Source organism: Rhinoderma darwinii, chromosome 1, assembly GCF_050947455.1.
Source record: "Rhinoderma darwinii isolate aRhiDar2 chromosome 1, aRhiDar2.hap1, whole genome shotgun sequence".
NCBI lineage: Eukaryota > Metazoa > Chordata > Amphibia > Anura > Rhinodermatidae > Rhinoderma > Rhinoderma darwinii.
The window spans coordinates 658,812,416-658,884,504 of NC_134687.1; the positions used below are offsets into that span (position 1 = coordinate 658,812,416).

At 40.4% G+C, this 72,089-nt stretch overlaps 2 protein-coding genes across 2 annotated transcripts; one reads left to right on the forward strand and one right to left on the reverse strand.

Moving 5' to 3' along the window:
• Nucleotides 1-11,345: 11,345 nt before the first annotated feature.
• Nucleotides 11,346-44,592, reverse strand: LOC142707153 (oocyte zinc finger protein XlCOF8.4-like). The gene is made up of 9 exons (XM_075848314.1): nucleotides 44,241-44,592; nucleotides 28,071-28,322; nucleotides 27,111-27,391; nucleotides 26,791-26,964; nucleotides 26,583-26,706; nucleotides 24,556-24,653; nucleotides 24,275-24,389; nucleotides 21,482-21,948; nucleotides 11,346-11,408 (listed from the first exon to the last, which is right to left on the reverse strand). Exons 3-9 carry the CDS (start codon nucleotides 27,186-27,188, stop codon nucleotides 11,346-11,348), a joined length of 1,119 nt encoding a protein of 372 aa, XP_075704429.1. The 5' UTR covers nucleotides 27,189-27,391; nucleotides 28,071-28,322; nucleotides 44,241-44,592.
• A 7,300-nt stretch (nucleotides 44,593-51,892) lies between these two features.
• Nucleotides 51,893-70,513, forward strand: LOC142664026 (uncharacterized). Its single transcript, XM_075842913.1, has 5 exons — nucleotides 51,893-52,061; nucleotides 52,146-52,269; nucleotides 60,817-60,914; nucleotides 61,070-61,178; nucleotides 69,113-70,513. The coding sequence occupies exons 1-5, from the start codon at nucleotides 52,038-52,040 to the stop codon at nucleotides 70,258-70,260; spliced, it is 1,503 nt and encodes a 500-aa protein (XP_075699028.1). The 5' UTR covers nucleotides 51,893-52,037; the 3' UTR covers nucleotides 70,261-70,513.
• Nucleotides 70,514-72,089: the final 1,576 nt, after the last annotated feature.

Below are 72,089 nucleotides of genomic sequence, written 5' to 3' on the forward strand. Positions count from 1 at the left end.
CACACAATTTTTGCATTAACTCCCAGTAAGGGGAGCATTCTAGGGGCTGAATACTGATGTCCTTCTCCTTATATATCCTAAATTTGTTGGTATACTCTGATGCACTCTCGCACAGCTTATACATCTTCAGGCCATACCTTGCCCTCTTACTCGGCAGGTACTGGCGAAATTGAAGCCTCCCTTTAAAATGTACCAAGGACTCCTCAATAGAAATACACTTCTAGGGGGTGTATGCATGGGAAAACAGGGCACTGGAATGGTCTAATAGGGGTTTATACAAATGGTCAAAACTGGGGTCATGTCGGGGTGGGCACTGCTCATTATCAACCATACCAAAAAATAGAGCATGTAGCCAGAAATATATAAGAATATAACAATTTTATTACACAAATATGACAAACACTTTAAAAAACATAAAGACAAGACTCTAGTACAAACAATGTGGTATTATAGAGCAAGACATGGAAATTTGTGGATAAAATGTAGAAACAGAAAGGCTGTGCTGAATAAACGCAAAATCTATTGTAGACCCAAAATGGGTGCTACACTAATTACCTTTAGTGCCCTGTGTGGTGTTATAGGTAATATCATCAAAAGTAGGTTATTAGGAGGTCAGTTCATAACTCCTTCTGACACAGAAGATATAACTGATTTACATAAGAAATGCAGATCTTTGGCCATCAAAGGATGTCCACTGTCTGACAAATGTTTAATTGGCTCTTTCCTCACCAAGGTGCGAGATGTGCTGATTAAGAATTTGTCACCAGGGCTTGTATCTGGCCTTAGATAGGATTCTCACCCAGAGTTAGAAATGATTGCCCCAAACATCTAAAGCTATGCAAATGGGTGCCTGTGGTGTGTCTGCCTGTGGACCAGGAGAAACATGTGACAATGGCTTATGTTCAAAGACAGTATGATACATCAAGGCAAACCCCATCATAATTGATATTTGTAGTGACCCACATAGCTAGTTATGATCAGGGGAAATAGCCCTCACATATATGTCAAATTCAGATCCCTACACTCAGAGGAATTACCTGGGATTGGCTATTGGCTAAAAACATGGGCCCATTATAGTGGTGTTTGATATTTCCTGGTTGGTAAATGTCTGCACAGGTGAATGCAGGTAATATTATATTTCTAGGGGATTCCTGCAAGGACACATGACCACTTTTATGGTTCTCTATAGAAATACAACTGTGTAATGGGAGGAGTACGCTTCTTTATCATATGAACAACCTCCTCTCCGTGAAATCACCAACAAGTGAACTGGAGGGAAAAAACTGAGTTTAAAATGCCAGGAGAAGTCAGGGTCAGTGTTAGTCTTTGAGGATCCATATCTCGGTTGGAGTGACTGCCCATATTTTCAGCTGTCCCCACAGCCAGGATATCGCCGCTGTACATCAGTAAGGTTTTGTTCTGTTTCTTTTATCCCTTTTATTTTCATAAACTGTTTGATTGCATTGTAACTGTATGTATATTGTTTATCTTTTAATCTGACAACTATTTTATGTATTGCACTGCACTATTGTGTATTAAATTTGAAATCTTTATAAGTCTCTTCCTTGTAGTCTTACAGAACTTAATCTTCCGAAGGTGAGGAACGTTACCTGTATTTTGTGTTCCATTTAGATAATCTGTTAGTGTAACTGGTGTAAGGAACATAGAGACATAGGCCCCTATTGCCTAGATAAGTATAGGTGGTGGTAGCATACTGTGGTATAAATTATTGGAGTGTTGGAAACCTATGTGAGTAATTTAGCATAATCCTGTCATCTAGAGTAGGGTTGCATGGATTTATGGGGTAAATTAATAAGGTCAATAGTGTAATTCACCCCTGTGACGTGACCTGAGATCGGCGATCGTCACACCCTGTAAACATTATTGACTGTTAAAAGGGGAGATAGGCGAAAGTGTCAGTGCATACAGATATCAGTCAGAAAGCAGCCTTACCCATTACAGCAAAAAGTGTTTAGACCGGTGTTGGCTCTGCCACAAAGACCCCAACACGCGTTTCGCTGCGAGTGCTTCCTCAGGGGGTATGTGCTGTGTCCTGATAATATCCGACCCTTATATAGTGTGGAGATAAGTGTATCTTAGTATACACCATCGCCACAATGAGAATCGGCGCATGCTCACTGACGCGACCGGAGGCGAGACATGCCCCACTTCCGACTCCAAGCTCTGGATCGCACATCCGGATTCCCGTCACGTAACGGGAGTTCTGGACATGCGCATTGCACCAGAGGAGCTGAAGGGGGCATTGCATCGCCGCCAGCGACCATAGCGGGCATGCGCACATGATCGCTGGAGATGGATCTAGACGAATGTAAGCCCATAATGCTGAGAAGATGCCTATCCTACAAATCGACTCCCTAAACTAATATAGCGGACCCAAATAGAAAGTAAGTAAAGTAATATATCCCCCATGAATTATTGCTCTTCTTGGGGACCGGCAACCGGGATAGCAAACTTTGTGACTTGATTTTTGAGTTATTACATTTTATTTTGAGTCACAATTTCTTTGTATTTAAAGATTCTTTTTATTGCAGAAACGGGAGTACTGGCATGGGGGCGGTGTGCGCTCCGTCCTATGCAAACATGTTCCTCGGTTTTTGGAAGAGACAGGTTTTCCATGGGGACGGCGCCCGCACCGCTGACCATGTGGTTTCCTGGATACGTTTTATTGATGATATTTTCTTTATTTGGCAAAGATTGGCGTCTGGGATGATGAGTTTCATGCAGCAGTTGAAAAAAAGAAGAGGTCTTGTTGTGCCAAAACAGTGGAAACCGCACAAAAGTGACCCTATTTTGGAAACTAGACCCATTGAGGAATTGATTGTAGTTGTCATGGGGTGAATGCAAATTTTTGATCAGTTTTTATTCTATTTTTAACAGGAGTACTGACTAAAAAACAGCAATTCTACTTTTATTCTATATTTTTTTTTTACAGCATTCACCGTGCGCTATAAATGACATATTCACTTTATTCTGCGGGTCTATATGATTACGGCGATACCAGATATTTATAGTTTATTTTATGTCTTATGGCGTTTGCACGATAAAATACTTTTTGTAAAAAAATCATTTACTTTTTGTGTTACCATATTCTAAGAGCCATAACTTTTTTATTTTTCCATCAAGAAAGCCGTGTGAGGATTTGTTTTATGCAAAACTAACTGTAGTTTCGATCAGAACCATTTTTAGGTACATGCGACTTTTTGATCTCTTTTTATTCCATTTTTTGGAATGTGAAGTGACCAAACCATTGTGATTCTGGTATGGTTTATTGTTATTTTCTTTTAGGTCATTCACCTTGCGGGATAAATAACAAAATAATTTTGTAGTTCAGGCCGTTATGGATGCGGCGATACCAATTATGTATAGTTTATTTGTTCATTCATTTATTTTTATTAATAATAAAAGGACTGATAAGGGAAAAAGGGGGATTTTTTATTTTATTACTTTTAAAAATGTTATTTTCTTATTTTTACCCAACTTTTTTGTAACTTTATTACTGTGTCCTACTAGGGGACATGAAGGCAGGAGGCCCTGATCGCTATTCTAATACACTGCACTACATGCGTAGTGCAGTGTTTTAGAGCGGTCAGCTACTTGCTGACAGCAAGCATAGTGGGTCCTGACTTTGTCAGGACCCACTAGGCTTCCGTAGATGGTATAGCCGGATGCCATTGTTAGGCGTCTGGTTGCCATAGCAATCATCGCTGCCCATTATCATGTAGTGGGCCGACGATGATGGTTTAACCCCTAAGAAGCCGCGATTGCTATTGAACGCGACTTTTAAGCGGTTTATCAGCGGGGACACAGCGATCTGTCCCCGCTATAAGAGCTGCGGCAACTTCTGTACGAGACAGCAGCTGTCACAGCTCCTGTATGTGTCGGGAAGACGACCGAAATGGCCGTTCCTCCCGTGATGTACTATTCCGTCATGGCGCGTGAATGCTATTGTTACCATGACGAAATAGTACGTCACTGAGCGCGAAGGGGTTAAGGCTCCTGCTAAACTTGACGCCCAAAGTTCCCTCATTTGTAACCTGTAATCAGGTCCGCTCCCCTCCAGTGTCCTGGCATGAGTCTTCCTCTCATGAAGAATCTAATCTCCATTCCTAGATCTCTCCTGTTCTCTTGATCTCTTTGGCTTGGAGTAAGAGATCATGAATGTTGAGAATTTATTCATGGTTTCCTGAAATAAACAAAGGCTTAAAATCCACCAAGCCCACCCTGTGTAGATGAAGTGTAGAGGCCAATGGATTGACTTACATTGTTAGAACTCTGGTCCACCTCATGTTTCTAGAGCCCCCTCTACTAAAGCAGTGGCCACCTCTTGGGCTAAATAAAGTCTGATCCAGCTGGATAACATTTGCTGTGCGGATTGGAGCTCGCACTTAATATTAATCAACCTTTATAGGCGGAAGTTTTTGGTTCTCCTAGGAGAGGGCACTTAATTTTGACTTCCACCAGACAAGAGGGCCTCCCTATGGGGTTACTTCTTGCTAAATCCCCATTATTGTGCTGCTGGAAGGACGTTAATCTGTTTTCCCTCAGTCCCAACAGCAGCACAAGCTTCCTGCCCTGACTAATGCTACTGCTTTATAATAAACACAAGGTGGGAGAGGCTAGATGTCCTGTTATAGGGTCAGGGGGCTTAGTTAATTAGTGTTTCATTTGATTAAATTAAAAATTCCATCTGTCCTACACAGGGGCAGAAACACCCCATTATTGTGCTGCTGTTAGGACTAAGGGAAAACAGATTATGTTAGAAATCTACACTTATCACCACATAATGTCTGAATAATACTACCATACTGTTACTGAAAAATACCACCACACCATAACCACATATTACCACCACAAAGACCAAAATAACCAATAATAACACCATATGGTGACCATATAGTGGTAGGTACACATTTTACACAGGCGCTCTTCAGTGTATAATCATGCTATAGACCTTTATAAAAGTGATTACAGTACAGTTATATCTAGTCACTCACAGTTGACGTCTTTCCTGATTGGAGTCATTCAGCTTTATTTTTCTTCTCTATCCGGCCCAGACCACCATGACGACTTCACACGGCCACAACTCGCCTGTGCAATTTGCTACCCAGGCATCTTTGAAGGGGAACACTATGCAGGCCGGCACAATATGCCAAACTAATGAGAACGCAGGTGTGTACGCTGTCAATGGAACACATCGGCCTGCACAGGGGTCCTGTCGCAGGGTTTTATAGGTTGCAGGCCTAATGTGGCCTGTAGACCGGGAGAGTGAATGGCAGAGCAGGGAGCTAACAGCACCGTCCTTCTCCATAGTATTTAACTATATCTGAATCCTGAGGGATCCAGGGAATCGGGACAAATATCTGGGTCCTATGTTCTAGATGCCGGTGCTAGTGAAGTCTTTATTTTTAGGCTATGCTGGAAAATGTAGTGCTTTGATGTACCAATATGTATTTATTCTTTTCTAAACTATGCTGGGACTTATAGTACCTCAATGTTCCAGTTTCTATTTATTATTTTCTAGGTTATGCTGGGACTTGTAGTGCCTCAGTGTTTCAGTTGGTGTCTATCCTAATCTGGGCTATGTTGGTACTTGTAGTACCTCAGTGTTCCAGTATGTATTTTTTTTCTAGGTTTATTTTATAAAAATGTAATAAATACTCACCTGTCACTTCTTTTCCATTACCCTGTAGCTCCTCTTCCTGCTCCAGCCTTCAAATCACACTGTGTTAAGCCACGCCGTATAACCACAGCCCTTATTTACCCTGGTCATGTAAAGGTGGCAATCCTGGGCCAGATATTCCAAACTGCAGGACATGGTGGATGTTAGAGTGAGGACTGGCCAGGTTGTGCTCCAGATGTTCATGAAATGAGGATGTTTACCAATGATCCCAGGGGGGAATTCATCAATTCAGTTACGTCAGCTTTCTGGTGTAGAAATGGCGCAAGTGTTGGTACGCGCTATATTTGTGCTAAACTACTTTTGAAAATTAGATGGGAATAAGTGTAAAGGGCTGGGGTCACCATAGGTCTAACAGATTTACTAATTCTTATGCCAGAAAATGGTGCAAACTGTAGCACAAATCTATCCTTTGCTTTCCTGACACTAAGACAAAGCAAAATGCAGCAAATTTATAAAGTGACGTGCACTTTTTAAAAATGCTGCCACACTTTACTTTTCACGCGTGTCGTACGCACCTATATTACTCTATGGGGCAGTGCAGACCATACGTGAATTTTGCGCTGCGCGAGTGCGTTGCGTAAAACTCACGACATGTTCTAAAATCGTGCGTTTTTCGTGCATCACGCACCCATTGAAGTCAATGGGTGCGTGAAAACCACGCATGACACACGGACGCTCCTGCGTTGCATGCGCGAAAATCACGCATCACTTGTTCTGTCCATGAAAAAGAGTCTATAAAGCTGGACAAAGCAAACAAAAACCAGGAAGTGCTTGCGTTTTGACTGCGAGTGGGCAAGGCTATTGAGTTGAGACAGAACTTAGCTTCCACTGACATCTGCTGTCATGCCACGTGGGATGGACGTGGAGCGCCTCATCGCCCTGGTCCAGGGCCATCATGCAATTTGGGACACTCGCGCGGAGGTGTACCACGACCGCACGATCAAGGAGGACGCCTGGGAGGAGGTCGCGAGGGAGCTTTTTGGCCAGGAGTGGGAGAGTGGCCGAACCCGGGACCGCAGTCGGTTGGGTGAGTACCATGCTTTTTCTGTCAATGCAATGTCATCCCTATTGAAGAACTGGGGCCCTGTATGTGTCTTCCGCACATTTGCCCGATGACCTTTTCTGGAGCAGGCGCATCACCGCGTACCACGTAATTGGCAGTGCAGGGCCCCTCATTTTTTTAGTGAGAGGGCATAGTTCTTATGGCGTTATATTTGTTTTTACTCCAACAGTCCAAGACATCAAAACACAGTGGCGGAGCTGCCGTGACCAATTCCGCCGTGAAATGGGGGAAAAGGGACGCAGCGGAGATGGCGGATCGCGTAAGCGCCCTTATATGTACAACAAACAGCTGATGTTCCTGAAGGACATAATGGCAATGCGCACGTAAGAGATTCTGCTTTTGCATGTGTCTAATATGTGTTCGCCCATGTCCTGTTTGCCATCGTGTTGTTGTGGGCATTGTTCTATATTCTGTTCTAACGTAATTTTCCCATTATAGAACCACCGACAATTTGGAGTATACGACAGAGGAGACGGACGTTGGAGAGTCCCTGCCGGAACCTCCTGCTGCCCAGAAGCCGGGCACATACCATACAGCCCCCCAGATGCCACGTCCGCATCCCTATATGCGCCCTATGGCTCCCCACTTCCCTGCCCCAACATACCACGGGCAACATCAGCACCACTATGCTGGCGAGGAACAACCTCCACAGCTCCAGGTCCAGCATAGTGGTGCTGAAATGCCAGCGTATTCGTCCCCGGGCCACCAGTACCAACACCTTTGAGTGTGTTGGAGACGTGATATTTGGGCGGCATATATCATTTTGATGCAGGGATGGCAACTCGCCGTCTTATGTATTTTATGTATATTACACCATGTTGGTGTTTGTTTGTTTATACCATATGTTTGTGTGTTTTCCTGACCACACCATGTTTCCGTTGTGTGCATTCCAAACACATTAAAAACATGGATGTTGATTGTTTCTCTTGCGTGTTGTTTTTAATTGATACCCCTCAACACAATGTTTGACCCACATTTCCTTTGGCTATACCCTCTCACACTTCTGGCCTTTGGGCCCAATGCATACACACGTGATATGAGGTTTTAGTTAATCTCTCGGGGTTTGACATGGTTTGCAAGAGGTGCGAACGTTTAGGTGCTGTCATGGGCCCCGAAGCAAACTAAGTACACTTGCAATTAGACTTTCCTAACTTTAGGCCGCACATCATTCTATCTCCAGAAAGAAGGTTGCCAACTGTCAAAAGTCCTGCTCAAACCCCGACAGATGTAAGCTCGCAACCCGCGTCAAGGGTCCTCATGTTTTGCGAGTCCCTAACCCAACACGAACCCCAAAAACTTCAAAAAACCCTGGCCACATGTGACGTGTGTAGTGAAGCCGCCAAACAACAGACAACCCTTCAAAGGTCATCACGCCCCCACGGTGCGGCTCCTGATGGGCACTCAAAATATGCCGCCAAAGTATCCCGCACTTGAAGGCCGGAAGAGAGAGATCGGCCAAGAGGTATAACCGGGACAGTGTGGCTGGTGCCTGCATGTGTTAGGATATATTCTGAATCAAAGGTAGCATCATTAATGCGGCAGAAGTTATGCAGAACGACACACGCTTGTATAACACGTGTGACATTCTGCATGGACAATTGCATTGTCGTCAGAAAGACACGCCACCTGTTCGACATAATGCCAAAGGCACATTCCACACATCGACGAGCTCGGCCTAGGCGGAGATTGAACATGCGCCGACGGTCATCCAAGCCCCTTCTCGCAAAAGGACGCATGACTTGCCTTGTCAGTGCAAACCCCTCATCCGCCACGATGACATACGGGATTGGGGGTCCGCTGGAGCCCGGGAGGATGGAAGGTTCCGGCACCGCCAGTCGATTATTCACGAGTCGCTTGCCCATTCTTGATGAACGGAATATGCGGGCATCTGCCGAGCTTCCATACGAGCCGATGTCAACAATAGTGAAACAATAATTCGTGTCCGCCACGGCTAACAATACCATAGAAAAATACTGCTTGTAGTTATAGTATTGAGAGCCACTGCGTGTGGGCTTTCTCACACAAATGTGTTTGCCGTCTAGGGCACCAATGCAATTTGGAAATTCACTTGCTCGAAGAAATCCCTCTGAAATACTTAGCCACTGTTCTGTCGTGGGCTGAGGCATAACCGTGGTCTTTAACCTCTGCCACAACACGACACAGGTGGATGTGACAATGAACGAAATGGTGGTCACTCCCAAAAGAAATTCAAAATGTAACGAATGATAACTATTGCCTGTGGCCAGAAATCTAGAAAGCAAAGAGAAAGAAAAAGAAAGCCACAACACGTTAGGGGGGGGGGGGGCTGGTAAAGCAGACAGCGTCATTGACTAAGTAATAGCACCTGCACACATACCTCAAGGTCACAAGCAGACGTTCCTCGGGCGAAATGCAGCGTCTCATGTTGGTATTCTTGTAGGTGAGACCAGAGCGAATCTGCTCAAGCAGAAGGTCAAATGTGGCCACAGACATGCGGCAGAAGGCTCGAAATTTTTCAGGATGCCGTCGTAAGTCTTCATACAGGCTATGGAAATGGCCTGTCATCGTACGTTGGGCCACAAGTGGATGAACCCAAATGCGACATCTTACAGGCGTCTGGTGCTGCAGCATGGGTTGACGCTCCCCAAAACGACATGAGATCATCCAGGCAAGAAGCACACGTGCCAGCGACTGAGAAGGCATAATTGTGGCGTGCCAAGGCGATTCCAACCTCAATGGAGAAACACACACTGTGGTTTCTGCAGAGGCGGAAATAAGGTGCAAAACCGGCTTCTCCCAGCAAGCAGGGGTTGGGCCAGCTGGCCTATTTGTAGGCTGGCCTCGCATTAATCCCCTCGGCGTTTTTAACGCGCGATGCAAACGCTAGTCGTGCACGCGTTTTAAACGCAACAACGCTCCGTATACGCAGTGCAAACGCAATACCAACGCGCGCAATACGCTGCGTTTTTTCCGCGCGCAAAACGCACACGCTCGTGTAAATGAGGCCTTAGACTGTAATATGAAATGCTGGTCTACATAAATCTGCCCCTCTGTTCTCGCTTATATTATACACGTGTTATAGAAAAATTCCGGAGAATAATGAAACGAGAGACAGTGTTTTTTAGCAATAAGCAGAAGTGTCATAAAACTAATGACTTTTCCTATATTATTAAATTATGAAAGTTGTGGCTCTTAATTTAGGACCTGGGAGTGTAAACGCCTTGTGACAGTTAATCTGACCATCCAGCAATTGTCATAAAGGACAATTCTCATTCTAAGGTCCTGAGGTAAGAGCCACAACCCAATGATCCAGAGGAAGGCGAAGAAAACCCCCGGAGATCTGTCTCCAAGGGGGAAAAAGAATTCCTTCCTGACCCCATATGTGGCGATCGGATATCACCCTGGATCAGATCTATTGTCTGCCTACTGCATCTGGACATAAAGCAGAGTCTGGTTATAACATATAATACAATGTGACATGTCTACATTACAATGTAAAGAAAGGAATCCTCTCTGACAGTTCACAATCAATTATTACCAGGACGCCTAACGCTAAAGAGAGGATCCCGCCAATAAAGTCAATCTCCAGTTTTACATTGTAAACATATTAATTCTCTCTAGAACGTCATCAAATATTGTGTGAGGATTATCTGATGGTCGCTGCTGACTAATGTCCACAACTACCATTCAGAAAGATGGAGAAGATAAATTCATAGAGAAAGAGAAAAAAATATATTAATAGATAAATAGTGATAGAGAGTGAAAGATCTGGAGCGAAATCATGATATAGAGAGAGACGTAAATATAGATGGAATAGAGAGACCGAGAGCATGAGACAAGATAGATCACCCCCTATTGCTATGCACCTAGATAGATTAATGCATAAGGAAAGGGTAAGGAATAATTAAATATTATAGAGATGTAGTTTACATAGGAAACCTCCTTGGAGTGATGACAGGCACTTCTGATAAGAAGTTCTTGTTCCCAGCTCCTTAAAGGCGCTACAACCAGAGATTACAATTAATTATTGACTAAGGGTTCCTTCAAGTCTTAAGCCCTGCTCATAGGAGTTTACAATCCAAAAGAAGGAACACTAAATCTGAAAGGTGTTTTCCCAGAAACAAAAATGTTTAGGTTATGTCTGATCGCTGGAGGTCAGACCACTAGGACCTCAGTGTTTATGAGAACGGAGGTCCCCGCGTCACCTGTTTGAATGGAGCGATAGTTCAAAGGAGTGTCCACTGCTCCATTCACTGCCCAGATACCGTGAACGGAGAAACTCAAATAACTCCCAAAGTCCAGTCTGGATAGTCAATGGAGAGACATAACCCTACTCCTTGTCCTCTCGACTGCGAAGTAAGCCCCTCAGCTGTACCACAGTTCGGACGATTAAAGGGAGCAACTTAGAGATCTCTGTCATTCCCATAGACAGTGAGTGGAGCGGTGGTCACGCATGCGCACTGACACTCCAGTAGACCTACATTCTAGTGATCACTGGGGTCCCAGCGGTCGTACTTCAAGCGATCAGATATCTATCACCCGTCCTGTAGGATAAGTGAAGAATGTTGTTTATGGGAAAACACCTTTAGTCCAACCTAATCTCTATGTCATGACTGTGTCTTCATCTTGCGATGATGTCTTAATCTTCTGATGAGATTTTCTTCTCTAAAGGAAAAAAAATAACAATTCAATATTATGTTCACTCCAATCCCCCAGTATACATATTGTTCAGTATACATATCATCCATATGTATGTATATATATATATATATATATATATATATATACATACATACATATCATCCATATGTATGTATGTATATATATATATATATATATATATATATATATATAATCCAAAAAAATGAAGAGGCAGCACTCCAAGGAAATTGGTGAAACAATTTCCTTGAATCATTAACAAGGGTTCCTAGCCTCAACCTAGGAGGCCTGCACCCACTGCTGTTGCTGTGCTGCTTTACTCTTTTTCTCATTATATATATATATATATATATATATATATATATATATATATATATATATAATCATCCAGTATACATATCATCCAGTATTCATATCATTCAGTATAATAATCATTCAGTATAATAATCATCCAGTATACATATCGTTCAGTATACATATCACCCAGTATACATATCACCCAGTATACATATCACCCAGTATACATATCACCCAGTATACATATCACCCAGTATACATATTATTCATTTCATCCAATATACACACACACACACAGATATATCTATATCTATATCTATATCTATATATATATATATATATATATATATACACACATACACATACACACACACACACAAGACCGTTCTAAAGTTTGGGGTCACCCAGACAATTTTGTGTTTTCCATGAAAACTCACACTTATATTTATCAAATGAGTTGCAAAATGACTAGAAAATATAGTCAAGACATTGCCAAGGTTAGAAATAATGATTTTTATTTCAAATAATAATTTTCTTCTTCAAACTTTGCTTTCGTCAAAGAATGCTCCATTTGCAGCAATTCCAGCATTGCAGACCTTTGGCATTCTAGCTGTTAATTTGCTGAGGTAATCGCGAGAAATTTCACCCCATGCTTCCAGAAGCCCCTCCCACAAGTTGGATTGGCTTGATGGGCACTTCTTGCGTACCATACGGTCAAGCTGCTCCCACAACAGCTCTATGGGGTTGAGATCTGGTGACTGCGCTGGCCACTCCATTACAGATAGAATACCAGCTGCCTGCTTCTTCCCTAAATAGTTCTTGCATAATTTGGAGGTGTGCTCTGGGTCATTGTCCTGTTGTAGGATGAAATTGGCTCCAATCAAGCGCTGTCCACAGGGTATGGCATGGCGTTGCAAAATGGAGTGATAGCCTTCCTTATTCAAAATCCCTTTTACCTTGTACAAATCTCCCACTTTACCAGCACCAAAGCAACCCCAGACCATCACATTACCTCCACCATGCTTGACAGATGGCGTCAGGCACTCTTCCAGCATCTTTTCATTTGTTCTGCGTCTCAGAAATGTTCTTCTGTGTGATCCAAACACCTCAAACTTCGATTAGTCTGTCCAGAACACTTTTTTTCCAATCTTCCTGTCAAATGTCTGTGTGCTTTTACCCACATTAATCTTTTCCTTTTATTAGCCAGTCTCAGATATGGCTTTTTCTTTGCCACTGTGCCCTGAAGGCCAGCATCCCGGAGTCGCCTCTTCACTGTAGACGTTGACACTGGCGTTTTGCAGGTACTATTTAATGAAGCTGCCAGTTGAGGACCTGTGAGGCGTCTATTTCTCAAACTAGAGACTCTAATGTACTTGTCTTGTTGCTCAGTTGTGCAGCGGGGCCTTCCACTTCTCTTTCTACTCTGGTTAGAGCCTGTTTGTGCTGTCCTCTGAAGGGAGTAGTACACACCGTTGTAGGAAATCTTCAGTTTCTTGGCAATTTCTCGCATTGAATAGCCTTCATTTCTAAGAACAAGAATAGACTGTCGAGTTTCACATGAAAGCTCTCTTTTTCTAGCCATTTTGAGAGTTTAATCGAACCCACAAATGTAATGCTCCAGATTCTCAACTAGCTCAAAGGAAGGTCAGTTTTATTGCTCCTCTAAACAGCAAAACTGTTTACAGCGGTGCTAACATAATTGCACAAGGGTTTTCAAGTGTTTTCTAATCATCCATTAGCCTTCTCACACAGTTAGCAAACACAATGTACCATTAGAACACTGGAGTGATGGTTGATGGAAATGGGCCTCTATACACCTATGCAGATATAGCATTAAAAACCAGATGTTTGCAGCTAGAATAGTCATTTAGCACATTAACAATGTATAGAGTGTATTTCTGATTAATTTAATGTTATCTTCATTGAAAAAAAACGGTGCTTTTCTTGCAAAAATAAGGAAATTTCTAAGTGACCCCAAACTTTTGAACGGTAGTGTATAGTATATATATATATATATATATATATATATATATAAATCACCCAGTATACATATCATCCAGTATACTTATCATCCAGGCCGGCCTTAAATACGTGCGGTCACACAGGGCGCCATGCTGTAAGGGGGGGCGCCAGCGGGTGTATTTCTCCCGCTCTGCGGCTAATGCTCGGGGGGCGCCAGCGGGACAGATGCCACTCACTGACCTCACAACTGGCTTCCCCGCACCTCCTCCTTGTCTTACGTCCTGAGTGATGATCAGGCATGATGACATCACTCAGGACGCAAGACAGGGAGGAGACTATCTTACCATGCGGCTACACCACAGAAAAAAAGTGGTACATAGAATAAGATTAAAAACACAAAAAAAAGGCCACTCACAAATTGGGCAGGTATAATCCCAGCAGGACGCAGCCGGGTCAAAAATACTGCTAAAGGAAAGTGCTCACGTGTGTTAAATAATAATAGCCACTCCCACTAGCCTTGAGGGGAGTGGCATGGGGTGCATGGGATGTGTAGTAAAAATTTAATGAATTGTGTATAATGTGCAAGTAGTAATAATATGTATGAAATATGGGGGGGGGCAGTACTGCGTATAGTGCATAAATGAATTGTGAATAATATACAAGTGGTGAATAACATGTTTAAAATATGTAAAATATAGGGGACAGTACTGAGTATAGTGCATAAGGGTCAGGAACGTGAGTGATGCATGATGTGTGGGTGCAGTGTGTGAAACATGGGGGGGATAATGCATAAATCATGTGGCGTAGCGTATATAGCCAGGTAGCAGCCTATTTGTAACGCCATGTAATACATAGAGCGGGCTGCCCTGCTTGCTATGCCAAACAGCAACACACCATGCTCTCCCAGCATTGAAGACCTGGCTGAGTCCAAACAGTAGTAAATATAATTCAAGTAACCATGGAAAATACATGGGGTATTGGTAGTAATTTTGGACAAAAGAACGCAAGCTCACAATCCTCCTCACGGATCCCCACACTTGCGAGTCCCTAACTGGAACTTTTTGTTCCAAACTTGAAGCTACACCACAGAAAAAAGTGGGACATAGAATAAGATTAAAAACACAAAAAAAGGCCATACTCACAAATTGGGCAGGTATAATCCCAACAGGACGCAGCCAGGTCAAAAATGCTGCTGAAGGAAAGTGCTCAGGTGTGTTAACTAATAATAGCCACTCCCACTAGCCTTGAGGGGAGTGGCATGTGGTGCATGGGATGTGTAGTACAATGATGTTAGTAGATGAGAAGAATTTCTCCTTATGGTTTACTAAACTTTTCTTATTAAGAGTGATAGAATCATGAAAGGAGGGAAATGTAGGAGAACTTCACTATGGAATGGCCACTTGGTACATTTTGCTTGAATTTTGAATAATTAACAAAATTATTATTGGATTATTGTACTCGAATATTTTGCTTTCTGAACACATTTAATTATGAGCGGATATTTTGTTGGAAAAGGGGCCACAACTACTTGTTATCTTTAGTTTCAGACATTGAAAATAAAAAAGTAGTAATGTAGGATCATATGATTTACTGGCTTTTAATCATGAGCGGATGTCATTTAATGTTGTACTACTTACAGGCTATGTACACCTTTCAACCTAATTATTTTTATTGTTTATTTGGTTCCCAAATGTGAAATTAAGCAACTTTCTAAATCGTCTTCATTAAAAAGGTCCTACCACTTGGCTGTAGAGTCTGTGTAACTCCTGTGGACAGCTGGTCTCCTGCAAATTCTAACTCAAATCCGTCACTCCACTGCTGCTGGCGGCTGACTCAACCGCTCTCCCTCCTTTCTTTTTTTAGTGATAGAGATAGCCGCGTGGGGGGGTGGTACATAGCAGATCAGAGTATAGAGAAAGCACCTTGATAGCCTGTGAGCTCTCCTCCTTATCTTCACTAGGATACGAACAGCTTGTGTGACATTGTCTGTACAACCCTCCGCTGCCATCTCTAACACTGAGAGAAAGGAGGGGGAAGAGAAGTTGAGTCAGCCACCAGGAGCAGTGCACTGACGGATTTGAATTAGTTGGTCTCCTGCTAATTCTATCTATAGGAGTTCCACAAACGCTACAGCAGCCAAATGGCAGAAAATTTTAATGGAGACTATTTAGTAAGTTGCTTAATTTTACATTGAGAAAGAAAATGAACAATAAAAAAAAAATTCAGTTAAAAAAAAGTGTACATAGCCTTTAACCCTTTCAGGACCGAGCTCATTTTGGCCTTCAGGACCAGCCCCATTTTTTTCAAATCTGACGTGTCAATTTATGTGGTAATAACTCTGGAATGCTTTTGCCTATCTAAGCGATTCTGAGAATGTTTTCTCGTGACATATTGTACTTTATGTTTGTGGAAAAATTTGGTGAATAAATTCATTGCTTATTTGTGAAAAACACCAAAATTCTAAGAAAATTTGCAAAAATTATGATTTTTCTAATTTTAAATGTATCTGTTTGTAAAACAGATAGTAATACCACACAAAATAGTTACTATTTCACACATTCCATATGTCTACTTTATATTTGCATCGTTTTTTTGAACATTTTTCTAGGACGTTACAAGGCTTAGAACTTTAGCAGCAATTTCTCACATTTTCAAGAAAATTTCAAAAGGCTATTTTTTCAAGGACCAGTTCAGTTCTGAACTGGCTTTGAGGGCCTTATGTACTAGATAGACCCCATAAATCACCCCATATTAAAAACTGCACCCCTCAAAGTATTCAAAACAGCATTCAGAAAGTTTCTTAACCCTTTAGGCGTTTCACAGGTATTAAAGCAAAGTTTGTAATACATTTTTTTCTGTAACCCAGAAGGTTTTACCAGAGAAACGCAACTCAATATTTATTGCCCAGATTCTGCAGTTTTTAGAAATATCCCACATGTGGCCCTAGTGTGGTAATGGACTGAAACACCAGCATCAGAATCAAAGGAGCACCTAGAGGATTTTGGGCCTCCTTTTTATTAGAACATATTTTAGGCACCATGTCAGGTTTGAAGAGGTATTGTGGGGCCAAAGCAGTGGAAACCCCCCAAAAGTGACACAGTTTTGGAAACTACACACTTCAAGGAATTTATCTAGGGGTATAGTTAGCATCATGACCCCACAGGTCTTTTGCTATACTTATTGGAGTTTGTCTGTGAAAGCGAAAATCTACTTTTTTTCTGAACAAATATTAAAAAAATTAATATTTGCAAGGAATAAAAAATAAAAAGCTCCCCAAAACTTGAAAAGCTACTTCTCCCGATTACGGCAATACCCCATATGTGGTACTAAACTGCTGTTTGGACCCACAGCAGAGCTCAGAAGTGAAGGAGAGCCATTTGGCTTTTGGAGCGCAGATTTTGCTCGGTAATAGTTCTGTTTTGGGTTTTGCTGGTATTTCAGCTTATAATGTGGGCGCATATATAATCTGTGCGGAGTACATCAGGGTATATGTAATATGTGAGGAGTACATCAGGGTATATGTAAGCTGTGCGAAGTACATCAGGATATATGTAATATGTGAGGAGCACATCAGGGTATATGTAATCTGTGAGGAGTACATCAGGGTATATGTAATATGTGAGGAGTACATCAGGATATATGTAATATGTGAGGAGTACATCAGGATATATGTAATATGTGAGGAGTACATCAGGGCATAATAAGAGGGTATAATAATGGGGTAACTAATACAATTATCCATAGATGTGTGTGTATATGTAAGCTGTGCGGGGTACATCAGGGTAGATGTAATATGTGGAGTACATCAGGGTATATGTAATATGTGAGGAGTACATCAGGATATATGTAATATTTGAGGAGTACATCAGGGTATATGTAATATGTGAGGAGTACATCAGGGTATATGTAATATGTGAGGAGTACATCAGGGTATATGTAATCTGTGAGGAGTACATCAGGGTATATGTAATCTGTGAGGAGTACATCAGGGTATGTGTAATCTGTGAGGAGTACATCAGGGTATATGTAATGTGTGAGGAGTACATCAGGTTATATGTAATATGTGAGGAGTACATCAGGGTATATGTAATATGTGAGGAGTACATCAGGGTATATGTAACATGTGAGGAGAACATCAGGGTATATGTAACATGTGAGGAGTACATCAGGGTATATGTAATATGTGAGGAGTACATCAGGGTATATGTAATATGTGAGGAGTACATCAGGATATATGTAATCTGTGCGGAGTACATCAGGATATATGTAATATGTGAGGAGTACATCAGGATATATGTAATATGTGAGGAGTACATCAGGTTATATGTAATATGTGAGGAGTACATCAGGGTATATGTAATATGTGAGGAGTACATCAGGATATATGTAATATGTGAGGAGTACATCAGGATATATGTAATATGTGAGGAGTACATCAGGATATATGTAATATGTGAGGAGTACATCAGGATATATGTAATATGTGAGGAGTACATCAGGATATATGTAATATGTGAGGAGTACATCAGGGTATATGTAATATGTGAGGAGTACATCAGGGTATATGTAATATGTGAGGAGTACATCAGGATATATGTAATATGTGAGGTGTACATCAGGATATATGTAATATGTGAGGAGTACATCAGGATATATGTAATATGTGAGGAGTACATCAGGATATATGTAATAAGTGAGGAGTACATCAGGGTATATGTAATATGTGAGGAGTACATCAGGGTATATGTAACATGTGAGGAGTACATCAGGATATATGTAATATGTGAGGAGTACATCAGGATATATGTAATATGTGAGGAGTACATCAGGGTATATGTAATATGTGAGGAGTACATCAGGGTATATGTAATATGTGAGGAGTACATCAGGATATATGTAATATGTGAGGAGTACATCAGGGTATATGTAATATGTGAGGAGTACATCAGGATATATGTAATCTGTGCGGAGTACATCAGGGTATATGTAATATGTGAGGAGTACATCAGGGTATATGTAATATGTGCGGAGTACATCAGGGTATATGTAATATGTGAGGAGTACATCAGGGTATATGTAATATGTGAGGAGTACATCAGGGTATATGTAAGCTGTGCGGAGTACATCAGGATATATGTAATATGTGAGGAGTACATCAGGATATATGTAATATGTGAGGAGTACATCAGGGTATATGTAATATGTGAGGAGTACATCAGGGTATATGTAATATGTGAGGAGTACATCAGGATATATGTAATATGTGAGGAGTACATCAGGGTATATGTAATATGTGAGGAGTACATCAGGATATATGTAATCTGTGAGGAGTACATCAGGGTATATGTAATATGTGAGGAGTACATCAGGGTATATGTAATCTGTGAGGAGTACATCAGGGTATATGTAATATGTGAGGAGTACATCAGGATATATGTAATATGTGAGGAGTACATCAGGGTATATGTAATATGTGAGGAGTACATCAGGGTATATGTAATCTGTGAGGAGTACATCAGGGTATATGTAATATGTGAGGAGTACATCAGGGTATATGTAATATGTGCGGAGTACATCAGGATATATGTAATATGTGCGGAGTACATCAGGGCATAATAAGAGGGTATATTAATGGGGTAAATAAATAATTCATAGATATGTGGCCGGTGTCCCGCTGATAAATGGCGCCCGATCTTCTTTGCTTTTGGACACTGCACTATTTCTGTCGCTATATTCTGAGAGCCAGGACTTTTTTATTTTTTCTTCACCGCAGCTGTTTGAGGGCTTATGTGTTGCGGAACAATCTGTAGTTTTCATTGGTACCATTTTAGGGTACATGTGATTTTTTTTGGCAAGCAAATTGAGAAAAAAAACCCATAAATTCTGACAATGTTTTTTGTCTTTTTTTACTGTTCACCGTGTGGTATAAATTACATTTTACTTTATTCTGCAGGTCGGTACGATTACGGCGATACCATATGTATATAGTTTTTTTTATGTTTTGTGGCGTTTGTGCAATAAAATCACTTTTCGATAAAATTATTTATTTTTTGTGTCACCATATTCTGAGAGCCGTAACTTTTTCATTTTTTAGTCAAAAAAGCTGTGTAAGGGCTTGTTTTTTGCGGGACGGGTTGTAGTTTTTATTGTTACTATATTGGGGCACATGCGACTTTTTGATCACTTTTTATTCTATATTTTGGGAGGGGTGATGGCCAAAAAAATAGTGATTCTGACATTGTTTTTAAAGTATATTTTTTTGCAGTGTTCACCGTGCGGGAAAAATAATATTATAGTTGAGGTCGTTATGAATGCGGTGATACCAAATATGTGTATGTGTTGTTTTTTTTTTTACTTGAAGACCTGCAGCACTGATAGCTGCTATAATGCATTATACTACCTAGGTAGTGTAATGTATTATAAACGGTCAGCGTGACGCTGAGAGTCACACTGACAGGAAGCAAGGATAGATATTGGGATGCACTCCTCAATTAGTTGGTGCGGTGCTAGTAGGGTAGGGATGAGAATCCCACAATATTGAGAAATATATAACCCCAGCACACACAAAGGTACACAAGAGATCCAGATGCAAACTAAGTTTAAGTTTTATTGCAACAAGAATGATAGTCGCTTACTACTTCGACACGATCATTCTTGTTGCAATAAAACTTAAATTTAGTTTGCATCTGGATCTCTTGTGTATACTGACAGGAAGCTTCCGAGGACCGGCCTCCAGCTGGTTCTCATAGGCTGCCGTGCATGGAAGATCCGGGGACTGTTGTATGGCCTCCGGTTTTGCCTTATAACCGACTGCAGCACCCGCAATCGGTCCCCGGGAAAATTTGTTGTAGCAGCAAACTTCCCAGTATGTTATAGTAACAAACTTTCCAGTTGTTGCTACAACAAACTTTCCCTGAGATCACATGACCGGGACCTGAACCAATTAGGTCCCGATCATGTCTCCGGGACCAGAGGATGGGGATAACAGTGCGATCCAGGTGTCAGCGCTACTCTGATGAGACACCCGGATCGCGCTTTTAACATCCACCGTGAATTCACGTTGGTGCTGCACAGATCCCAGCAAGTGCCGACGTGAATTTACTGTGGGCGGTCGGGAAGCGGTTAAAGCAATGGGACAGTGTTCACAAGGAAATAATTGGCTGCGTCGCCAAGGGGTTATTGCCTGTGCATAACCTGATGAGTTAAAAATCTTTTTTTGCTCTTATAGCTTTTCCCACATTCCAAACAAGAATGCAGTTTTTTTAATGCAAATTTTTGGGTGAGTTTCAAAATTTTATTTCCACGTAAAGCATTTTCCATATATATATATAACATCAAAATGACTTCTCACCTCTGAGTTTTCTCATGTCTAACCAGAGTGGATTTTAGTGAAAAGAATTTCCCACATTCTGAACATGAAAATGGCTTCTCTCCTGTGTGAATTATCTCATGTGTAAGGGTGTGTTCACACGTGCACGTCCGTTACGGCCGAAATTACGGGGCTGCTTTCAGGAGAAAACAGCCCCGTCATTTCAGCCGTAACGGCAGGTGAAGGCGCTTGAACGCTGCGTCCATTACGGACGTAATTGGCGCTGCTTTTCATTGGAGTCAATGAATAACGGCTCCAATTACGTCCCAAGAAGTGACAGGACACTTCTTTGGCGCGGGCGTCTATTTATGCGCCGTCTTAACAGCGACGCATAAATATACGCCTAGTGTGAACAGAAACGTCAGCCCATTGCTTTCAACGGGCAGATGTTTGTCAACGCATTCAAGCCGTAATTTCGGACGTAATTCAAGGCGTAAAACACCCAAATTACGTCCGTAATTTGGCCGTGTGAACATACCCTAACAAGACCTGATTTAACTGTAAAACATTTCCCACATTCTGTACATGAATATGGCTTCTCTCCTGTGTGACCTCTCTCATGTATAACTAGATGTGATTTATCTGCGGAACATTTCCCACATTCTGAACATGAATACGGCTTATCGACTGTGAGAATTCTTCTGTGCTTAAAAAGACCTGAGATTTTTGTGACCCGTTTAACACAATGAAACCTTTTACCCCCTTTCTGAGCTGTTTTTGTGGCAACAATCTGTGATTGGTCAGGAGAAGGTTCCTCATGATTAGGGGAATTATACGATAGATCTTTACTGTGAAATCCTGGATGTACATTAATGGTAATCAGGTTTTTTCCTGAAGACTGCTGCATGATATCTTCATCTTCTACTTCATAATTTATCAAAAACCTCAAGTTTCCCTCAGAGTTCTTTCTGGCATCTTCTGTAAGGAATAAAAATGGATTTTGTGATTTTTATATTTTTCAAACCACAAAGTAGACAAATTTATGACATATTAGGCTGCTTGCAGTTTTTGGATCCAGCAGGAAGGAAAGGTTTGAGCCATTCCCTTTAAAACCACTACTGGCTTTGGCTCAAAAACTGCACCAAATACTGCCACAAAAACTGAATGTCTGATTCCAGCCTTATACATCTTTGAAAAACACTTTAAGTGGACAATAACTTTTCATTAAAAACTAGTGATAATCTAATAGTATACCGGATATCAAGCAATTTTGCTTTCTACAAAAAATAAATTGTTTTATCTTTGCAAAGTCTGTATGAAGCCACTGCCACTAGGTGACCCCTTTTCTATAATTTGTTGTCCACCCTCGGTTGTCCTGCAAATTCAGTCTCTTGTTACAGAGAAGAGTAGAGAGACTGCAGAAAATGGGGGTGACTCTCTCTGGTAAAGCTTCCTGTACTCATAGCCTGCCTGAACAGTCATGTAATCCTTGCAGTAGCTTCTTGCATCTTAGTCTGCTTTGTTAAAGACTTTTTGTTCCAAAGTCCCAGCATTTCTCTTTCTCCCATGTGCACTTCGCCCTAGATGTCTAATGTTTGCTGAAAGTCTCTCAATAATAACTAGAAAGCTGCATGCACAGGGTTCTCACGTCACGCTAAAAATTTGTCTTTTGCAGAGAATCGCAGGACATCATGCCATTGTGTCGGGACTTCACAAAAACCACTTCAAATTTGTACAGTTTTGCTTTTATTTGCAACAATCTTCAAAGATCTAAAATGTGGGTGGAAAGTCATAACATCGTTGGGGGACTCAGGTGAATGACCGTTTAGATAAAATCTTTCAATGATAAAGTCCGGGATTCTGGCCTACATCCAGTCACCACTTATATTACATAAACCTTAACTTGGAAAAAAATGTGAAAAAACCATTTAAAAAACCATAACCCTGTCTGACAATCCCACCTGTCCTCTGCCAACACATTTGACCCTTTAACATGAACTGGGAATCACTTTATTACAAGAACCTAATATGGTCATTGACAATCTAATCTTGGCCATAGATAATGCGTCATGACACAAAGCACACATCTCCGGCTGAAATCACGGACATGACAATGAGGTCTGTATATCCTAATGGCTGCACAGTCACGGGAACACAATTTTATAGAACATCTTTAGGATGTAGTGGCATATACAGAGTGAGGTTATCAATCAGAATTTGTAATAAAGGTTTCCAGTATATTGTTCTATCATTCCACTAAGAATTCAGGCTGCTCTAAGGGGAAAGAGGGTCCTATCAAGCACTAATAAGGTGGGCCTAGTGACGTGGCCTCTGAGTGCAGGTGATCATCACTAATACGTCTTTGTATGTACAATAATTACATGTGAAATACGAGCTTCCTAATAATCATGGGATTTGGAAGATTAGATTACCCCCAGATAGGAAAAAAACAAATCCCCTTATGACTTGTGTGCAGAGTGGTCATGGGGAACTTGTGTGTTTTCTAATAATTCCTCAATTCTTGTCCCAGCCTCATATTAAATATAAACCAAATAAATTTAAAAAAGTAACAACATGTATGTGTTTTTTTTGTTATTGACTATAACAAAATAATGTTTAACCCTTTCCCGTAAAATGTAAGTGATTGGCGGTATGTAGTTCCTCCACAATGTACTGACATTTATAGTAAATTCACACGCTGCAGATTTGTTACAGAAACTTCTGCAGATGAGACTCGTGTGAAATGAAAAGTTTCTGTGCATGAATTTCACGCGTATTTTACCAGCGTCTCATCTGGAGTTTTTTTTAATCATACACTTGTAACATATTTTTCAGGTTCTATAGAGAAGCGTGCTGCGTTTTGAAAAAAATGGCACAAAGGCAAAATGTGCACCAAAAGGGCAGAAGAAAAAAACAACAATTGTGTGCAATGCATTTTATATTTTACTATAAACTGTCATGTAACGTCTGCCACAAAAAAGGCAGGGATACGCCACAAAAAAACACTGAAATATCAACGAGAGCCGCCTATCAGCATTGATCTCGGTGATCAAGTGGTTAAACTGAGTTTTCTCAGATCCCGGCTGTTAATCGCAGCTGGTGCCCCCAAAAATCTGATGCTAAGCCTAGAGCATGACCGGATTCATAGAACACCCTGTAGAGAACTTCTATGTGCAGTCATAGCTCCCTTAGGCCCTGCGCTATGTATAACACATTGTCTGAAGTGTTACTGTAATGTAGAACTAAGGAGGAACCCCACCTTTTCAAACCTCCCAATTCACTTTCTAAATTCATTATTACTGACCTGTGGTAACACCTCCTGGAATTTCCTCCTCCACTTCACTCTTACACGGTTGATCGCTCCTCATCCGCTCTTCTTCTGCTTCATCCTCCGCTTTATTATTAGTCAGATCTTCCCCCTGATTTCACATATGTAACAATTCAGTTCAATACAGCAGAGAGTGCGAAGAATCTAACAGATCAACATAAGAAACCACCAAAATCTATGACCACATCTATGACCGCAGGACCATAAAGCTCCACACCCCCCTATATAGATCTGGTATAGGGCTCAGCTTCATCTACCTGATGATTCTCTGGGACATTGTGATTTTCCTCTGGACAGTCCTGGGAATACAGAGGACTGGGACATCTCTCTGGTGGATTTCTCCTACTGGATCCATCTGTAGGAAACACACAGTGACTGAATACATGACTACTGTATATCTGTCTATATATCAGACACTTCTCTCTACACTTCTAGGTTTACTCATCAGAGCCGAGATTACAATGTTGAGGTCCTCGCTACCTGTGTGAATGTTCCTTAACCTTGTACGCAACAGGCCTAAAGTAGACTGTAACATACCAGAGTGAATGGCGGGGCGCCAACGGCCCCCTGCTCCACCATAGTATTTTACTGTATCTGCGTTCTGTGCACATGGATATACATGGAAATGGGTGGGGGGGACGGGACGGGAAACCTCTACTTTGAGAGTTCCCTGCATAGTAAGTAAGCAGGTTTTACACTTCTGTAGCCAATATTTTGCTTTTATTTTTATTAATTAAAAACAATATATATATATATATATATATATATATATATATATATATATATATATATATATACATACATACTTGAAGTGTTTAAACACATTTTTGGGGGATTTACTTTGATTAAAAGCTTTTATTTTTATTTTCAAGATACAGTGGTTACGTCTCCACTATACACAGGAGATGGATCATTCGCTATCAGCCGAATCCGTAAGTTAAGTGAACTGACAACTCGGCTGAGAGCGGGTCCTGTGTCTCACACGCAGAATCACAATAACATCGATCACAATAACATCGATCACATCTAAGGTGAAGAACATGGATACACAGGAACCGCTCTCAGCCGAGTTGTCAGTTCACTTCACTTACGGATTCAGCTGATAGTGAATGATCCAGCTCCTGTGCATGGAGGAGACATAAACGCTGTATGAAAATAATTATTTTTTTAACTAAAGTCAAATGAAAAAAACAAAATCAAATATTCAATGAGATAAAAAAATAAATAATAATTACCTACAGAATGTAAATAGCACAAGTGGGAATAAGATTTTACTCATCCAAGTCATTGTGAGATTGTTTTTTCAGAACACTTTATACTAGTGGTAAATTTTGCTCCATACATTCTGTGTTACATAGATAATTAGGATGAAAAGAGACACAAAAGTAGAAAGTTACCACAGCACTGGACCACCAGAGCGGTGCACGCCTCCACAGAACCTGGTCCACGGTCCTCAATATCAGGCAAACAAAAATGGACAAGGAGGCAGCACTTCCAAAAGTGTAACAGCCTTTAATCACCCATGCAACGTTTCAGTCCACCAGGACCTTTCTCAAGCATGTTTCAGTCCTGGTGGACTGAAACGTTGCATGGGTGATTAAAGGCCGCTACATTTTTGGAAGTGCTGCCTCCTAGTCCATTTTTGTTTGCCTGAAAAAAGACACAAGTCCATCAAGTGCATCCTATAATCCCACCATGTTGATCCAGAGGAAGACAAACCCCCCATGAGGAGGATGACAATTGTCTCATTAGGGGAAAAACCTCCTCCCTGACTCCAAATCTGGAAATCACAATAAATCCCTGGATGATCGTCCCATCTCCAGAATCTAGTACCCATACCTTGTAATATTAAAGAGAACCTCCGATTATACGGACATTATATAGAAAACTATTATACTGCCGGAGTGTGCTGATAATACAAGTCATTTAGAAAGACGATTATCATGTTTACTTCTAACTACAGCACGGACTGCCCATAGTCCGCTCTGCCGGCTGCCCATAACTCTGCATTAGGAGACAGAGCGTCCTGCTCGTCTCCATGGCTCCCGTATCCAGAACGACTGCCAGCGCTGTACAACGTAATATCACTTCTAATGCAGAGCTATGAGCAGCCGGCAGCGCGAAATGTAGAGATCTAACGTGATGTAAAAGGAGCCAAAATCGTATACACGTCATTGTATACACGTGTATATGTACTGCACATGAGGGTATTAGGACTTCAACATGGCCACCAGTCCAGCCTGTGCCCACAGTAATGCCAATATATAAATCTGTCTCCTCTCACCTGGTGATGTGTGCGGTCGGTAGTCCTCCATCATGACCTCCTCGTACAGATCCTTGTGTCCTTCTAGATACTCCCACTCCTTCATGGAGAAATAGACAGTGACATCCTGACACCTTATAGGAACCTGACACACACAATGATACAGTCATCACCCAGACACCTCCAGTGCTGTTACTGTAGAATTTCCCAGCATTCCCAGCAGTGTCACCTCTCCAGTCAGCAGCTCAGTCATCTTGTAGATCAGTTCTAAGATCTTCTTCTCATGTATCCGGGAGTGAGGGGGAGGCTCTGTGATGGGGCTCTGACTACTGCTCCATCCTCCTGACTCATGGATGATGGGAGTCGTACAGTCACCCGATGTCTTCTTCACTATTGTGTACTCCTGTGTATGGAGAGAGACACTTAGAGAACTGAACACAGTATTCCCCCCTCAGTAGAGAGAGGGAGATTGTGACCCCGCTGTATAGAGCTCTAGTGACCCCACATCTGTAATACTGGAGACTTATTCTATAATGTAGAAAAGTTTACCTCTCCGCTCAACAGGTAGATGATCTCCAAGGTGAAGTCTAATATTCTTCTGCTCATCTCATTCCTGTCCTTGTCCATTCTTGGTGGGTCATTCAGGAGATGATTGTCTCTGATGAAGTCCCAGCTGGGATGAAACGCGTTAGACAGACTGTTGCACGGTGGTGAGAGACGTCATCACACCGTTTATCTCTGATGTGGCTGCTTGCAGTGCCATATCACAAACCATGCTGGTTTGTTAGAGTCAAGCTACCTCTGCATGCTGACTTTTTCTACCATTGAACCTGAGGAAAAAAGCCTTGATACTATATAAAACAAAGAAATGAGACATCATAACAAGAAGGGTATTAACTTGTGATCCCTATCTGAGAGAACGGCCTTGCCTGCATGTGGTAACTACAACCTTACCCAGCTGTCTCAAGAGCTCTGGAGCTGATCCACTTTGTTACAAAGTTGAAGTGAGGAGGGAGACTTACTCCCAAACAACTGGGAGCCCTGCTATGGGTCAGGAAACCCTATTGAAAATACTCGTCTCCACGTAGTCACAGCAAGTCTTTGTGAGTGATAAACAGATGAACTCTGGACTGACGATCTCGTAACCAGATGAGTATATTACACGCTTATCTTCAACTCCTGCTTGTTGGCTATAACCTGGCTCCTCTACTTCATTAACCCTCCATATGTCAGACAGGCTTAGTGTGCTTACGTCCTCCTTGTTCTAAAAGGGTGATATTTACTCTTCAATTGTGCACTGCATATATGTTGTCATTGGATATGTTTATATAAATTATGTGACCTTGTTTCCATGTATTTTTGGGTGATGACATTTACTGGTCACATTTGCATGAACTGTTATTTGTAATATCAATGTTATTTCCTCATGGGAATTGGTCTGTGATAAGACTTTTCTTTTCCCCTTTTTTAACTACTTAATTCATAAAATTATTTATTTTTACTACATACCCATGTGAGTGCTGATATATCCTAGAGGGTTTTTTTTGTTTTTACTTTCTTGCTTTAATTACTAGGATAGCATTTGGTCCACAAAATTTCTTGGGTTACTGGATATCAAATTTTTTCTTTTTTTCACTAATATTCTTCTGCTCATCTCATTCCTGTCCTTGTCCATCCTTGGTGGGTCACTCAGGAGAAGGAGCGTTGTGGAGGAGAAGATGAGAAAACTGGAGGAACTGGAGGATCTAGTACTGCAGACGTCTTTATGAAGAAAGGAGAAGATGGAGATCATACAGGGGACAACATCATGTGTGACATACAGAACCTCACTTATTCATCATTGAGAGAAACATCTTCTCAGAACCGTCACCAAATACGAAACTTTGCCAACAATCAGAAAAACTTTTTTTTTTTATTAACAAAAAATCATTTTCTGATGTGAGGCGCGAGGTGTGATGATGATGAATTTTGAACCTCCATGTGCCTCACATTAATAGTAATTAACCCCATCATGTTCCTCATAATGGCCAAAATGCATCATCATCGTCACACCTCGTGCCTCACATTAATAAGTGAAAGAAAGCAGTTTTCTATTTTATAACAGCCTAAACATCATGAATGACGCAATAAATGTCTTATTACAGTCGCGATGATACCGAATATGTGATAATTTTATGTATCGAGACTTATTTTAAAGTTTATAGTAAAAAATATGTTTTTCTTTATTTAACATTACTTTATTTGTTTTTTTATTTTTACACTTTAATGTACTGTATATATATCTATACACTGATAGTAATGTACTGTATATATCTATACACTGATAGTAATGTACTGTATATATCTATACACTGATAGTAATGTACTGTATATATCTATACACTGATAGTAATGTACCGGTATACATCTATACACTGATAGTAATGTACTGTATATATATCTATACACTGATAGTAATGTACTGTATATATCTATACACTGATAGTAATGTACTGTATATATCTATACACTGATAGTAATGTACCGTGTATATATCTATACACTGATAGTAATGTACTGTATATATATCTATACACTGACAGTAATGTACTGTATATATATCTATACACTGATAGTAATGTACTGTATATATCTATACACTGATAGTAATGTACTGTATATATCTATACACTGATAGTAATGTACTGTATATATATCTATACACTGATAGTAATGTACTGTATATATATCTATACACTGATAGTAATGTACTGTATATATATATCTATACACTGATAGTAATGTACTGTATATATATCTATACACTGATAGTAATGTACTGTATATATCTATACACTGATAGTAATGTACCGTATATATATCTATACACTGATAGTAATGTACTGTATATATCTATACACTGATAGTAATGTACTGTATATATATCTATACACTGATAGTAATGTACTGTATATATCTATACACTGATAGTAATGTACTGTATATATATCTATACACTGATAGTAATGTACTGTATATATATCTATACACTGATAGTAATGTACTGTATATATATCTATACACTGATAGTAATGTACTGTATATATCTATACACTGATAGTAATGTACTGTATATATCTATACACTGATAGTAATGTACTGTATATATCTATACACTGATAGTAATGTACTGTATATATATCTATACACTGATAGTAATGTACTGTATATATATCTATACACTGATAGTAATGTACTGTATATATCTATACACTGATAGTAATGTACTGTATATATCTATACACTGATAGTAATGTACTGTATATATCTATACACTGATAGTAATGTACTGTATATATATCTATACACTGATAGTAATGTACTGTATATATATCTATACACTGATAGTAATGTACTGTATATATCTATACACTGATAGTAATGTACTGTATATATCTATACACTGATAGTAATGTACTGTATATATATCTATACACTGATAGTAATGTACTGTATATATATCTATACACTGATAGTAATGTACTGTATATATATCTATACACTGATAGTAATGTACTGTATATATATCTATACACTGATAGTAATGTACTGTATATATATCTATACACTGATAGTAATGTACTGTATATATATCTATACACTGATAGTAATGTACTGTATATATCTATACAATGATAGTAATGTACTGTATATATATCTATACACTGATAGTAATGTACCGTATATATATATCTATACACTGATAGTAATGTACTGTATATATCTATACACTGATAGTAATGTACTGTATATATATCTATACACTGATAGTAATGTACTGTATATATATCTATACACTGATAGTAATGTACTGTATATATATCTATACACTGATAGTAATGTACTGTATATATATCTATACACTGATAGTAATGTACTGTATATATATCTATACACTGATAGTAATGTACTGTATATATATCTATACACTGATAGTAATGTACTGTATATATATCTATACACTGATAGTAATGTACTGTATATATCTATACACTGATAGTAATGTACTGTATATATATCTATACACTGATAGTAATGTACTGTATATATATCTATACACTGATAGTAATGTACTGTATATATCTATACACTGATAGTAATGTACTGTATATATATCTATACACTGATAGTAATGTACTGTATATATATCTATACACTGATAGTAATGTACTGTATATATATCTATACACTGATAGTAATGTACTGTATATATATCTATACACTGATAGTAATGTACTGTATATATATCTATACACTGATAGTAATGTACTGTATATATCTATACACGGATAGTAATGTACTGTATATATATCTATACACTGATAGTAATGTACTGTATATATATCTATACACTGATAGTAATGTACTGTATATATCTATACACTGATAGTAATGTACTGTATATATATCTATACACGGATAGTAATGTACTGTATATATATCTATACACTGATAGTAATGTACTGTATATATATCTATACACTGATAGTAATGTACTGTATATATATATCTATACACTGATAGTAATGTACTGTATATATATCTATACACTGATAGTAATGTACTGTATATATCTATACACTGATAGTAATGTACTGTATATATCTATACACTGATAGTAATGTACTGTATATATATCTATACACTGATAGTAATGTACTGTATATATATCTATACACTGATAGTAATGTACTGTATATATCTATACACTGATAGTAATGTACTGTATATATCTATACACTGATAGTAATGTACTGTATATATATCTATACACTGATAGTAATGTACTGTATATATATCTATACACTGATAGTAATGTACTGTATATATCTATACACTGATAGTAATGTACTGTATATATATCTATACACTGATAGTAATGTACTGTATATATATATCTATACACTGATAGTAATGTACTGTATATATATCTATACACTGATAGTAATGTACTGTATATATATCTATACACTGATAGTAATGTACTGTATATATATCTATACACTGATAGTAATGTACTGTATATATATCTATACACTGATAGTAATGTACTGTATATATCTATACACTGATAGTAATGTACTGTATATATATCTATACACTGATAGTAATGTACTGTATATATCTATACACTGATAGTAATGTACTGTATATATATCTATACACTGATAGTAATGTACTGTATATATATCTATACACTGATAGTAATGTACTGTATATATATATATCTATACACTGATAGTAATGTACTGTGTATATATATATCTATACACTGATAGTAATGTACTGTATATATCTATACACTGATAGTAATGTACTGTATATATCTATACACTGATAGTAATGTACTGTATATATATCTATACACTGATAGTAATGTACTGTATATATCTATACACTGATAGTAATGTACTGTATATATCTATACACTGATAGTAATGTACTGTATATATATCTATACACTGATAGTAATGTACTGTATATATATCTATACACTGATAGTAATGTACTGTATATATATCTATACACTGATAGTAATGTACCGTATATATATCTATACACTGATAGTAATGTACTGTATATATATATATACACTGATAGTAATGTACTGTATATATATCTATACACTGATAGTAATGTACTGTATATATATCTATACACTGATAGTAATGTACTGTATATATCTATACACTGATAGTAATGTACTGTATATATCTATACACTGATAGTAATGTACTGTATATATATCTATACACTGATAGTAATGTACTGTATATATCTATACACTGATAGTAATGTACTGTATATATATCTATACACTGATAGTAATGTACTGTATATATCTATACACTGATAGTAATGTACTGTATATATATCTATACACTGATAGTAATGTACTGTATATATCTATACACTGATAGTAATGTACTGTATATATATCCATACACTGATAGTAATGTACTGTATATATATCTATACACTGATAGTAATGTACTGTATATATATCTATACACTGATAGTAATGTACTGGTATATATCTATATACTGATAGTAATGTACTGTATATATATCTATACACTGATAGTAATGTACTGTATATATCTATATACTGATAGTAATGTACTGTATATATATCCATACACTGATAGTAATGTACTGTATATATCTATATACTGATAGTAATGTACTGTATATATCTATACACTGATAGTAATGTACTGTATATATCTATACACTGATAGTAATGTACTGTATATATCTATACACTGATAGTAATGTACTGTATATATATATCTATACACTGATAGTAATGTACTGTATATATATCTATACACTGATAGTAATGTACTGTATATATATCTATACACTGATAGTAATGTACTGTATATATCTATACACTGATAGTAATGTACTGTATATATCTATACACTGATAGTAATGTACTGTATATATCTATACACTGATAGTAATGTACTGTATATATATCTATACACTGATAGTAATGTACTGTATATATAGCTATACACTGATAGTAATGTACCGTATATATATCTATACACTGATAGTAATGTACCGTATATATATCTATACACTGATAGTAATGTACTGTATATATATCTATACACTGATAGTAATGTACTGTATATATATCTATACACTGATAGTAATGTACTGTATATATATCTATACACTGATAGTAATGTACTGTATATATATCTATATACTGATAGTAATGTACTGTATATATCTATACACTGATAGTAATGTACTGTATATATCTATACACTGATAGTAATGTACTGTATATATATCTATACACTGATAGTAATGTACTGTATATATATCTATACACTGATAGTAATGTACTGTATAGATATCTATACACTGATAGTAATGTACTGTATAGATATCTATACACTGATAGTAATGTACTGTATATATCTATACACTGATAGTAATGTACTGTATATATATCTATACACTGATAGTAATGTACTGTATATATATATATATCTATACACTGATAGTAATGTACTGGTAGAGATCTATATACTGATAGTAATGTACTGTATATATCTATACACTGATAGTAATGTACTGTATATATATCTATACACTGATAGTAATGTACTGTATATATATCTATACACTGATAGTAATGTACTGTATATATATCTATACACTGATAGTAATGTACTGTATATATCTATACACTGATAGTAATGTACTGTATATATATCTATACACTGATAGTAATGTACTGTATATATATCTATACACTGATAGTAATGTACTGCATATATCTATACACTGATAGTAATGTACTGTATATATATCTATACACTGATAGTAATGTACTGTATATATCTATATACTGATAGTAATGTACTGTATATATCTATACACTGATAGTAATGTACTGTATATATCTATACACTGATAGTAATGTACTGTATATATATCTATACACTGATAGTAATGTACTGTATATATATCTATATACTGATAGTAATGTACTGTATATATATCTATACACTGAAAGTAATGTACTGTATATATCTATACACTGATAGTAATGTACTGTATATATCTATACACTGATAGTAATGTACTGTATATATATCTATACACTGATAGTAATGTACTGTATATATATCTATACACTGATAGTAATGTACTGTATATATCTATACACTGATAGTAATGTACTGTATATATCTATACACTGATAGTAATGTACTGTATATATATCTATACACTGATAGTAATGTACTGTATATATATCTATACACTGATAGTAATGTACTGTATATATATCTATACACTGATAGTAATGTACTGTATATATATCTATACACTGATAGTAATGTACTGTATATATATCTATACACTGATAGTAATGTACTGTATGTATCTATACACTGATAGTAATGTACTGTATATATATCTATACACTGATAGTAATGTACTGTATATATATCTATACACTGATAGTAATGTACTGTATATATATCTATACACTGATAGTAATGTACTGTATATATCTATACACTGATAGTAATGTACTGTATATATCTATACACTGATAGTAATGTACTATATATATATCTATACACTGATAGTAATGTACCGTATATATATCTATACACTGATAGTAATGTACTGTATATATCTATACACTGATAGTAATGTACTGTATATATATCTATACACTGATAGTAATGTACTGTATATATATCTATACACTGATAGTAATGTACTGTATATATATCTATACACTGATAGTAATGTACTGTATATATCTATACACTGATAGTAATGTACTGTATATATCTATACACTGATAGTAATGTACTGTATATATATCTATACACTGATAGTAATGTACTGTATATATATCTATACACTGATAGTAATGTACTGTATATATCTATACACTGATAGTAATGTACTGTATATATCTATACACTGATAGTAATGTACTATATATATATCTATACACTGATAGTAATGTACCGTATATATATCTATACACTGATAGTAATGTACTGTATATATATCTATACACTGATAGTAATGTACTATATATATCTATACACTGATAGTAATGTACTGTATATATCTATACACTGATAGTAATGTACTATATATATATCTATACACTGATAGTAATGTACCGTATATATATCTATACACTGATAGTAATGTACTGTATATATATCTATACACTGATAGTAATGTACTGTATATATATCTATACACTGATAGTAATGTACTGTATATATATCTATACACTGATAGTAATGTACTGTATATATATCTATACACTGATAGTAATGTACCGTATATATATCTATACACTGATAGTAATGTACTGTATATATCTATACACTGATAGTAATGTACTGTATATATATCTATACAATGATAGTAATGTACTGTATATATATCTATACACTGATAGTAATGTACTGTATATATCTATACACTGATAGTAATGTACCGTATATATATCTATATACTGATAGTAATGTACCGTATATATATCTATACACTGATAGTAATGTACTGTATATATAGCTATACACTGATAGTAATGTACTGTATATATAGCTATACACTGATAGTAATGTACCGTATATATATCTATATACTGATAGTAATGTACCGTATATATATCTATACACTGATAGTAATGTACTGTATATATATCTATATACTGATAGTAATGTACTGTATATATATCTATACACTGATAGTAATGTACTGTATATATCTATACACTGATAGTAATGTACTGTATATATATCTATACACTGATAGTAATGTACTGTATATATATATCTATACACTGATAGTAATGTACTGTATATATCTATACACTGATAGTAATGTACTGTATATATCTATACACTGATAGTAATGTACTGTATATATCTATACACTGATAGTAATGTACTGTATATATATCTATACACTGATAGTAATGTACTGTATATATCTATACACTGATAGTAATGTACTGTATATATCTATACACTGATAGTAATGTACTGTATATATATCTATACACTGATAGTAATGTACTGTATATATATCTATACACTGATAGTAATGTACTGTATATATATCTATACACTGATAGTAATGTACTGTATATATCTATACACTGATAGTAATGTACTGTATATATCTATACACTGATAGTAATGTACTGTATATATATCTATACACTGATAGTAATGTACTGTATATATATCTATACACTGATAGTAATGTACTGTATATATCTATACACTGATAGTAATGTACTGTATATATCTATACACTGATAGTAATGTACTGTATATATCTATACACTGATAGTAATGTACTGTATATATATATCTATACACTGATAGTAATGTACTGTATATATATCTATACACTGATAGTAATGTACTGTATATATATCTATACACTGATAGTAATGTACTGTATATATCTATACACTGATAGTAATGTACTGTATATATATCTATACACTGATAGTAATGTACTGTATATATCTATACACTGATAGTAATGTACTGTATATATATCTATACACTGATAGTAATGTACTGTATATATAGCTATACACTGATAGTAATGTACTGTATATATCTATACACTGATAGTAATGTACTGTATATATATCTATACACTGATAGTAATGTACTGTATATATATCTATACACTGATAGTAATGTACTGTATATATATCTATACACTGATAGTAATGTACTGTATATATCTATACACTGATAGTAATGTACTGTATATATCTATACACTGATAGTAATGTACTGTATATATCTATACACTGATAGTAATGTACTGTATATATATCTATACACTGATAGTAATGTACTGTATATATATCTATACACTGATAGTAATGTACTGTATATATATCTATACACTGATAGTAATGTACTGTATATATCTATACACTGATAGTAATGTACTGTATATATATCTATACACTGATAGTAATGTACTGTATATATATCTATACACTGATAGTAATGTACTGTATATATATCTATACACTGATAGTAATGTACTGTATATATATCTATACACTGATAGTAATGTACTGTATATATCTATACACTGATAGTAATGTACCGTATATATATCTATACACTGATAGTAATGTACTGTATATATCTATACACTGATAGTAATGTACTATATATATATCTATACACAGATAGTAATGTACTGTATATATCTATACACTGATAGTAATGTACTGTATATATATCTATACACTGATAGTAATGTACTGTATATATATATCTATACACTGATAGTAATGTACTGTATATATCTATACACTGATAGTAATGTACTGTATATATATATCTATACACTGATAGTAATGTACTGTATATATATATCTATACACTGATAGTAATGTACTGTATATATCTATACACTGATAGTAATGTACTATATATATATCTATACACTGATAGTAATGTACCGTATATATATCTATACACTGATAGTAATGTACTGTATATATATCTATACACTGATAGTAATGTACTGTATATATATATATCTATACACTAATAGTAATGTACTGGTATATATCTATACACTGATAGTAATGTACTGTATATATATCTATACACTGATAGTAATGTACTGTATATATCTATACACTGATAGTAATGTACTGTATATATATCTATACACTGATAGTAATGTACTGTATATATATATCTATACAATGATAGTAATGTACTGTATATATATCTATACACTGATAGTAATGTACTGTATATATATCTATACACTGATAGTAATGTACTGTATATATCTATACACTGATAGTAATGTACTATATATATATCTATACACTGATAGTAATGTACCGTATATATATCTATACACTGATAGTAATGTACTGTATATATATATATCTATACACTGATAGTAATGTACTGTATATATCTATACACTGATAGTAATGTACTGTATATATCTATACACTGATAGTAATGTACTGTATATATATCTATACACTGATAGTAATGTACTGTATATATCTATACACTGATAGTAATGTACTGTATATATATATACACTAATAGTAATGTACTGTATATATCTATACACTGATAGTAATGTACTGTATATATATCTATACACTGATAGTAATGTACTGTATATATATCTATACACTGATAGTAATGTACTGTATATATATATATCTATACACTGATAGTAATGTACTGTATATATCTATACACTGATAGTAATGTACTGTATATATCTATACACTGATAGTAATGTACTGTATATATATCTATACACTGATAGTAATGTACTGTATATATCTATACACTGATAGTAATGTACTGTATATATCTATACACTAATAGTAATGTACTGTATATATCTATACACTGATAGTAATGTACTGTATATATATCTATACACTGATAGTAATGTACTGTATATATATCTATACACTGATAGTAATGTACTGTATATATATCTATACACTGATAGTAATGTACTGTATATATATCTATACACTGATAGTAATGTACTGTATATATATCTATACACTGATAGTAATGTACTGTATATATCTATACACTGATAGTAATGTACTGTATATATCTATACACTGATAGTAATGTACTGTATATATATCTATACACTGATAGTAATGTACTGTATATATATCTATACACTGATAGTAATGTACTGTATATATATCTATACACTGATAGTAATGTACTGTATATATATCTATACACTGATAGTAATGTACTGTATATATATCTATACACTGATAGTAATGTACTGTATATATATCTATACACTGATAGTAATGTACTGTATATATCTATACACTGATAGTAATGTACTATATATATATCTATACACTGATAGTAATGTACCGTATATATATCTATACACTGATAGTAATGTACTGTATATATCTATACACTGATAGTAATGTACTGTATATATATCTATACACTGATAGTAATGTACTGTATATATCTATACACTGATAGTAATGTACTGTATATATATATACACTAATAGTAATGTACTGTATATATCTATACACTGATAGTAATGTACTGTATATATATCTATACACTGATAGTAATGTACTGTATATATATCTATACACTGATAGTAATGTACTGTATATATATATATCTATACACTGATAGTAATGTACTGTATATATCTATACACTGATAGTAATGTACTGTATATATCTATACACTGATAGTAATGTACTGTATATATATCTATACACTGATAGTAATGTACTGTATATATCTATACACTGATAGTAATGTACTGTATATATCTATACACTAATAGTAATGTACTGTATATATCTATACACTGATAGTAATGTACTGTATATATATCTATACACTGATAGTAATGTACTGTATATATATCTATACACTGATAGTAATGTACTGTATATATATCTATACACTGATAGTAATGTACTGTATATATATCTATACACTGATAGTAATGTACTGTATATATATCTATACACTGATAGTAATGTACTGTATATATCTATACACTGATAGTAATGTACTGTATATATCTATACACTGATAGTAATGTACTGTATATATATCTATACACTGATAGTAATGTACTGTATATATATCTATACACTGATAGTAATGTACTGTATATATATCTATACACTGATAGTAATGTACTGTATATATATCTATACACTGATAGTAATGTACTGTATATATATCTATACACTGATAGTAATGTACTGTATATATATCTATACACTGATAGTAATGTACTGTATATATCTATATACTGATAGTACACAGGCAATTGTTAGGTCATACTGAGGTATGTCCTAACAGGAAATATGGGCTGACAGCCCTGGAGTCCTTCAATGGACCCTGGGCTGTCTGCCCATATATGGTGTGTCCCTCCATCAGGGATTCCCCCCTTCTCATTTTCCTCTTGAATGCTGTGGTCAGCTTTGATCGCAGCATTTAGGGGAATAGCGGTGGAGATAAGAGGTTTCTCTGATCTCTGCAGTTAGAGTGTGGCTGCGGTTGTGTAATACAGCCATTGCCCCGCTCCTGACAAGTGCGCGTGCGTGGTCAGAACGAGGTTATTCGGCCGGCGCTGCACTAATGAGCGGAGGCACTGAAGACAGAACATGTGAGTGTTTTGCAGTGCGCCCATGTTCTGACTTCAGTGCCGGCAATCATTAGTGCAGTGCTGGTCGCATCACCTCATGCTGACCGCGCGCGCACTTGTCAGGACTTACGAGCGGGGTGATGCACGTATCACACAGCCACAGCCCCGCTCTAACTACATTCATGTGTTACAATGCTGATCTGTGTGGCCGCGCAGCACAGCTTCGTATCGCAATGCCGTATTTTTCGGATTATAAGACGCACCGGACTATAAGAGGCACCCAGGTTTTAGACAACAAAAAATTGGAATTTTTTTTTATTTTTTTACTTCTACTACTTTTACAAAGCAAAAACTATTTGTTCACCACATTCTGAGAGGCATTTTTGGCACTTTTTATTTGATTCCTTTTTTTTATTTTTGGCATTGTGCTTGGGGAAGTGGGAAAAGGTTAATATTTATTTTTACACTCCTGAAAATGTATCACATTTTTTTTCTTTTTACAGATTTTATTAGTTCACCTCGGGGACTTGAACCAGCGATCATTAGATCGCCGGCACAATACACTGCAATACATGGACGAGTTACGGAATCAGCGTAAGGGTATGTTCACAGGCAGTGTTTTCAGATGTATTTTGGGGCGTTTACGCGTCGAAAAACGCCTGAAAAAACAGAAGCTGAACGCCTACAAACATTGAAATCAATGGGAAAAACAGCATTTAGTCCACAGGGAGCGTCTTTTTACGCCTCTGTTTTAAAAAAACGGAGCGTAAAAAGACGCTCCGTAAAAAGAAGAGGCATGTCACTTTTGAGGCGTTTTTTGTAGCCGATTTTCCATTGAACATTATGAAAAACGCCTCAAAAGAAGCTCCAAATTAAAAGAAGCTTCATTTTCAGCTTCAAAAAGGCCTGAAAATCAGAGGCTGTTTTCTCTGGAAGCAGCTCCGTGTTTTTTAGTAAGCGTGTGAACATACCCTAACTGGCTGATCTACGCGGTTCCCGTTACTCCCATAGAAGTGAATGGCAGTTACAGGCAAGCCAGGCAAACCCACTCCGGCATAATGCAAATTCCAGGAAAAGCGGCAGGACAACAGCACATGTCTCCAGATCTTCAAAGTGGTGACTCACTAGGGGTCGAAACGTTGCCGGTTTGTCGTGGATGTTTTGACAATAAAACCGCTTTGAAGATCTGGAGACGTGTGCTGGTGTCCTGCTACTTTTCTTGGAATCTCCAGTGGACATGTCATAAATGTCCTACATGGGAAAACCCTATAAATGCCGTGTTCGCTATTGACCGCGCCATCGCTATTCCTATCCGTTAGAGCAGCGTGTCAGCCCGCTCCACTCCAAACATCATCCCCTCCCCCCTCCATGATGAGTCGGCACATCACGGGTCGGGAAGGGGTTAAGTAAGAAGCAGAGCAGTCAGGGGGCCCGGTGCTGTCGGGTCCCTTTACTGCTGACTATAAGACGCAGGGACTTTTTAGCAAGATTTTTTCTTGCTAAAAACGGCGTCTTATAGTCCGAAAAATACGGTACAGAAATAACGGTATCGAACCGTTTCAGGGAGCACGGCATTGAAACAGTATCGAAAGTTCTCCACATAGGAGGGGGGACCCCCATATATCAGACATGTATGGCATATCTCTCAGGTGATCACGGGGGGGAAGATGGTTGTCATGGCAGCCTGGGGGGGGGGCATTTTTCTGCTGCTATTAAAGAGGCTCTGTCACCAGATTCTCAAACCCCTATCTCGTATTGCATGTGATCGGCGCTGCAATGTAGATAACAGTAAAGTTTTTTTTGTTTTTTTTAAAAAACTTTCATTTTTGGCCAAGTTATGAGCAATTTTATATTTATGCAAATGAGCTTTGAAATGGACAACTGGGCGTGTTTTTTTCGTTATGTCCAACTGGGCGTGTATTGTGTTTTTAACTGGGCGTGTTTATGTGTATGGCGCTGACCAATCAGTGACCAGTCAGCGTCATACACTCCTCAACATCTGCACGCTACTCTCCTGAAATATTCTGTGCTGCTGTGGACTCTGCTCTTACCATTACGTAGCTCTCAGTCTGTTACCTCTCCTCCACTCCTGTCCTCAATAACACCTTCACATGATTGTCAAGTCACCACCCCGCACAAGATCCGCACGCTCATCTCCTGAAATACTCTGTGCTGCCTTAAACTCTATGGATAGGTCAGGATCCTGTTTTTTTAAAATGCTGCTGGGGAACCCGCTCGATCCACTATATAAGGCTGCGCCTCCATCCTCTTCTGCCCCAGTCACTTATTCCCAAGCACTGTAAACTTTCAGATTGGTTGCGCTGTGAATATTCGGAGAACGTGATTGGTTTATGTGATTGGTTTTGATTGGTCACTGATTGGTCAGCGTCATACACGTAAACACGCCCAGTTAAAAACACAATACACGCCCAGTTGTCCATTTCAAAGCTCATTTGCATATATATAAAATTGCTCATAACTTGGCCAAAAATGAACGTTTTTAAAAAAATAAAAACGTTACTGTAATCTACATTGCAGCGCCGATCACATGCAATAGCAGATAGGGGTTTCAGAATCTGGTGACAGAGCCTCTTTAACCCATTCATGTTAATCACGATATACTGCGGTACATTAGTATAAGGGCCTGTCCACACACAAATTCTGCAGCAATTCGGTTGAAAGTAGCCGACATTCCGCTGCAGAAAAACGCACCATTTCCTGGGGTTTTTACTGTAGAAAATGGGGCGGATTTTGCTGCGTTCTTCACAATGTTGGGGGATGGTGACGTCGCCTCTAAAAACGCAGCAATTCAGTCACTTTCCGCAGCAGGAATGGACATGTACGAAGAATACGCAGCGCAGGTCAATCTCTGGTCGGAATTTTTACGCAGCGTCTGGATGAGATTTGTTACATCTCACCCACTTCACTGCTCCCGTATTCCGCTACATGTAGACGAGCCCTCACAGGGTATTGTACCAGCGATCTAATCATCACTACTCCACGGCCCCAGGGGAGGGATAACATCTTTTATAAATAAAGTTTATAGTTATATACAAAAAAGTAAAAAAATTAAAAAAATAAATAAATTTTTGTCTAAATTAATGTAAAAAAAACAATATAATAAACGGAATCACCACATCCGTAACACTCAGAATATAATGTTATTTACCCGCACGGAGAACAATGTAAAAAAACTTATTAAAACGTGATGAACAAATACAACTCGTCCCCGAAAACACAACAATCCCTCGCACCGCGCCGTCCACCGAGAAAAAAAACAGTTACAGATCTGAGAATACGGGGAGGGGGGGAGGGGGGAAACAGAACCTGTCCTGGCGGTGAAGGGGTTAACCTGCGGTGCGGATTATAAACACGCAGGATATCGGATTTATACCGCGGATTCGCGGCGCATTTGTTGCAGAATTTCCCCATTAAGTTCAATGGGAAAGTCAAGTTCCGCAACAAACGCCATTGTTCCCAGAATCCTCTGCGGCTCCACCGCGTGTTCACAGCAACGCTGCAGGTTACACATATATAAAAAAGAAAGAGTCATGTGACCCCTGCAGCCAATCACAGGCCGGAGAGGTCACATGTCATTATAGGGGTCACCTGGACACAGCCGGAAGAGCAGGGACGTGTTGCTATGGTAACGCTGGGAGAGGTGGGGATCGGCCTTGTTGTATTTCTGTAGTAGATATTCGGGAGGATTATACGTCCACCATTTGGGGTGAATATTCGGGGTGATTTCCTTGCGTGTTGTGGGTCGTATTCGCTACGTGTGAACATTCCCTTAAACCGCACGGTGAACGACATTAACAAGAAATGTATAAAAGTCAGTGAATAAGTTGTATGTCCCGAATATTATGTCATTACAAAATACGACTCGTCCCACAAAACATCCGACCACTACAAAGACCAGAAATAACCACTTACCCCAAAGAGGCCGGCACTGGAGGGGTTACATCCAGGCTAGGAGTCCAGTGGGCGGGGTCACTCAATGATTGACAGCTCTCTGTATACAGGGGTGACTGATAACAGAGAGAACACCCGACCAGCGCTGCTCTCTACCTCATACACGGCAATAGCTGAAGGACCTGTGATGACGTCACCACCACGTGACAGTTGCGGGAGGGGCGGAGCTTATTAGAGGAGAGACGCGGTGAATGAATGGCTGTGTTGACGTCGCAACCACGTGACCGTGGCAGGAGGGACGGGACTTATCAATGGAGAGTCGCGGTGGATGAAGGACCTGTGATGATGATCACGTGACATGAGGGGTCATAAGGAACATGTGACTGGCGCAGGAGTGATCGGAGTTAATTAATGCAAACTATAATAGTTTGCGGCTAAACGACCTGTGAAGACCTCACCACCATGTGACCGAAGCAAGAGGGCGGAGCTTATCCGCGGAGAGAGGCGGTGGATGAAGAACATGTGATAATATCAAGATCACGTGACCGATGCATTACCTATGATGATGATGATCACGTGACATTGGGGGCGGGGCTCCTCTGTTGTGTGCAGCACTGATAATGATCACTTGACATGAGGGATGGGGCTCATGTGCTGCATAAGGAAGAAGCGAAAGTTAATCACGTGACAGGGGCGGGGCTCCTGCAATGTGTAAATCGATGATGATCACGTGACATGAGTGGTCTTTCTGTGAGGGGGCGGGACTATGCTGCCTTTCCACTTTTAAGCCCCGCCCATCCTGACCCGGTCACGTGGTGGTGACGTCATCACAGGTCCTTGCGGTTTATGAGGTGGAGCAGCGCTGGTCGGGTGTACATGACTTCCGGTCACCGCTGTTGTTTCGTGTTTCCTCTATTATCAGTCATGAGATTTCCCATGATGCAGTAGTAAGGTAAGGTTACATGCGGTCATTTCTGTGCGGTTTTGGTGCGTTTTTTTTGGCACAGTGTTGTACATAATTTAGTAGGTAATGGGTGACCAGTGACTGCAGAGGTGGAATGAGGGGAGAGGTAGATTTACCCCCTGCAGCAGAGGTGAGAATGGGTAGGAGGGTGTAATAGTGATAGATGGAAAGCCACAGAGGAGGATGGGGGAGTAGTCTAGACGGTGGATGATGAGGGCATATGTACTGGCATTTATGTCTGCTCGAGGGTGAGGAAAGACGGACTTCTAGAGGGGGAGGAAAGACGGACTTGTAGAGGGGGAGGAGAGACGGACTTGTAGAGGGGGAGGAGAGACGGACTTGTAGAGGGGGAGGAGAGGCCGACTTGTAGAGGGCGAGGAAAGACGGACTTGTAGAGGGGGAGGAGAGACGGACTTGTAGAGGGGGAGGAAAGACGGACTTGTAGAGGGGGAGGAGAGGCCGACTTGTAGAGGGGGAGGAAAGACGGACTTGTAGAGGGGGAGGAGAGGCCGACTTGTAGAGGGGGAGGAAAGACGGACTTGTAGAGGGGGAGGAGAGACGGACTTCTAGAGGGGGAGGAAAGACGGACTTGTAGAGGGGGAGGAGAGACGGACTTGTAGAGGGGGAGGAAAGACGGACTTGTAGAGGGCGAGGAAAGACGGACTTGTAGAGGGCGAGGAGAGTCCGACTTGTAGAGGGCGAGGAGAGTCCGACTTGTAGAGGGGGAGGAAAGACGGACTTGTAGAGGGCGAGGAGAGTCCGACTTGTAGAGGGCGAGGAGAGTCCGACTTGTAGAGGGCGAGGAGAGTCCGACTTGTAGAGGGCTTTTGAGGTGGAGGCAGCAAGAAGTGGGAAGCGCTTGGCTGTGCTGTCTGACATTAAGTGTTATCCCAATACAGCTACCTGTGAGACGGGGAAAAGTGTGAAGCCATTAACTGTGATTGATCGTTCTGGTAAGGGGGGGGGGGTGAATTGGGGTAAAGATGATTCAGTTTGCTCCATGTTGATCTTTAAGAAGCGGGAGGTGAAGGAGGAGATAACTGTTATACACTGTAGATAGCAGGGAGGGAACATCAAGACCAGAGAGGTAAATATCACCAAAGGTTTTAAAGTAGAAAAGTAAGGGTCCCAGGACACTGACCCTAGAGGGACACTAACAGACAGAGGGTGGGACGAGTAGGACAGGTCTAGAAGGAGGAGCACAGAGTAATGTAGAAGCAGAGGACAGGTCTAGAAGGAGGAGCACAGAGTAATGTAGAAGCAGAGGACGGGTCTAGAAGGAGGAGCACAGAGTAATGTAGAATCAGAGGACAGGTCTAGAAGGAGGAGCACAGAGTAATGTAGAAGCAGAGGACAGGTCTAGATGAGAACAGAGTAATGTAGAAGCAGAGGACAGGTCTAGAAGGAGGAGCACAGAGTAATGTAGAAGCAGAGAACAGGTCTAGAAGGAGGAGCACAGAGTAATGTAGAAGCAGAGAACAGGTCTAGAAGGAGGAGCAGAGAGTAATGTAGAAGCAGAGGACAGGTCTAGAAGGAGGAGCACAGAGTAATGTAGAAGCAGAGAACAGGTCTAGAAGGAGGAGCACAGAGTAATGTAGAAGCAGAGGACCGGTCTAGAAGGAGGAGCACAGAGTAATGTAGAAGCAGAGGACAGGTCTAGAAGGAGGAGCACAGAGTAATGTAGAAGCAGAGGACAGGTCTAGAAGGAGGAGCACAGAGCAATGTAGAAGGAGAAGGACCGGTCTAGAAGGAGGAGTACAGAGTAATGTAGAAGCAGAGAACAGGTCTAGAAGGAGGAGCACAGAGTAATGTAGAAGCAGAGAACAGGTCTAGAAGGAGGAGCAGAGAGTAATGTAGAAGCAGAGGACAGGTCTAGATGAGAACAGAGTAATGTAGAAGCAGAGGACAGGTCTAGAAGGAGGAGCACAAAGTAATGTAGAAGCAGAGGACAGGTCTAGAAGGAGGAGCACAGAGTAATGTAGAAGCAGAGAACAGGTCTAGAAGGAGGAGCACAGAGTAATGTAGAAGCAGAGAACAGGTCTAGAAGGAGGAGCAGAGAGTAATGTAGAAGCAGAGGACAGGTCTAGAAGGAGGAGCACAGAGTAATGTAGAAGCAGAGAACAGGTCTAGAAGGAGGAGCACAGAGTAATGTAGAAGCAGAGGACCGGTCTAGAAGGAGGAGCACAGAGTAATGTAGAAGCAGAGGACAGGTCTAGAAGGAGGAGCACAGAGTAATGTAGAAGCAGAGGACAGATCTAGAAGGAGGAGCACAGAGTAATGTAGAAGCAGAGGACGGGTCTAGAAGGAGGAGCAGAGAGTAATGTAGAAGCAGAGGACGGGTCTAGAAGGAGGAGCACAGAGTAATGCAGAAGCAGAGGACGGGTCTAGAAGGAGGAGCACAGAGTAATGCAGAAGCAGAGGACGGGTCTAGAAGGAGGAGCACAGAGTAATGTAGAAGCAGAGGACGGGTCTAGAAGGGGGAGCACAGAGTAATGTAGAAGCAGAGGACGGGTCTAGAAGGAGGAGCACAGAGCAATGTAGAAGCAGAGGACGGGTCTAGAAGGAGGAGCACAGAGCAATGTAGAAGCAGAGGACGGGTCTAGAAGGAGGAGCACAGAGCAATGTAGAAGCAGAGGACGGGTCTAGAAGGAGGAGCACAGAGCAATGTAGAAGCAGAGGACGGGTCTAGAAGGAGGAGCACAGAGCAATGTAGAAGCAGAGGACGGGTCTAGAAGGAGGAGCACAGAGCAATGTAGAAGCAGAGGACGGGTCTAGAAGGGGGAGCACAGAGTAATGTAGAAGCGGAGGACCGGTCTAGAAGGAGGAGCACAGAGAAGTGTAGAAGCGGAGGACAGGACTAGAAGCAGAGGACAGAGTAATGTAGAAGCAGAGGACAGGTCTAGAAGGAGGAGCACATGCTGCTTCCTCACACTTCACTGCCAGGACCTTCCGTACACACACACACTGGACTGCCAGGATCTTCCGTGCACGCCCACTGGAGCGCCGGGGGCCTCGCGCGCACGCCCACTGGAGCGCCGGGGGGCCTCGCGCGCACGCCCACGGGAGCGCCGGGGGGCCTCGCGCGCACGCCCACGGGAGCGCCGGGGGGCCTCGCGCGCACGCCCACGGGAGCGCCGGGGGGCCTCGCGCGCACGCCCACGGGAGCGCCGGGGGGCCTCGCGCGCACGCCCACGGGAGCGCCGGGGGGCCTCGCGCGCACGCCCACGGGAGCGCCGGGGGGCCTCGCGCGCACGCACACTGGACTCGAGGGACCTTCCGTACATACTCACCGTACAGCCGGTTGGTGACTGTCATTCAGATGTAGATAACAATGAGAGGCTGCGCTCTTGGGTGGGATATTGAGGTGCTGTGAGGGTTCGGGTTGGATATCCCACAAATTGTATAGAAAAACAACCCAAGCACTCAGTCGTAAAGATGAACGTAGAGATAAAAGCATTTAGAAAACTCCATGTTTATTTCTAGAGTATAAATGGTTTATTGTGAAACGGGCGATTTCTTTTAGGAGGTTTCGGCCTATCCCAGGCCTCTGTCACAATGGCTTTAGAGATATAAAGAAAAGATATATATCAGTATTACATACATATAATGGATAGTGGCTTATGTTGGCATAGGTATGATACAGCGGTATTACACAGAGACTGACGGCAATGTAACAGAGTAAGACGCGTAACAAGAAAGCATCGATGACCATTAAATGACACATGGAAAGCGGGGATCTATCTGCTCTCAGTATTAGGGAGCATGTTCAATATTAAAGAGGCTGTCACCACATTATAAGTGGCCTATCTTGTACATGATGTGATCGGCGCTGTAATGTAGATAACAGTGGTCCTAGTAATAAAGAGGCTGTCACCACATTATAAGTGGCCTATCTTGTACATGATGTGATCGGCGCTGTAATGTAGATAACAGCAGTGTTTTTTTTATTTAGAAAAACAATCATTTTTGACGGAATTATGACCTATTTTAGCTTTATGCTTATGACTTTCTTAGTGCCCAACTGTTTTACTTTTTGACCAAGTGGGCGTTGTGGAGAGAAGTGTATGACGCTGACCAATCAGTGACCAATCCGTGTCATACACTTCTCTCCATTCATTTACTCTCCACATAGAGATCTTACCAGATCACTATGTGCAGTCACATACACACACATTAACGTTACTGAAGTGTCCTGACAGTGAATAGACATCGCTGCCAGCCAGGACTAGGGATGCACGATGCATCGAAATTTCGATACTGTGCATCCCCAAACGGTTCGATACCGTTATTTTATAAGTATATTAACACATGAATGTATGAGAGCGGGGCTACGGCTGTGTAATACAGCCTTTGCCCTGCTCCTGAGTCCTGACATGTGCGCGCCGTGCACATGTTGTCAGGTGCGGGGCAATGGCTGTATTACACAGCTGCAGCCCCGCTCTATAACGCCGGAGATCAGAGAAACCTCTCATCTGATTGGTCAGCGTCATACACTTCTCTGTACAACGCCCACTTGGTCAAAAAGTAAAACACGCCCAGTTTGTCATTAAGAAACTCATTAGCATAAAGCTAAAATAGGTCATAACTCCGTCAAAAATTATCGTTTTTCTAAATAAAAAACACTGCTGTAATCTACATTACACCACCGATCACATCATGTACAGGATAGGCCACTTACAATGTGGTGACAGAGCATCTTTATTACTAGGACCACTGTTACCTACATTACAGCGCCAATCACATCATGTACCATATAGGGCACTTATAATGTGGTGACAGAGCCTCTTTAATATTGAACATGCTCCCTAATTCTGAGAGCAGATAGATCCCCGCTTTCCATGTGTCATTTAATGGTCATCGATGCTTTCTTGTTACGCGTCTTACTCTATGTTACATTGACGTCAGTTTCTGTGTCAGGGTATGTTCACACGTAGTCAACAAAAACGTCTGAAAATCCAGAGCTGTTTTCAAGGGAAAACAGACCCTGCTTTTCAGACGTTTTTTTACCAACTCGCAATTTTCGCGCCGTTTTTTACGTCCGTTTTTGGAGCTGTTTTCATTGGAGTCTATGAGAAAACTGCTCCAAAAACGTCCAAAGAAGTGTCCTGCACTTCTTTTGACGAGGCTGTATTTTTACGCGTCGTCGTTTGACAGCTGTCAAACGACGATGCGTAAATAACAGGTCGTCTGCACAGTACGTCGGCAAACCCATTCAAATGAATGGGCAGATGTTTGCCGACGTATTGGAGCCGTATTTTCAGACGTAAAACGAGGCATAATATGCCTCGTATACGTCTGAAATTTGGCCGTGTGAACATACCCTAATACCGCTGTATCATACCTATGCCAACATGAGCCACTATCCATTATATGTATGTAATACTGATATATATCTTTTCTTTATATCACTAAAGCCATTGTGACAGAGGCCTGGGATAGGCCGAAACCTCCTAAAATAATCGCCTGTTTCACAATAAACCATTTATACTCTAGAAATAAAAGCATTTAGAAAACTCCATGTTTATCTCTACGTTCATCTTTACCACCCAGTGCTGGGGATGTTTTTCTATGTCATTCAGATGTGACCAAAGTTACTATCGGGTAAAACAATCTACAAGGAATTGGGGAATACTGTAATAAATAAGAATTTTAGATGTCTCTGAAGATCCAGGATCTCTGAGGTAACTTCTAATATCTGTAAAAACTTATATTAGTGGTGTATTAATGCATAAAGGGCGTCTGTCACATTGACCACCAGTCTGATCTGTTGGCAGCATATTATATAGCAGGAGGACCTGAGCAGATTGTGTCTCTCCATTCACTTCTATAGGAGTTACAGGAACCACCTAACAAGGCCACCCAGAGGTGGAGCCGCATCTCTGAGACATTTCTGCCATATCCTGGGGAGAAATGTCCGTGTTGGGAATACCCCTTTATTCCATGTGGTGACGGCTCTGAGAAGATGTTTCTCTCAATGATGAATAAGTGAGGTTCTGTATGTCACACATGATGTTGTCCCCTGTATGATTTCCATCTTCTCCTTTCTTCATAAAGACGTCTGCAGTACTAGATCCTCCAGTTCCTCCAGTTTTCTCATCTTCTCCTCCACAACGTTCCTTCTCCTGAATGACCCACCAAGGATGGACAAGGACAGGAATGAGATGAGCAGAAGAATATTAGACTTCACCTTGGAGATCCTCTACTTGTTGAGCGGAGAGGTAAACTTTTCTACATTATAGAACAAGTCACACATAGGGAAGTGACAATACATAATAGGAAGTAATAGGAAGAATCCAGTGTCCTGTATAACAGCGTCCAGACCTTCCAAGTGACGTCAAGAAGCCACCAGCAGAAAAGCTGAAGATCAGCCACCAATATGGTCAGTTATGTGTCATGTCACCAATGCAGCAATAGTAATGTTGTAGAGCAATGAGAATGACCAGGAACCAGGAGGATCAGGATGACATCTATATAGAAACACAGAAGATGACGGCAGGAGGAGAGCACATGGTCCATCTGGTCCCCCCAATATTATTTCCTTTTTAGTTTTGGCCTCGTTCTATTTTCTCAGTCTTTTTGTAGGTGAGGTCTCCAGTATTACAGATGTGGGGTCACTAGAGCTCTATACAGCGGGATCACAATCTCCCTCTCTCTACTGAGGGGGGAATACTGTGTACAGTTCTCTAAGTGTCTCTCTCCATACACAGGAGTACACAATAGTGAAGAAGACATCGGGTGACTGTACGACTCCCATCATCCATGAGTCAGGAGGATGGAGCAGTAGTCAGAGCCCCATCACAGAGCCTCCCCCTCACTCCCGGATACATAAGAAGATCTTAGAACTGATCTACAAGATGACTGAGCTGCTGACTGGAGAGGTGACACTGCTGGGAATGCTGGGAAATTCTACAGTAACAGCACTGGAGGAGTCTGGGTGATGACTGTATCATTGTGTGTGTCAGGTTCCTATAAGGTGTCAGGATGTCACTGTCTATTTTTCCATGGAGGAGTGGGAGTATCTAGACGGACACAAGGATCTGTACGAGGAGGTCATGATGGAGGACTACCGGCCGCGCACATCACAGGGTGAGATATAGATATACAATTTATATATTATTATTTTTGTTGTTGCAGTGTTAATTTCGTCATGTGCAGTATATACAGACATGTGATTCCTGATCTCCGATCACACCTTCCTCGCTTTGCTGCAGTGCTGCACTAGGGGATAGTCATAGATTTGTTGTAGAAGTTTCTATATATCTGAATGTTGTTGTTTGTGCAGCAGGTGTATGACTTTTTATTAACCACAATCAGATGAGTGGGACAGTGACTTGTCTGTGTGAACATAGTCTTATATAACCAGTGGCTGCTCCTATAATCTCTCCAGCTGAGTGTAAAGCTCTACCATGTGGAACAGCGGACATGACAATCGTGTGGAAAGATGTTCTGCAGGTTCAGTGTGAGATCTACTAATACTGGAGTCTTCTCTTTTGCTCATAGATGAGACGTTCTCCTGGTAGACCCTTTAACCCATTAGTGACCGCCCCATAGTGTTTTTACGGCGGCCACTAACAGGCTTTATTCCCATGCAATAGCCTTTTTACGGGGCTGCATCGGAATATATAAACAGAGCAGGGAGTCATTAAACATTCCTGCCCTCAGCTACCAGCTCTAACGGGTGAGATCAATATCAGTCGATCTCACCCGTTTAACCCCTCAGATGCGGCGCTCAATAGCGAGAGCGCCGCATCTGAGTGGATTTAGGGAAAGGGAGGGAGCACCCTCTCTTGCCCCACCGGCACCCTGCGTGTGATCGCACAGTGCCGGTGTTTTCTATGGCAGCCGAGGGGCCTAATAAAGGCCCTCAGGTCTGCCTGTAGTGTATACCTGCTAGGCCATGCCAGAGGCATGGCCTAGCAGATGCCTGTCCGTTTTACACGGACAGACCCTAATACATTTCAATACAGAAGTATTGCAGTGTATTATAAATGCGATCGGACGATCGCATAGTAAAGTTCCCTAGTGGAACTAATAAAAAAAAAAACGCCGCGTCAGTTACGACCACAACTGTAAAGTTATTACATCATTTAACCCGCACGGTGAACGTCGTAAAAAATAAAATAAAAAATCTTGCAAAAATTGCTGTTTTCTGCCTTAAAAAAAATTTGATAAAAAGTGATCAAAAAGTCGCGTTTACTCCAAAATGGTACCAATAAAAACTACAGGTTGTTCCGAAAAAAAAAAAAAAAAGCCCTCCATACAACTGCATCGGCGAAAAAATAAAAAAGTTATGGCTCTTCAAATATGGAGACACAAAAACAAATAATTTTGAAAAAAAAGTGTTTTTACTGTGTAAAAGTAGTAACACATACAAAAACTATACAAATTTGGTATCGTTGCAATCATAACAACCCGCTGAATAAAGTTATTGTTCTTTATACCACACCGTAAACGTTAATTTAGGACGCAAAAAAGTGTGGCGAAATTGCTGTTATTTTCTATCCCCCCCCCCCCCCAAAGTTACTAAAATGTAATCAATAAATTCTATGTACCCCAAAATGTTGCTATTAAAAAATACAACTTGTCCTGCTAAAAACAAGATACGGCTATGTCGACGCAAAAATAATAAAGTTATAGCTCTTGGAATGTGACGATGGAAAATTGTAAAAAGTAGCTTGGTCATTGAGGCCTTAAATAGGCTGGTTATTAAGGGGTTAATAGTTCTGCACTTACAAGAATAATAATAATCACGGTCCATATGTCCTATAAGTATATATTAATGACAAACGCGGTCCCCGGCTCGCTACTCCACTCTTAGGGCTTATTCATACGAACATAAAATACAGCCGTGCAACGGGCGTGATTTTCACGCGCATCGCACAGACCTATGTTAGTCTATGGGGCCGTGCAGACAGTCAGTGATTGTTGCGCAGCGCGAGTCCGCTGCGTAAAACTCACGACATGTCCGTTCTTTGTGCGGTTTTTGCGCATCACTGACGCATTGAAGTCAATGGGTGCGTGAAAATCACGCGCACCGCACGGAAGCACTTCCGAGGGACGCGCGTGACTCGCGCAACAGCAGTAAAAAGTATGAATGAAAATAGAAAAGCACCACGTGCTTTTCTATTTACAAACATACAAACAGAGTGTCCTAATGATGGCGGCTGCGCGAAACTCACGCAGCCGTGCATCATACGCTGATGACACACGGAGCTGTTAAGTGCCTTTTGCGCGCGCAAAACGCACACGCTTGTGTGAATCTGGCCTTCGTCAGAGCAGAGAGCTGCTTTAGCCCCTAACAATGACATTAACCCCTTAAGGGCGCAGCCTAGTTTTGGCCTTAAAGAGGCTCTGTCACCAGATTTTGCAACCCCTATCTGCTATTGCAGGTGATCGGCGCTGCAATGTAGATTACAGTAACGTTTTTATTCTTAAAAAACGAGCATTTTTGGTCAAGTTATGACCATTTTTGTAGTTATGCAAATGAGGCTTGCAAAAGTCCAAGTGGGCGTGTTTAAAAGTAAAAGTCCAACTGGGCGTGTATTATGTGTGTACATCGGGGCGTGTTTACTACTTTTACTAGCTGGGCGTTGTGTATAGAAGTATCATCCACTTCTCTTCAGAACGCCCAGCTTCTGGCAGATCACGCTGTGACGTCACTCACAGGTCCTGCATCGTGTCAGACGAGCGAGGACATCGGCACCAGAGGCTACAGTTGATTCTGCAGCAGCATCGGCGTTTGCAGGTAAGTCGATGTAGCTACTTACCTGCAAACGCTGATGCTGCTGCAGAATCAACTGTAGCCTCTGGTGCCGATGTCCTCGCTCGTCTGACACGATGCAGGACCTGTGAGTGACGACACAGCGTGATCTCTCGAGAACACGGCTGTGTCTGCACTGCCAGAAGCTGGGCGTTCTGAAGAGAAGTGGATGATACTTCTCTTCAGAGCGCCCAGCTAGTAAAAGTATTAAAAACGCCCCGATGTACGCACATAATACACGCCCAGTTGGACTTTTGCAAGCCTCATTTGCATAACTACAAAAATGGTCATAACTTGGCCAAAAATGCTCGTTTTTAAAAAATAAAAATGTTACTGTAATCTACATTGCAGCGCCGATCACAGGCAATAGCAGATAGGGCTTGCAAAATCTGGTGACAGAGCCTCTTTAAGGCTCAGAGCCCATTTTTCAAATCTGACATATTTCACTTTATGTGGTAATAACGTCGGAATGCTTAAACCTATCCAAGCGATTCTGAAATTGTTTTCTCGTGACACATTGGGCTTCATGTTCCTGGTAAAATTTGGTCGATATATTCAGTGTTTATTGGTGAAAAATTTAAAAATGTAGAGAAAATTTTGAAAAAATAGCATTTTTCAGAATTTAAATGCATCTGCTTGTAAAACAGACGGTTATACCACCCAAAATAGTTACTAGTTCACATTTCCCATATGTCTACTTTAGATTGGCATCGTTTTTTGAACATTATTTTATTTTTCTTGTACGTTACAAGACTTAGAACATAAACAGCAATTTCTCATATTTTTAAGAAAATTTCAAAAGCCTATTTTTTAAGGTACCTCTTGAGTTCTGAAGTGGCTTTGAGGGGCCTATGTATTAGAAACCCTGATAAAACTCCCCATTTTAAAAACTAGACCCCTCAAAGTATTCAAAACAGCATTTAGAAAGTTTTTTAACTCTTCAGGCATTTCACAGGAATTAAAGCGGAGGTGAAATTTGCAAATTTCATTTTTCTTGCTGAATTTAAATTTTATTAAATTTTTTTTCTGTAACACAGAAGGTTGTACCAGAGAAACACTACTAAATATGTATTGTCCAGATTCTGCAGTTTTTAGAAATGTCCCACATGTGGCCCTACTGCGCTCGTGGACTAAAACACAAGCCCTAGAAGCAAAGAAGCACCTAGTGTATTTTGAGGCCTCTTTTTTTATTAGAATATATTTTAGGCAGCATGCCAGGTTTGAAGAGGTGTTGAGGTGTCAAAACAGTAGGAATCCCCCCAAAGTGACCCCATTTTGGAAACTACACCCCTCAAGGAATTCATTTATGGTTGTTGTTACCATTCTGACCGCACAGTTTTTTCACAGCACGTATTTGAATTGGGCTGTGAAATGAAACAAATTTTATTTTTTCCAATAAAATGTCATTTGTGATAAAAATTTCTTATTTTCACAGCGAACAAAATACCCCATTTTGTTGCCCAATTTGTCCTTAGTGCGGCAATACCCCATTTGTGGTGATAAACTGCCGTTTGGGCCCATGGGAGGCCTCAGAAGGGAAGGAGCGCTATGTGTTTGTTGGAGTCCAGATTTTGCTGGCTTGGTTTTCGGGTGCCATGTCACAGAGCCCCAGAGGTATCAAAGCAATGGAAACCCACCAGAAGTGACCCCATTTTGGAAACTACATCCCTCAAGGAATTCATTTATGGGTAATGTGACCATTTAGACCCCATAGTTTCTTCACAGAACTTATTTGAATTGGGCTGGGAATTAAAAAAAATTATAATTTTTTTCCAATAATATGTCATTTTAGCTCAAAAATTGTTGCATTTTGTTGCCCAATTTGTCCTGAGTGCGGCAATACCCCATTTGTGGTGATAAACTGCCGTTTGGGCCCATGGGAGGGCTCAGAAGGAAAGGAGCGCTATTTCTTCTTTGGAGTCCAGATTTTGCTGGATTGGTTTTCGGGTGCCATGTCGCATTTGCAGAGCCTCAGAGGTATCAAAGCAATAGAAACCAACCACAAATGACCCCATTTTGGAAACTACACCCCTCAAGGAATTCATTTATGGGTGTTGTGACCATTTTGACCCCATAGTTTTTTCACAGAACTTATTTGAATTGGGCTGGGAATTAAAACAAAATTATTTTTTTCAAATAATATGTAGTTTTGGCTGAAAATTTCTTATTTTCACAAGAAACAAAATACCCCATTCTGTTGCGCAATTTGTTCTGAGTGCGGCAATACCCCATTTGTGGTGATAAACTGCCGTTTGGGCCCATGGGAGGACTCAGAAGGAAAGGACCACCATTTGGCCTACTGGGGATTTTCTGGTGCAAAGTCATGTATGCAGAAGCCCCTGAGGTACCAGTACAGTTGAAACCCGCAAGAAGTGACCCCGTTTTAAAAACTACACCCTTAAGGCATTCATCTAGAGGTGTAGTGAGCATTTTGACCGGAGACCTACACCCCATAAACTGTAATGTGGGTTCTCCCGGGTATGGCAATACCCTACATGTGGCTGTTATCAGCTGCCTGGGCACACAGCAGGGCCCAGAGGGGAAAGATGAGGGGGTATAAGCTGTGCGGTGTGCATCAGGATAAGTAAAATTGGGGTAAATTATAAACCAAGGGATGTATGATAAATTTTAAAACACTCTTTCATACAGAGCTCTGGTTATTCGGGACACGTGTCACATTGATATATTGTGTCATCCCTTATCGACCTCTTATAGCAGACTTTGCACCTCTTTTGACTTTTTCCCTTCTTGCCAGTTTCGGGAACTTCTCCTGGAAAGTGTTGCCGCCCTGGTATGATGCGTGTGGCCCCGCTTCCAGAAGTACTGGGTGCCCCCCCTTCTTGGTCCCTAAAGATTAGGTTCTTGATAATCACCTCTTGAAATTCCAGGAAAGTTCCCCTCTGGCCTGCACATCGATGTAGCACGTACGCATTGTACAATGCCATCTGTATGAAGTGCACGGCCAGCTTCTTATACCACACCGCATGGCACTGTAGGGTTTCAGGACTTGATCTGACAAGTCCATCCCTCCCATGTACCTATTGTAGTCCAGGATGCAGTCTGGTTTGGGGGTGGCCTTTCCTTCATATATCCTAAATCTCTAGGTATACCCTGATGCACTTTCGCACAGCTTATACATCTTCACGCCATACCTTGCCCTCTTACCTGGCAGGTACTCGCGGAATTGAACCCTCCCTTTAAAATGTACCAGGGACTCATCAATAGAAATACACTTCTCGGGGGTGTATGCTTGGGAAAACTGGGCACTGAAACGGTCTAATAGGGGTCTCCGTTTATACAAACGGTCAAAACTGGGGTCATCTCGGGGTGGGCACTGCTCATTATCAGTATAATGTAAGAAGCGAAGTATTGCCTAATTTATTTATTTGCTTTGAGGGGCCCATATATTAGAAACCCCTATCAAACACCCCATTTTAGAAACTAGACCCCTCAAAGTATTCACAACAGCATTTAGAAAGTTTATGAACCCTTTAGGTGTTTCACAGAAATTTAGAGCAAAGTAGAGGTGAAATTTACATATTTTTTTTTTTTGTCCGAAAATCCTCTTTATACCATTTTTTTTTATAACACAAAAGGATTTATCAGAAAAATGCAACTTAATACGTATTGCCCAGATTCTGCAGTTTTGAGAAATATCCCACATGTGGCCCTAGTGCGGTAATGGACTGAAGCACCGGCCTCCGAAGCAAAGGAGCACCTAGTGGATTTTGAGCCCTCTTTTTTATTAGGCACCATGTCCGGTTTGAAGAGGTCTTGTGGTGCCAAAACATTGGAAACCCCCCAAAAGTGACCCCAATTTGGAAACTAGACCCCTTGAGGAATCCATTGTAGTTTTCTTGGGGTGCATGCGGCTTCTTGATCAGTTTTTATTCTATTTTTAGATGGCGTGGTGACTAAAAAACAGCAATTCTACTATTGTTTTTTTTATTCTATTTTTTTTACAGCGTTCACCGTGCGCTATAAATGACATATTCACTTTATTCTGCGGGGCGATACGATTACAGCGATACCAGATGTTTATAGGTTTTTTTTATGTTTATAGTTTTGTAAAAAATCATTCACTTTTTGTGTTCCTTATTCTAAGCGCCAGAATTTTTTTATTTTTCAATCAATAAAGCCGTGGGGGGACTTATTTTTTGCGTAACGAACTGTAGTTTTGATCAGTACAATTTTTAGGTACATGCGACTTTTTGATCTCTTTTTATTCCATTTTTTGGGAGGTGAAGTGACCAAACAATTGTGATTGTGGTACGGTTTATTATTATTTTCTTTTACGGCGTTCACCGTGCGGGATAAATAATGAAATAATTTTGTAGTTCAGGCCGTAACGGACACGGCGATACCAATTATGTATAGTTTGTTTGTTTATATATTTATATTAATAATAAATGACTGATAAGGTAAAAAGGGGGATTTTTACTTTTAATACTTTTAAAACTTTTATTTTCTTATTTTTACACATCTTATTTTATTTTTTTTTACTTTATTACTTTGTCCCATTAGGGGACTTGAGGGCAGGAGGCCCTGATCGCTATTCTAATACACTGCACTACATGGCATAGCCGGATGCCATTGTTTGGTGTCCGGTTGCCATAGTCACCATCGCCGGCCGCTATCGTGTAGCAGGCCGGCGATGGCAGCTTAACCCCTAAAAAGCCGCGATCTCTAGGGGTTAATCAGCGGGGACACAGCGATCGGTCCCCGCTGTAGGAGCTGTGACAGCTGCTGTACGAGACAGCAGCTGTCACAGCTCCTGTATGTGTCGGGAGGACGGCCGAAACGGCCGTTACTCTCGAGACGTACTATTAGGTCATGGAGCGCGAACGATGCAGCTGCCATGACCTAATAGTACGTCCAGGAGCGGGAAGGGGTTAAAGGGAACCTGTCACCAGCATTTCACCTGTTGAACTTTACATATCCGTCACTGGCTGCTGCTATCAAAAGATCATTGCCGTTATCCCCTCTCCTAAACTCCTCCTCCGACTGTAAATAACGGTCTGCAAACATTTTGCGCCTTTTATCGTAATAATCTGGTGTCCCTTTGTGCACACACCAGAGGAGGACATCAATGCACAAGCGCGGGATTTTGTGTGCTGGGGGAGGCGAGGAGCTGTCAATCAAAAGTAAGGAGGCGGGGTAAACTCTGAAAGACTTGAGGAATGAAGATTTGACTCTTTTTTGGTCATTAGCATACGGTGCGGGAACACTAAATAACGGAATACTAAAGCTACAGAGCCGACTAAGAAGACAATTATAGGTTATATAGAAAAAAAAATTCACCCACTACCAGCAGGTATTGCTGGTATAATAGGTGAAATGCTGGTGACAGGTTCCCTTTAAACTTTAAAATAAATAATTAATTAAATGTCCTAAATTCTCTCTATATTTGAGACTTTAATTAAATATCCAAAATAAAAATATAGTTAGTGCATGATTCGAGTCCCTTAATGCTTCTTAAACTGGTATTCCCAGAATCGAGAATTATCACCTATTCATAAAATAGGTAATAATTGTCTGAGCGCTGGGACCCCACGTTCGTGAGTACGAGGGTCTTGAGCCCCTCGTCACTGCTCAACCGCAGTGTGGAGAACTGAAGGAGCGGTGGTCTAGCATGCAACAATTGAATACTATGGCAGAGCAGAAAACCACCAGCTCCCCACCATTCACTCACGTAGGCCACAATAGGCCTGCAGCTTACAAAGCACTGGGACCGTGACGCAGGTGGTGAGAAGCACAACGTTGTAGATTCTGCTCTGATCAATAAACCTAGAATGTAAGGTGTAGAGAGAAGTGTGTGATATATAGACAGATATACAGTAGTCATGTATTCAGTCCCTGTGTGTTTCCTACAGATGGATCCCGTAGGAGAAATCCACCAGAGAGATGTCCCAGTCCTCTTTATTCCCAGGACTGTCCAGAGGAAAATCACAATGTCCCAGAGAATCATCAGGTAGATGAAGCTGAGCTCTATACCAGATCTATATGGGGGGTGTGTGGAGCTTTTTGGTTCTGCGGTCATAGATTTTGGGGGTTTCTTATGTTGATCTGTTAGATTCTTCACACCCTCTGCTGTATTGTACTGAATTGTTACATATGTGAAATCAGGGGGAAGATCTGACTAATATTAAAGCGGAGGATGAAGAAGAGCAGGTGAGGGGCGATCAACCGTGTAACAGTGAAGTGGAGGATGAAATTCCAGGAGGTGTTACCACAGGTCAGTAATAATGAATTTAGCAAGTGAATTGGGAGGTTTGTTAAGGTGAGGTTCCTCCTCAGGCCTTATTCACACGGACGTGTCCGTTTTGCGCGTGCAAAAGGTCTTTGTGTCATCAGAATATGGTGCGTGGCTGCGTGATTTTCGCGCAGCCGCCATCATTATGACAAACTTTTTATGTTTACAAACAGTTTTCATTCATTCATTTATTTTACTACTGTTGCGCGAATCATGCACGGCACTCGGAAGTGCTTCCGTGTGCCGAGCGCGATTTGCACGCACCCATTGACTTCAATGGGTGCGTGCTGCGCGAAGCTCGTCCAAATATAAGACATGTCGCGAGTTTCACGCAGCACACGTACGCTGCGTGAAATTCACTGACAGTCTGAACGGCCCCATTCACTAACATAGGTACATGCGACGCGCGTGATTTCCACGCACGTAACATGGACGTATTATACGTTCGTGTGAATAAGGCCTCAGTTCTACATTACAGTAACACGTCAGACAATGTGTTATACATAGTGCAGGACCTGAGGGAGCTGTGACTGCTGTGAGACAGTGATAGGTAAAGTGATTGAGGGAAGGTACATTTCCCCTAGAATCCTGTCATATGTATCCTAGGCTCCAGGGAATGAGTAGTTCTTGCAATAGAAAGCTCTAGCTTTCCAATCTCGGCTTAAGGAAAAGCCGGAAAAAGGGCCTGGAGTTGGATTGGAGAAGAGCAGGGCGGGTTCCCCAATCCCTAGTCCATCTCTGTTTGTAGGACAAGGCTGCTGCTCAATTAGCTGCACCTGTAGCCTGTGTATAAAAAGGTGCAGACACCGTGTGTCTGAGTCTCACCCCTGACTCAGACTGGAGACTACTAAGGCTGGAGTAGCCTGTATTCTATGTGAGTAAAGACCTGTGTTACTTTGTGTCCAGTGCCTGGTAGGAAGGCACTTGGTATAGTTAGATAATATCTTGTTTAGTTAGTGCTCAGACGAGCAGGATTTATTTTGTATTTTGCCTTGTTGTACAAGAGGCTGTTTCTTTGACGAGAATAAAAACACAGGCAAAGCCCTGTTATGACTTTTAATGCACGGTGTCCCTGTCTCTGGCTACAAAGAAACCGCTGTACCAACCTCTCCTGATGCTAAACCCTCACATATGGTGGCCGATGCGGGCGCGGTTTTAAAGAGACATACACCTATTTAAAAGGACTTTTGCTGCTCCAAGTGGAAAATCGTTGCTAGGGGCAACAACACAATTTTTTCTCCCTGAGAGTGCTTGGAAGTGTATGTCTTGGGTGAAGGCGGCAACAGGGCTAAAAGAGACCGTTAAAATGGATGAAATACTTAAACGGCTGATTCAGGCTAATATCAACCAGGGGAAGATAAGCACAGCTCTGCAAGAAGCCAGCGCGACTCAGCGAATGGTGCATGAGGAAGCCATACGTGCACAGGCTGAAACCAATATTCTGCTGGGTGAAGCCCACAGACTGGCCTTAAAAGAACAGCAGCAAATTAATCGCTATTTGCAAGACCAAATTCAGGCCTCAGTAAAGAGGTCAGCGGGGCCTCATGGTTTGCGCCAAACCACTCGTGCAGCGGTACAGACATCTCTGCAGAAGATGACATCCACCGACGACGTTGAGGCCTATCTCATGGTGTTTGAGCGAGTGGCAGAACGAGAGAAGTTACCTTCAGATCAGTGGGCAGCAGTGGTGGCACCTTTCCTAACCGGAGAGCCGCAAAAGGCGTACTTTGATCTCAATGAGCAGGATGCCAAGGATTACTCCAAGCTGAAGGGTGAGATTCTTGCCCGTCTGGGTGTTAATATGAATGTGCGTGCTCGACGGGTGCACAACTGGACTTTCGTGGCACACCTACCTGCGCGATCACAAATGTATGATCTTGTCCATCTTGCAAGGAAATGGCTACAGCCAGAGGAATCAACCCCTGCGCAGATTGTGGAGAGAGTGGTGCTTGACAAATACATCCGCTCCTTACCACCGAAGGTTCAGCGTTGGGTCGGTCAAGGAGATCCTACAGATGCGGAACAGCTGGTGAACCTGATTGAAAGGTACAGAGCTACTCAGGATATACTCCAAGAAGTACCGCCTGGATGTTCTAACCCCAGGAACAGCAAATCGTGCGGAGCACCCGGTAAGACTGTTCCATTTACTAGAGGGGTGAGAAATGTCTTTAAGGGAGGTGGCTCAGAAGGGGAGCAGACGGAGGGAAGAAATCCCAGAGAGACACTGAAGGCCAGACCAGGGTCTCAAGTTGGGGACCTGGGCCGCATACAGTGCTGGCGGTGTTATGGACCTGGGCATATTGCTGCCAATTGTCCCCTGACTACGGAGCCAATGGAGTGTGATGCAGCAAGGCGAATATCCTTGTTTGCACGTCCTGTTTGTTTTGCTGAGACTGTTTACGAGACTGAGCAACAAATGTGTGTCGTAAAAGTGGAAGGGTGTACTGTGAGTGCCTTGCTGGATTCTGGGAGTCTGGTTACCCTGGTGCATGCCAGCCTGATAGACCCTGGAACATTCAGCGGACATAGTATAGGGGTCCTGTGCATACATGGGGACACTAAAGAATACCCCACCGCTTTGGTCACTCTAGAGACTTCCTGTGGAACCGCTTGCCATGAAGTGGGTGTGGTCAAGTCCCTGATGCACAGTGTGATCCTGGGGAGAGACTTCCTAGTGTTCTGGGACTTGTGGAGGAAGAAAGATGTAACCTCCACTGTAAATGTTAATGATGGTATTAATGTGTGCGCTGTGATTTAGCCCAGAACCCTTTAACGAAGATGCTGAGGTGCCAGCAGTAGGGGTGACCACTGAGCCTGATAAATTTCCTCTGGCTGTTTTTGCTGGTGAAACAGATGAGCAGGAGGACATTTCTGAGATGCCAGAGTTAAATGTATCACGTAACAATTTTGGGACCGCTCAACTTAGCGATCCCACATTGGTAAAAGCCAGGGAAAATACTAAGGTATTAAATGGAGTGCCTCAACATCCAGGGGCTGATAAGGTGTTTCCACACATGGCGGTTAACCAGGATTTGCTGTATCGGATAGATAACGTACGTGGGGAGGTTGTTGAACAGCTGGTGATACCCCAACCGTATCGTAGAACGGTGTTGGACCTGGCTCATAAACACGTGCTGGGTGGACATCTAGGTTGCGAAAAGACCAGAGAGCGTAACTTACAACGATTCTTCTGGCCGGGGGTATATACGGAAGTTCAGAGGTATTGCGAGTCCTGCCCGGAGTGTCAGATAACGGCTCCTATGCCACATTTTAGGAGTCCGCTGGTGCCTTTGCCTATCATTGGGATCCCTTTTGAAAGAATTGCCATGGATCTGGTCGGCCCTTTACTCAAATCCTCTAGAGGACATCAATATATCCTAGTGGTGTTGGACTATGCCACACGCTACCCTGAGGCAGTCCCTTTGCGAAATTCCTCTTCAAAAGCCATTGCAAGAGAGTTGTTTTACATGTTTTCCCGTACTGGTTTACCTAAGGAAATCCTTACCGATCAGGGAACTCCCTTTATGTCCAAAATCACCAAGGAATTATGTCAACTGCTGAAAATTAAACACCTGCGTACCTCTATATATCACCCTCAAACTGATGGTCTTGTCGAAAGATTCAATAAGACATTAAAAGGCATGTTGAGGAGGGTGGTTAGTAAGGATGGGAAGGATTGGGACTGTCTTCTGCCCTATTTGATGTTCGCTGTACTTGAAGTTCCTCAATCATCCACAGGGTTTTCTCCGTTCGAACTTGTATACGGCAGACAACCCCGTGGTCTCCTGGACATAGCCAAGGAAACCTGGGAGCAAGAGTCCACACCTTATAGGAGTGTAATTGAGCATGTCATGTTGATGCAAGACCGAATCGCTGCGGTCATGCCGATAGTTAAGGAACACTTGGAGCAAGCTCAGGATGCTCAGAGCAGGGTGTATAACCGAACTGCTAAAGTTAGAAATTTTAACTCTGGTGATCGAGTGTTGGTCTTAGTGCCAACCGTAGAAAGCAAATTTCTTGCTAGATGGCAAGGGCCGTATGAGATAATTGAAAAGGTGGGGGATGTAAATTATAAAGTTTACCAACCAGGTAAAAGGAAGACAGTGCAGTTATACCATGTAAACTTAATTAAGCCATGGAAAGAAAGAGAGACCCTCGTGGCAGTAAGGACCCCCTATAGTCCTAACCCAGATGTGTATGTGTTAGAATCCCTCGCAAAGCCACAGAAACAGGAGACAAAAGAGTTTGTGCAGAGAAACACAGACGTGTTTTCAGAACTGCCAGGACAGACCAGTATAATAAAACATGACATTGTGACCGATCCTCAGGTTCGGGTCCACTTGAAACCCTACAGAGTCCCTGAAGCTCGTAGACAAGCCATATCTGAGGAGGTCAAGAAAATGCTAGACCTTGGGATTATTGAAGAGTCAAAAAGTGAATGGTCAAGTCCCATTGTATTGATTCCGAAACCAGATGGGTCATTGCGTTTCTGTAACGACTTCCGCAAGTTAAATGAGATGTCAAAGTTTGACGCATACCCAATGCCAAGAGTTGACGAGTTAATAGAGAGACTGGGCCATTCAAGGTATTTTTCAACACTTGATTTAACCAAAGGCTATTGGCAAGTACCCCTCACGGAGGGCGGCAAAGAGAAATCTGCGTTCATCACCCGGGATGGTCTGTTTCAATATATTTGTTTACCATTTGGGCTACATTGGGCTACAGCGACCTTTCAAAGGTTAATGGACATAGTCCTCAAACCCCATCGTCGGTATGCTTCGGCATATCTGGACGACATTATAATCTTTAGTGATGACTGGGAAAGCCACTTACCAAAAGTACAAGCAGTACTAAACTCCCTCAGAGCCGCGGGGTTAACAGCAAACCCAAAGAAATGTTCCTTAGGCTTGGAGGAAGCACGGAATCTGGGTATAATTGGGAGAGGGGTGATAAAGCCGCAGGTCAACAAAGTTGAGGCTATCCAAAACTGGCCCCAGCCCTCAACCAAAAAGCAGGTCAGAGCTTTTCTAGGAATTGTAGGTTATTACCGCAGGTTCATTCCAAACTTTGCCAGCACACAGCGCCCCTGACAGATATTACCAAGGGAAGTAAGTCTGTCATGGTCAAGTGGGACACGAAGGCTGAATGCGCCTTTTCAAGAGTTGAAACTGGCCCTGTGTAACCAACCAGTCTTAGTCACTCCTGACTTCAAAAAGGAGTTTATTGTCCAAACTGATGCTTCTAATGTGGGTCTCGGAGCAGTTCTGTCACAAGAGGTGTGTGGTGAGGAACATCCTGTGACCTATTTGAGCAGAAAACTTACCCCGGCTGAGAAAAACTATAGCATAGTTGAACGGGAGTGCTTGGCAATTAAGTGGGCACTTGAGTCCCTGAGATATTATTTATTGGGTCATCGGTTTAGGTTGGTTACAGACCACTCTCCTCTTACGTGGATGTGTCAAGCTAAAGAGAGAAATGCAAGAGTTACACGGTGGTTTCTTACTTTGCAGAACTTCAAATATACTGTGGAACACAGAGCAGGAAAACTGCAGGGCAATGCTGACGCTTTGTCTAGGACACACTGCCTTGTAGCTAAATGTGTCCGATCCCACGGGCTCGAACAGAGGAAGAGGGTACGTGAGACAGTGACAGGTAAAGTCATTGAGGGAAGGTACATTTCCCCTAGAATCCTGTCATATGTATCCTAGGCTCCAGGGAATGAGTAGTTCTTGCAATAGAAAGCTCTAGCTTTCCAATCTCGGCTTAAGGAAAAGCCGGAAAAGGGCCTGGAGTTGGATTGGAGAAGAGCAGGGCGGGTTCCCCAATCCCTAGTCCATCTCTGTTTGTAGGACAAGGCTGCTGCTCAATTAGCTGCACCTGTAGCCTGTGTATAAAAAGGTGCAGACACAGTGTGTGTGAGTCTCACCCCTGACTCAGACTGGAGACTACTAAGGCTGGAGTAGCCTGTATTCTATGTGAGTAAAGACCTGTGTTACTTTGTGTCCAGTGCCTGGTAGGAAGGCACTTGGTATAGTTAGATAATATCTTGTTTAGTTAGTGCTCAGACGAGCAGGATTTATTTTGTATTTTGCCTTGTTGTACAAGAGGCTGTTTCTTTGACAAGAATAAAAACACAGGCAAAAGCCCTGTTATGACTTTTAATGCACGGTGTCCCTGTCTCTGGCTACAAAGAAACCGCTGTACCAACCTCTCCTGATGCTAAACCCTCACACTGCATATAGAATTTCTCTACAAGCTGAGATTAACATCTGCACGAAGCTGCGATTAACATCTGCACGAACAGCCGGGATCTGAGAACTCAGTTTAACCACTTAAACACCGCAATCAATACTGATAGGGGCTCGCTGTGACACCTACAGCCTTGACGCTGTGGGGGTGGTTTCACACTCAGAACGTTTATTCGTAGAATTTTTCCTGCCTTTTGTTTTTTTTTGCCCAAAACTGCTACAGCCATATGTTACCTTAGGGTATGTTCACACGCTGAGCCAAAAACGTCTGAAAATACGGAGCTCTTTTTAAGGGTATGTGCACACACACTAATTACGTCCGTAATTGACGGACGTATTTTGGCCGCAAGTAGTGGACCGAACTCAGTGCAGGGAGCCGGGCTCCCAGCATCATAGTTCTGTACGACACTAGGAGTCCCTGCCTCTCCGTGGAACTATTGTCCCGTACTGAAAACATGATTACTGTACGGGACAGTTGTCCTGCAGAGAGGCAGGGACTCCTAGCATCGTATATAACTATGATGCTAGGAGCCCGGCTCCCTGCACTGTGTTCGGTCCGGTACTTGCGGCCGAAATACGTCCGTAAATTACGGACGTAATTAGTGTGTGTGCACATACCCTAAGGGAAAATAGCACCTGATTTTCAGATGTTTTTTGGGCAACTCACATTTTTCGCGTCGTTTTTCGGCCGTTTTTGGAGCCGTTTTCAATAGTCTATGAGAAAATGGCTCCAAAAACGTCCCAAGAAGTGTCCTGCACTACTTTTGACGAGGCTGTAATTTTATGCGTCGTCTTTTGACCGCGACGCGTAAAATGACAGGTCGGCACAGTACATCTGCAAACCCATTGCAAGCAATGGGCAGATGTTTGCCGACGTATTGGAGCCATCTTTTCTGGCGTAATTCGAGGCAAAAAACGCCTCCATTACACCTGATAATAGGTCGTGTGAACCCAGCCTAACAGTCTATATTGAAATATAAAATAGACAATGCATTTTTGTTGCTGGCTTTTTGGTGCAGTTTTTTTGGCGTTCGTGGCATTTACAAAAAAATGCAGCATGCTCTGGGTTATTTATTTATTTTTTTCTGGTGTTTTCTCATAGGCTTCTCTTTAGGACATAAATAATGGCAGAACAAAAGGTGCATTTTTCTAATGTATGAATTACAAACGCTTGTAAAAAACGCGTGATGTTCAAGACCAAAAATGCGGAAAATAAAATTGTATAAAGGAGGACTAAGAGTGAATTCACACGACAGCAGATTTGTTGCAGAACTGTGTTGGCAGAGGACAGGCGGTATTGTCAGACAAGGTTATGATTTTCAAATGTTTATGTAATAAAAGTGGGGACTGGGCGCAAACCAGAATCCTGGACTTTGTAATTTATGTATTTTAAAGTGTTATAAGGCTGGAATCACACATGTGTTTTTGTGGCAGTTCTTGGAGCAGTTTGTTTTATCCAATGCCAGGCAGGGATTTAAAAGGAATGGCTTATATTTTTTCTTCCTGCTGGATCCTTTTTTTTCTTTGGCTAAGGAAACTACAGCTCAAACTTCATCAAAAACCCCATCAAAACGTGTGTGTGTTTTCAGCCGAATATGAATGTTATAAATTTGTCTACATTGTTGTTTGAAAAAAAAATAATTACAAAACTGTTTTTAATCCTAACAGAAAATCCCAATAAGAACTCTGAGGGAAAATTCATGTTACCACTAAATTATAAAGTAGAAGTTAAAGATATTGTGCAGCAGTCTTCAGAAGAAATCCCCATTAACCTCAATGTACATCCAGCACTTCACAGTACAGAACTATCATATAATTCCTCTATTCACGAGGAACCTTCTCCTGACCAATCCCAGATTGCTACCACAAGTACAGCTCAGAAAGAGGGTAAAAGGTTTCAATGTGGTAAACAGTTCACAAAAAGCTCAGGCCTTTTTACCATCCGAAGAATTCACACAGAGGAGAAGCCATACTCCTGTACCGAATGTGGAAAGTGCTTTACAGAAAAAACTAATTTTGTTATACATCAGAGAAGTCACACGGAAGAGAAGCCATATTCATGTTCAGAATGTGGGAAATGTTTTACATATAAATCACGTCTTATTAAGCATCATAGAACTCACACAGGGGAGAAGCCATATTCCTGTTCAGAATGTGGGAAATGTTTTGCAGAAAAATCAAATCTTGTTACACATGAGAGAAGTCACACAGTAGTGAAACAATATTCATGTTCAGTATGTGGGAAATGGTTTACAGAAAAATCAACTCTTGTTGAACATGAGACAATTCACACAGGAGAGAAGCCATATTCATGTTCAGAATGTGGGAAATGTTTTGCACATAAATCATATCTTGTTACACATGAGAGAAATCACACACGGGAGAAGCCATATTCATGTGCAGAATGTGGGAAATGTTTTGCACATAAATCATATCTTGTTACACATGAGAGAATTCACACAGGAGAGAAGCCGTATTCATGTCCAGAATGTGGGAAATGTTTTACACAAAAATCAAGTCTTGTTGCACATGAGAGAATTCACACAGGAGAGAAGCCGTATTCATGTTCAGAATGTGGGAGATGTTTTACAGATAAATCAAGTCTTGTTAAACATAAGAGAACTCACACAGGAGAGAAGCCGTATTCATGTTCAGAATGTGGGAAATGTTTTACATATAAATCCCATCTTGTTACACATGTGAGAAGTCACACAGGAGAGAAATCGTATTCATGTTCAGAATGTGGGAAACGGTTTACACAAAAATCACATCTTGTTACACATGAGAGAAGTCACACAGGAGAGAAGCCAGATTAATTTTCAGAATGTGGGAAATGCTTTTTATGAAAATCAAGTCTTGCTAAACATGAGAACTCACAGAGGTGAGAAGTAATTTTGTTCTATGTATGGAAAAAGTTTTACATGGAAATAAAAATTTTAAATTCAGCAGAAAATTAGCATAAACAAAACCTGTATTCTTGTTTGGAATGTGGGAAAAGCTGTAGGAGCAAACAAAGATTTCTTTTTTTTTTTTTAACTCCCCAGGTTATTCATAGACAATAACTACTTGGCTATGCAGCCAATTATGGCCTTGTGAACACAGCCCCATTTTTTTATGTTTTTTTTTAATCCAATGTGTCACTTTGGTAGATTCATTTAAACGTCCTTTAACTGTTGCCGATATCTGCCGCATAGATACAGCAATGTTGGAAAAGCATTTCCACAAACCGCTGTACATGTATGACGGCGAGTCTGCACCATCACCAGTGGGTGTCAGCTGTACAGTCCTGGTCAAAAGTTTTGAGATTTATACAAATTGTGGTTTTCATAAGTATGCTGCTTCAGTTTTTATAGCAGCAATTGTTATGAAGAGTGATCAGATGAATTGTAATTAATTGCAAAATCATTCCTTGCCATGAAAATTAAAAAGTAGAAGAGCAGACTGGTTGCTTTAAAAGGGGGCTGTTTTTACATGTCCCTTCTGCCCATTAAGGGCTTTGGCATGATGATGTAGGAACGTCTGCACGCACGCGTGGCTTTGCTCTCCCTGCGATACTCTCTCTTCCATGCTGAACACCGCCGATGCCGTTCACTGATATCCTCCAGAGGCCACTGCTGAAGAGCTTGGGGTGAGCCCTGGAGTGTGTGGTAAACTTGAGCAAGATTCACCGCCCTGACCCTGAATTTGTCTTATTCCTTCTTTAAATGTATGAGGTGCTGGTCTGCTGTGGCATTGCAGATGTCTTGGCTGGCCTGCTGTGATACTGCCGCTACTGTGCTATTGTCTCTATGCTGCTTCACCTGCACTGCACTTTACTGCTCCATCTGTGTTGCACCACCTATGATATTACATCTGGCCTCCCTGTAGCTGGGGGATTAATCCATTTTAGGGGCTGAGTTTGTGCAAATGCTCTTAGGAGCTCTGGAGTGCCCTGAAATTTTAACTTGACTGCTTATGAGGGATAGGTTGTTAAAACTTAAAAAAAAGCCACTTGATATTCTATATATGCTATCATTAGGAAACGGTTGGCTGAATTCTTGTTATAAAACCTGGGACAAACGTACATTGAATTTGCAGGAAGGTTCTTTTTCGGCATGAAGTATTTTATGTGCATCGTCTGCAATGGTCCGCAATAGCCGGTAGCAGTGTGCAATAGTGATCGTTTTATCTCAGTGATTGGATGCTACAGACGACGAAATACAAAGTAAACGCTGGGTAAAACTGATAGGTCCCGGAGAAATGTGCATTGAATCATCCCGAAGTTAATACATGCATTAAATTCTTTAGCTACCTAAAGTGTGCAACAGCTTGCACTGGGCAGCAGTGAATCTCATTGTATTTCTGTGACATATCCTTTCTGGGGACAGAACTATTTGTCTAAGGGCCTGTTCACATCAGCGTTCGCTTTCCGTTCCGGGGTTCTGTCGGAGGTTTCCGTCGTGTGAACCCCGCAACGGAAAGCGAAACAAACACAGCTTCCGTTTCCGTCACCATTGATATCAATGGTGACGGAAATATTGCTAATGGTTTCCGTTCGTTATCATTCTTGCAGGTTTCCGGTTTTCTGACGGAATCAATAGCGCAGTCTTCTGCGCTATTGATTCCGTCGTTAAAACGGAAACCTGCCAGAATGGCGACAAACAGA

What these genes read in the sequence shown, in the direction of transcription:
- LOC142707153 (XM_075848314.1), bottom strand. Translation starts at nt 27,188, where the DNA reads ATGGACAAGGACAGGAATGAGATGAGCAGAAGAATATTAGACTTCACC. An exon ending in ATGTCCCAGAGAATCATCAG is followed by an intron (nt 24,390 to 24,555) that starts GTAGATGAAGCT and finishes ATGTGAAATCAG; the next exon opens with GGGGAAGATCTGACTAATAA. An exon ending in TCCAGGAGGTGTTACCACAG is followed by an intron (nt 21,949 to 24,274) that starts GTCAGTAATAAT and finishes TATTCCTTACAG; the next exon opens with AAGATGCCAGAAAGAACTCT.
- LOC142664026 (XM_075842913.1), top strand. Translation starts at nt 52,038, where the DNA reads ATGACTGAGCTGCTGACTGGAGAG. An exon ending in CTGAGCTGCTGACTGGAGAG is followed by an intron (nt 52,062 to 52,145) that starts GTGACACTGCTG and finishes TGTGTGTGTCAG; the next exon opens with GTTCCTATAAGGTGTCAGGA. An exon ending in ATGTCCCAGAGAATCATCAG is followed by an intron (nt 60,915 to 61,069) that starts GTAGATGAAGCT and finishes ATGTGAAATCAG; the next exon opens with GGGGAAGATCTGACTAATAT.